The sequence below is a fragment of the Hibiscus syriacus genome, unplaced genomic scaffold (genome assembly GCF_006381635.1).
Source record: "Hibiscus syriacus cultivar Baekdansim isolate YM2019G1 unplaced genomic scaffold, ASM638163v2 tig00110528_pilon, whole genome shotgun sequence".
NCBI classification, from domain to species: domain Eukaryota; kingdom Viridiplantae; phylum Streptophyta; class Magnoliopsida; order Malvales; family Malvaceae; genus Hibiscus; species Hibiscus syriacus.
In genome coordinates, this window is record NW_024062770.1 from 2,248,172 (window position 1) to 2,320,260 (window position 72,089).

At 33.9% G+C, this 72,089-nt stretch overlaps 1 pseudogene; it reads right to left on the reverse strand.

Annotated features, from left to right (window-relative positions):
• Positions 1 to 15,399: 15,399 nt before the first annotated feature.
• On the reverse strand, positions 15,400 to 17,493 carry LOC120130187 (annotated as a pseudogene).
• Positions 17,494 to 72,089: the final 54,596 nt, after the last annotated feature.

Here is a 72,089-nt window from a genome sequence, read left to right on the forward strand (position 1 = left end):
TTAAAATCATAAGTAAAGACAAACATTTGTAGTGGCCTTTTACATCAATGCTGAAAATTATAGTATAGTTCAACTACATGATATATGTTGTGCGTATTATTTTTTCTACGAAATTAGCAGTTCGACTCAAGAGTCTCAAAATTCAACTATCTTCACTAAATGGAACGTATAATTATAAAGTTCCGAACACTACTAATTGAACAAGTTTTGAGCAGAAACAAGCTTCAAAACAACAATTATAGGCTTAAATGTGCATGATCCCAAATACCTAGCACCACCTTCTTTGAAGGAAAATTAATATACTCACAATTTGCAGCTTTATTGTCTTGCCATCCAGCTCCACAGTTTTGATTTTCTAAATATAAACAATTAAACAAAATAAATTCTCACATTCTTTACTACATGAAACAAACTTACATGCATTTTTGCGACAGAGAGAAAAACTCACGAAATCAACACCGATGGTATTGAAAGAGCGGAAAAAACACTTCAAGTCCTTAGCCCCTAATTACACTTAAGAGTAGCCTCAAAATTAAACTCATCAATCACTATTATTAAAAAAATAATTAACTGAAAAGAAAACCGACGATGTCAAAGTAAAAAACAAATAAATGAAAAGTAAATTTAAATTTAGAAAAGCCAATAACAGCTACAAGAAATTAAACTTACAGCGAATCTGAGAAGCAAACAGGATTTCGTGACGGAGGAGTTGCCGGTAAGCAGAAGTTTGAATAGATAATCGCTAGAAAAAAATTATAAAAAATACATATTTATGGAGTGATAAACGAGCAAATATTCAACTTTTTCAAAAGAAATGCAAGTAGAAATATACATAAAATTTAAAAATAAAATTAATGAAGATGGCTCACTGTTCGTTGCTCAATTTGAGATCCAAAAGACTTGAGGATTCTTGAGACCGATAGTTGAGCAGAGAAAGGGAAAGTTCGTGTTTTTAGTTTTTATGTCAACACTTGAAATGTTTTCTTTCGATTTCTTCTCTATTAACCAAACGACAATGGTGTCGAAGGCTAAGACGGCATCAAACGGCGTCAAGCGGTGGCTTCGTGAGATGGAGCTAGAGTTTTGAGGAAAATAAACAAATAGCGAAAAAATAAAAGAAAAGGAATAATGGGTTTAGGGTTTGAGTGGCGTTTGCAAATGAAAACGCCACTAACTTAATATAAATTGTGGTAATTTTAAGTTAAACGCCACTAAAATACATGTTTATCATGCCATTTTCATTAAAAAAAAAGCCTCATTTAACACTCTATAGAGACGTTTTTATTATAAATGCCGCAAAGTTTGTTATTTTGTGGTGTTTTCTCTTTAAATGTCATTATATATAAAACCTTAACGGCGTTTACTCTTAAAACGCCATCAAAAGTGACATTATAAGTCTGTTTTGCTGTAGTGTGTCTTTATCGATGTTAAACTAGAGCCCTTCAGTAAAGTAGACCCATCAGCATTGATAACTCCTTCCATCTCCATAACCATGCTATGCACATCAAAGACCGACACCCCTAGTTCCTCATGCATGCTTTTCTTCACAGCCTACTGATCATGGTATTAAATTGCGCTCGCAACGCAGTGTAACGGCCGCATCGTAACGGTTTTGAAGGTCACCGCGACGTAGTATTAGTGTAACACGATAAAAAATTGCATCACAGCTGTTGCGGTGTAAAACCGTTACGAAACATCGAAACAAGTTATAAATTGCGCTGCAATACCGCAACAAACTTTTAAATTATCCAAAATATAAAATTACATAGATGAAATATTTTGATTTAATCCTTAAAATTGGATTATAAATATATATCATTAGTAATATTGTAATAGTTATGTTTAAAACTAGTAACTTAAATATGAATTATTTAAATTATTTATTCACGTTATTTTAAAATTAAACCAATTTTGCTTTAAATTGAATCATTCTCACAGTTAAAACTGATTGAATTAAATTTAAATTAAATTCTTAAATTAACATTAAGTATCATAATTTTATGTTTTTTTATTATTATAAAAATTTTACATAAAAGAAAATTTCATTTTATGATTCTATATTTTTAAATTGAATTTAAAGAAGTAACAAAAATATTTCTTCTTATTCTATATTATAAAATGGATTGCTCGGCCATAAAAACCAGAACGTTGGGTTGGATTGATGTACCTATTAATAATACAAAATAAAAAAATATGATTCTTGGACAAATAAATTTGACCAACAAAAATGGTGTAAGTAAAAGTAGTAAAACATGTAGTAGATGTTGTAGGTGTGTAAGAAAGTACTAAAGCAAATAGTAGAGAATTTTTTTGGAAGTGTTAAAAATAATTTAAAAAAATGAATTTAAAAATCAAAATATTAAAAAAAACACAATCAAAGTAAGAAGTAAAGAAGGCAACTGTAGGAAACATAGAAACTCTAGTTTGAAAGTGTATGTAAAAGTAGTAAAGCATGTAGTAGATAATGTAGATGTGTAAGAAAGTACTAAAGCAAATAGTAGAGAATTTGTTTGGAAGTGTTAAAAATAATTGAAAAATATGAATTTAAAAATCAAAATACTAAAAAAAAATCACAACCAAAGTAAGAAGTAAAAAAGGCAACGGGAGGAAGCAAAGAAACTTTAGTTTCAAAGTATAAACCTTTCATCTTCATCTTCTCTACATTTTCAAGAGATAAGTTCTTCAAAAAAATTATTTTTTTCTCCACCATTTTAAGAGATCAATTTTTCCCCTTTCATTCCAACTTCAAGTCTTGTTCGTGGTTCATCTTAACTCAATATTGAAGTGAAACAAGTAAGTTATATTATCATTATTTAGTTTATTATTTAGTTTAAAAATTAAATTTATCTTATTAGTTGAATTTAGGATTGTTATAAAATTATTATATCTTTTGGTGTTAGTTATAAATTTGTTTAAAAATATATAAAGAAGGTTCAATTGGTCATTAAGCCTTTCTATCAAATTGATTTATGTGCATGTATAAGAAAAATGATTATGGTTGGAGGAGGGGAAAACCTGTTGAAGGTCATCGTAATAATGTTAGATGCAAATTTTGTGATAAAGTTATTAAAGGAGGAATAACGAGATTGAAAGAGCATTTGGCTGCAAAAAAAAAGGGAATGTAGACCTTGTCCAAATGTCTCGACCAAAGTTAGAAAAAAAAACATTGCTCAACAACTGCAGGAATTTCACAATGAAAAAGATTTAAAGCAGAAGAGGAAAGAAGAATTAGAGGAAAGAAGAAGATTATGAGATCATGGATATTATGATAACAATGATTATGAGGATGAAGAGTTTGACTCTATCAAGACAAGAAAGTATAAGATCCAAAATGGAATGGGAAGAAAGACAAAGTCAAAGAGCAAGAACTGGTGAAGATTCAGTTAATGAACCTGGGGGAGGTAGTACTTCTGGATCTCGAGAATTCAGAAGATTATTCAGTACCATTGATTCTAGAAGAAGTAGGAGGGAACATCAGTGGAGTAATTCTGACTCTCCTGGAGCTAGATTGGAAAATATGGATCCCATTCTTAAAAAATCAAATAGTTCGAAGCAACCAAAACTCGTTGCAATCTTTTTGAAAAATGCAAAAGCAAAGCTAGGAAAAGCAATTTAAAAATTAATATTGCATGAAGCTTTAACGGTAAAAATTGCAGAGTCACCATTTCTATAGCCCATACTTCAAGTTGTAACTGAAGTTGGAAAATCAGTTAGGGGTCCTTCAGCCTATGAGGTGACATAAGTGTATTTGGAAGAAGAGTACAAAGAAATAAAAGAATGGGTGAAAGAATTTAAGCCTAACTGGGAAGAAAGAGGTTTGATCATCATGTGTGATAGGTGGAAAGGGACTATAAATCAACATATAATTAATTTCTTAATTTATAGTCCTAAAGGTACCATCTTTAGAAAATCAATTAATTCTAGCAGTGTCACCTCTCGTACTACTGAGTATTATTTTGATATAATAGACAAAATGGTGGATGAAATAGGTGATGAATTTTTGTTTCAATTTGTTACAGCTAATGAAGCAGCAATCAAAGCCGATGGTAAGATGTTGGTGCAAAAGAGAAGGTACATGTATTGGTCAGCATGTTCTTCTCATTGCTTGGATCTTATTTTGGAAGAAATTGGGAACAAAAAAAGGTGTGAAAAATGTAATAGATTAAGAAAAAAGGATCACTTCTTTTATATACAATCATACATGGACAATTGATTATATGAAGAGGTATACCAAAGGTGTGAAAAATGTCTTAGATTTGCTACCAATTTCATTGCTTTGGAGAGCATTGTTAGAAATAAACAAGCACTCAAAGAAATGGTGACTTTTGTAGAATGGAAAAGGTCCAACTATGCAAGAAAAACTGTTAGATTAGAGATGATGGAAGACATTAACTCCACTCAGTTTTGGAAAAAGAAGGGTGATGTCTTGAAGATCCAAGAACCGTTGGTTAAAGTATTAAGGACGTGTGAGGTGATGAAAAACCGACTATGGGTTTTATTTATAAAGCTATGGATAGAGGAAAATTGGTGATTCGAAGAGATTGTCGATATTACCCAAAATATTGGGAAGTAATTGATAGGCAATGGAGCAATCAACTTCACAATGATTTGCATTCTACTGGTACGTTATAAAACTTTTAAATTTAAATTGTGATATGTTGTTTAAATATTTGCTATATTGTTTTTATATAGGATATTTCTTAAATCCACAATTTCTATACGGAGGCAATTCCACAAGTGAAGTGATTTATGACCCCATGAATGGGGTGAGAACTGTCATACAAAGGATAGAGCCCAACTTGAATGATCAAATTTTGGCAATGAACAAGGTATATATTTTATATACTTTAAATTGTTGAGAGAACTTATAAATTATCATGTTTTAACTACTAATTCATTTATTTATAGTTATTGTTATATCGAGATAAAATGCATTCTTTTGGAACACCATTAGCTCAAGTTGTAATTTTGAAGACTAACCCTGGTAAATAAAAAGAATTCAGTCTTTATAGTTTTGTAGATAATGATGATATATTTACAAATACTTTATGAATTATATCTTAATATTTGTGTTTTTTAGTTGAATGGTGGATCAATTATGGAAATTGTGCACATCAACTTCAACGCATTGTTGTAAGAGTTTTGAGTCAAATAACTCCTTCTTCAAATTGTGAGCGCAATTGGAGTACATTTAGTATGATCCATACAAAGAAGAGAAATAGGCTCAAGCATAAAAAGCTTGAAAAATTGGTTTATGTCCATTATAATATGAGGTTGAAGCTAAGACACATGAAAAGAAAAAGTGCACAAGAGCTAGAAATGGGTTTTAATCCAATCAATCTTGAAATATTTTTTTAAAATGATCCACTAAATGCATGGGTTGAAGAAAGAGAAGATGTTACGCTCGATAGTGAACAAAATTTATCATGGTTTCCTGAAAAGTTACTTAATGAAACATATGAAGAAACTCAAGGTGAAGATATGCATGACATTTCACCCACTCCATCTAATGATGAAAGTGTTCAACTATCGATGTCAAGTGATGGTAATGATGATGATGGTGATGGTGGTGGTGGTGGTGGTGATGATCATGGTGGTGATAATGAAGGTATATACCAACAAGAATATGTGCAAATGTATTCCAATACATTTTATAGAGATCAATGTATGTCCAGATATCCTTATGTCGATGATTCAGGTTTGTATGGAACAAATACATCTATTGGTTTGCAAAATAGAAGAGATGATGATGATAGAACTCATAGGAGGATGAGAGGACACTTTTATGATTCATTTGCAGGTTCATCATCATATAATTTAGCTACAAATGATAATGAAATTAGTGAATCATCTCAGGGTTCTCATTCCAACCAACCAAATGCATATTATCCACCTTACCTTGAACAAAATCCAAGTTATGGATATTTTGATAATCATTTATCATACAACATGTTTCCTACCAATGATGTATCTTAAGATGCACACAATGTGATGTCTTCACATATAATATGAAGGAATCAAAACCAAGATAATGATGATGATGTAAGGAAGATTATACACTCTTCAATAGGAGTGAGTAGATAGCCTTGTTGTTGTCTCGATCTAGGATTGACAAGTACTGATGTCCTTGAGTTATAAGTATGGCTACAACAAAGATAAGAAAGAGGTGGAATTAGAAATGGAAATAGATATGGATAAGTAAATAATTAATGGAATAAAATAAGAAAGATATGGCTGCGGAAATATAATAAAGATGTTGGTGGCCTTGATGGAAGATGGTTGATGGTGTTGATGATGAAATGGAAGATGGTGGTGATTTTGTATCTCAAACATGCCAAAGAAGAAACTATGCTAGAAAACACAATCCTGATCTTCACAAACTTGCTTGAGGGGTGGTGATAGTTTCTTCAACCCACTAGATATAAAATCTAGGAATTTAGGAATCAATGTGAGGCAATGACACCACAAGTATAAGAAATCTACTTGCTTAATCGATAATGTTCACAAAGAACTTTAAAGAGAGAATTAACTCACAAAGGTTTGTTTATATTATTAAATGAGATCATTACAAATGAAGGCAAGACTATCAATTTATAGGAAATGAGAGGGCTTGTCCGAATAGTCTCCTAATGAATGACTCTTATGAAAGTATATAATGCTTTAAAACGAAAGGAGAAGTCTCTTACCTTGGTGATGGTTTGGCTACCTCTTCAAAGGGATCATGATTTTTCGGCAAGGATAAGGATATATCTCCCTTGGCCAAATGGTACATGCTTGTTCATCTTGGCGCCAAAAACATCTCCCTAGTCGAATGATGATGTGTTGTTTCATTTTGGTGCCCAAGCTCTCGTGTGCAAGGCATGTAGATGGTGGTCGAATAGGCATGGTGCTTTGTGTCATGTCCCTTAATGATTTAGGCCTCCAATGGATGTAAACTCTTCACCAACGTGTACCTTGATGAAAGGGCACCCTCATCGACAGCATCATTCATGAAAAGTCACAATTGTTGAAATGTAACCTTTCATGTTTGAGCTAGTTCTAGGGTGAATGAGCTGGAGGTGAGGTGGCCATAGCTGGGTTTTAGCATGATGAACATTATGGCAGCTCCTTATAAAAAGGTACCTCTTGAGGTGGCAACTATTCGCGAAAAGGTACGATTTCACAAAATTTAACTTAGGACATATTTGAAGTGTCCTAAGTGGTGATGATGATGGTGCAGCTCCCCATCTGAATTGAAGTCATCTTGTAGCTCAATTCTTCAGCTCAATCCAGCTATGATCTCACGGGTCTCCGGATAACTTTTCAGCAAATGTTCCTTATGCTCTCCTAAACTTCCCCATGTAAGTTTTATTGCCTTTGCTTTCTCCAATTAGCTCCAAGTTATCTCCCAAGTTGTGGCCGAATGTACCTACACACCATAATATAAAGAATAAGTTAAGTACATGACCTATATTAATATGTATAAGATAAAGATGTGAACTATAGTATATAATAATAACTTATGCTTCACATATAATGAATAAGTTATTATCATTATAGCTATAGATGTAATATATGTATATAAATATAACTATATTGTAGCATATGAAATAGGCATCGTTATGTATAAAGATAGAATGTTTCTTCTCTTGAAAGATTGGAATAGCAAAGTTAAACATAATGATGAATTGGATCACATCATCATCCCTTCTTTTAATCGATTTGCCCTCAAATTGAAAGGCTTTGTTTTCTTAGTGTCCTTCCATTCAACAAGTACCTTTATGAAAAGGTTCATGTCTTTTGAATGAATGCTTTGAAAGTCCATGATCTGAAAAGAAAGAAAACTTTCATAAGTAAAATTTGATTAAACGTAATTAAAATTAAACTATACTCCCTGTTAGATGAATGTTCAAAGTTCATGTCTGTTGAAGACATTTTGATTTGAACGTTCATATCCCTTAGCATCCCAAAAATCAGGTTCCTTGGTCCTCCAATAGATGTATTCATTGAATCACAAAAGGTTATGTCTTTTGGAATGGAGATGTCCTAATAATCCTCATAAATCACGCGCTTTGGATGAAGAATCACCTCCCTTTGCTTTCCATTAGACGCACCTCTTGTCTCTTGAAAGGTCACGTCCCTTATTCTCCCAAATTAACAAATTATGTTGCTTAGAACATCCTACAAATCAAATAAAATTTATAATTTTTCAAAGTTAGAAAAATATTCTTTGATCTTGTGTCTCGACAATAAGCATTTCTGTAACAAGAACTTACTTTCTGACTAGTTTTCTCCTTGCTTAATGTCGATTTTCCCTTCCTCATAGCCTCAACACTTTGCTTCTCTTGATTTGATCAATTTTGACTTGTTTAGGCTTCAAAGGTGTAAGAATAATCTTCTTCCCTCCATGGTTGAACGAGTATTGATTGGTAAAACAAAAATGGATAGTTTTTTTATCATATTGCCATGGCATTCCAATAAGTAAATGGCTAGCATGTATAGGAATGACATCACACATAACCTCGTCCTTGTATTTTCCAATTGAAAAAGGAACCATCACCTGTTTATTAACGTTAATTTCTCCTCGTTCATTGAGCCATTGTAATTTATAGGGATTTGGATGATTCAATGTTTTCAATCACAATTTTTCCACCATGATTGAATTTGCTACATTAGTACAACTCCTACCATCTATGATCATGAAACACACCTTTTCATTCATATGGTATCGGTTATGAAAGATATTTTCCCGTTGTACATTGTCCTTTACCACTTGAGTACTCAGGCTTCTTTTAACCACTAAAGCTTCGCCTTCCACGGGAGCCCCAATTTTTTCTTCTTCGTCGACTTCGGTTGGTGATGCTTCTTCTTCTTCATGGTCAGATTCAATGTCACCATTTTCAAGTAGTAACATGGTGTTTCAATTGGGACATTATGTAGATACATGCCCCCTCCCAAGACATTTAAAGCACCGAATGTCTCTTGATTGTTCAGGGGTTTCTTTTCCTCGGTTATCCTTGTTGAGTTGTGAAGCATTGGATGATTTGGCCTTCTCTTTGCTAGGAGTAGGGGTAGATTCCTTCAAGATGTTTGGACTCCATCTTGAAGGTGTAGGCATGGCAGCGCAAGAGGTAGATCTTCTCCGTAGTTGTCTTTCTATCTTTATCGCCATTTGCACCATTTCATCTATCTCTATGTAATGGTATAACTCCAAGGTGTTGGCAATTTCTGGATTGAGTCCGGTAAGAAACCTAGCCATGGTTGCTTCACGATCCTCCTCAATATTGACTCGGATCATTGCCACTTCCATCTCCTTATAATAATCCTCCACACTCCGTTGGCCTTGTTTAAGATTTTGTAGTTTTTGAAACAAGTCCTGGTGATAATGAAAAGGAATGAAACGTTTACACATGATACCTTTCATTTTAAGCCATATTGAGATTGGTCTCTTTTCATTCCTCCTTCTAGTAATAGTAAATTGGTCCCATCATATCAAATCATAACCGACAAACTCAATGGCTTTTAATCTCACTTTCTTTAGTTCGGAATAGTTGTGGCAACTAAAAACATGTTCCACCTTGCTTTCCCATTCAAGATAAGCTTCAGGATCAGTTTTTCCTTGGAATTGAGGAACTTGATTTTGATATTACTCATGTTATCATCAACATTGGTACGTCTAGGTCCTTGTAACATTGTTGGTTCTTCTCCATCATAGTTGTCTAGGACATCATCTTCTTGAAGACGTTGTTGTCTCTGAGGTGTATCATTGTTTTGAGCTTGTGGTGGATCTCGACGTTGGTCTAGTTTATCATGAAGAGCATCAAATTCTTCACAAAACATTCTCATCATTTCTCCAATTAAAGCTTGCATTTTCAAGTTTGGTTGACTTGTATTTCCTTTAGGACTTTGAGACATGGTTAGTAAACAAAATAAAACAAAAGTAAACCTTACTAGCACACTCACAAAGCCTCACAAGCTTCACTCCAAAGAAAAGATTAGATCACTCCACTCAACAGTCATGTTTACTCTCGGGAATATGATTTTGGCTTTTACAATTCCCCTTCTGATCTCATCCAATAAGCCTTTTTCCACTCGATCTCTCTTGGTAAGTCCTTTAAAGAAATTACTCAAGATTAGAACAAGTTATTTCTCCTCTTGTGTGCGTAGGCTGCAAAATAGGTTAGGGTAAAAAGGAAAAGAATAAATGGAACAGTAGAATAAAGGATTCAAAAGGGTAATGAAAAAGAAGGAAAATGTTGAAGGCAAGGAAAATGAAAGTATAAAAAAGAAGTGGTGACTTACAACCCAAGAAACAACACTTACTTCACCCTTTCACAATAAACAATAAGGTTATCTTCTCTAGTGTAGATATGCCTCCTTGATGTACTTGTAATGGTAGATCACTTTTCCTTGGCTTTACTTTTCTTTTTGAAATTCTCTTTCTTCTTTCTTCTGATTTTTCTTTTTCTTTTTTGAACTCCTTTTGTTGTTGTAGGAGCTTTGATTTTTGAACTTCTTTTTCTTTTTGCTTTTGTCTTTGCACGCCAATGACACTTTTGTTTTCAATCCAACTATGCTCTGAATACCGCTTGATGTAAGGAAAATTATGCACTCTTCAATGGAAGTGAGTAGATAGACTTATTGTTGTCTCGATCTAGGATTGACAAGTACTGATGTCCTTGAGTTATAAGTATGGCTGCAACAAAGATAAAAAAGAGATGGAATTAGAAATGGAAATAGATATGGATAAGTAAATAATTAATGGAATAAAATAAGAAAGAGATGGTTGCGGAAATATAATGAAGATGTTGGTGGCCTTGATGGATGATGGTTGATGGTGTTGATGTTGAAATGGAAGATGGTGGTGATGTTGTATCTCAAACACGCCAAAGAATAAACTATGTTAGAAAGAACAATCCCGATCTTCACAAACTTGCTTGAGGGGTGGTGATAGTGTCTTCAACCACTAGATATAAAATCTAGGAATTTAGGAATCAAGGTGAGGGAATGATGCCAGAAGTATAAGAAATATACTTACTTAATCGATAAAGTTCACAAAGAACTTTGAAGAGATAATTAACTCACAAAGGTTTGTTTATATTATGAAATGAGATCATTACAAATGAAGGCAAGCCTCTCAATTTATAGGAAATGAGAGGGCTTGGCCGAATAGTCTCCTGATGATTCGGCTAGATACATGACTCTTATGAAAGTACATAATGCTTTAAAATGAAAGGAGAAGTCCCTTGGTTTGGTGATGGTTCGGTAACCTCTTCAAAGAGATCATGATGTCTCGGCAAGGATAAGGATACATCTCCCTTGGTCGAATGGTACATTGCTTGTTCATCTTGGCGCCAAAGACATCTCCCTTGGCTGAATAATTATGTGTTGGTTCATTTTGGCGCCCAAACTCTCATATGCAATGGATGTGGATAGTGACCGAATAGGCATGGTGCTTTGTCTCATGTCCCTTCATGATTTAGGCCTCCAATTTCACCAACGTGTACCTTGATGAAAGGGAACCTTCATGGGCAACATCATTCATGAAAGGTCAAAATTGTTGGAATGTAACCTTTCATGTTTGAGCTAGTTCTAGGGTGAATGAGCTAGAGGTGAGCTAGCCATAGGTAGGTTGTAGCATGCTGAACATTATGGTAGCTCCTTGTGAAAAGGTACCTCTTGGGTGTCAACTATTAGCGAAAAGGTTCGATTTCACAAAATTTGACTTAGGACATATTTGAAGTGTCCTAAGTGGTAATGATGATGGTATAACTCCCCAGCTGAATTGAAGTCATCTTGTAGCTCCATTCTTCAGCTCAATCAAGCTATGAGCTCACGGGTCTCTGGACAAGTTTTCACCAAATGTTCCTTATGCTCTCCTAAACGTCCCCATGTAAGTTTCCATGCCTTTTCTTTCTCCAATTAGCTCCAAGTTAGCTCCCAAGTTGTGGTCGAATGTACCTACACACATAATATAAAGAATAAGTTAAGTACATGAACTATATTAATATGTATAAGATAAAGATGTGAACTATAATATATAATAATAACTTATGCTTCACATATAATGAATAAGTTATTATCATTATAGCTATAGATGTAATATATGTATATAAATATAACTATGTTATAGCATATGAAATAGGCATCGTTATGTATAAAGATAGAATGTTTCCTCCCTTGAATGGTTGGAATAGCAAAGTTAAACATAATGTTGAATTGTATCACATCAAATGATGAAGATGAAAATGCTTTAGATCCACCACACCATTCATTTTTGTGGTGAAGAAATAGAACTTTGTATTTGTATTTATGTATTTCTTTCTTTTTATGTAAAATGAATTATCTTATGTATTTTAATGAGATTATTTATATGTTTCGTACCTATTGTTATTATCTACTATGTAGGAGAGTCAAATAATAGCACTATATTAAAATGTAGTTGTAAAATATATAAATATAATATTTTAGAAATATTGTGATTTTTAGGGAAGAAATCACACTCGTGACAACCGCAACACGTTATGTAACGTCCGAAACCGCGACAGATGTCGTAACCGCTATTTTATACTATGCTACTAATCCTCCAACGCCAAGGGAAAACTCGGTCTTTTCAAAATAGGACGGGGTATCTAGACTCACCAGTGATTCCGGAGGACGACAACCGATGTTACCAACAAAGGCCATGCTAAGATTGTCCACGTAACTAGGGTTTCCAATGCAGCTAGGCTTTTCCATTGTGGTATTTTATATTATATTATATTAGTTCTGTTTAACTTTAAATTTTTTATGTAAAAAATGATATTTCATTGAATAAATAATGGATAAATATTATATTCAAAATATTCAATTATATACACTAAAATGAGACCATTGGATGAGATAAAATACACGGTTGAGATTAACAATAGGAAATGAAAAGATATTTACTAGAAAAAGAAAACAATAATTAAATCTAAGTTGTTTATTTTATCTTATCCAATGATCCTAAATGTGTGTAAAACTTAAAAAGAGTTGCATTGTATGAATGAATCCTAGCCCTCGCCCACAATAGGACAAGGGGCATATTTTACCAACATCCAATTGGTTTAGTAAAATTAGACATGAAATCCCTTAAGCAAATGTTAGTGGCTTGAATCCTAATGTTTACAAATAAAACAAAATGGATTTGGAAAGTTGTCATTGTCTCTATTGTACCTGATCCAACGATCCGAATTAATCGATCAATAGATTAGATATCAATGATTATAAAAAATGAGCATATTTTAGTATTTCTATTTGCAACATATTTTTGTTTATATGAATTATTTTTTTGCTTGTATTTTTTTCGTTTGTTAACCTTTGTCTCCCGTATATATTATTGTTTTTTTAAGAAGAATTATATTTAAAATTAAAAAGAAAAAAATTAAATTTTTAAAAAAATTTGAAATTACAATATTTTCTTTCGTGAAAAGTATTTTAATTATTTTGGGATAGTTTTATTTGGTCTGTGAATTTAGCTAGTTTCCCACATTAATTTTAAATCTATATTAGTCCATGAATTAGAATTCAGATAAAAATAACTTATTTTAATTAATAAATGTATTAACTAATGAAAATAACTTAATAAATTAATAATTGCATCAAACAACGAAGAATATACAACAACACTCCATGTTAGCAGTTGTAAGATTCAATTTTTAGACAATGAAAAAGTGGACGAGGGATTAACGTGCACAAAAGAAAATAAATTTAAAAACTAATATAGACATAAAAGAAATTAGAGACTAACATAGAAAAAAATTCAAAGAAATTTATCTTTATTCCATTATTTTTTTCTGTTATTTTCTCTTAGATTATGAATTTTATACTTATTATAAACTTTCTTTATATTTATTTTGTCATATTTTTTTAAGTTATAAATTCTAGACTCATTATGAATTATGAACATTCTTTTCCTTTCTTCTAGAATCTTATTTTTCTTTCTTTCTTAATAAGATCAAGATTACTATAAAATAATATTTGTTCACAATTTTATTAAAAATTGAAATAATTATGGAGTAATATTTGTCCATAATTTTATTAAAGATTGAGATAATTATAAAATAATATTCGTTCATAATTCTAAGACGGTCACACTTCTCATAGTTTTATTATTCTTAATTTTAGTAATCAATTAAGAATGAACATGCTCATAATTTTATTAATTGATTTAGAATGTATATTACTCGAATCCAAGAGCAAAATAAAATAGATTAATTATATAGTTCATCATTTATCTTTATATTTTGTCTACTTTTTATTCACTTATTTAAAATAACGTATAATATATTATCATTTTCGTTTATATTTAATTAAGAATGCTTGCTTTCGTTTTTATTTAATTAAAATGTGATCACCACGAGTTAACTGTCGTTAATATATTAGACGACATAATATTTCAGTATAATCAACATTTGATCCCTATTATTTACATATTCTCTCAATTTAATCTTACTTTTAATAAATTAAAAAAAATTAATCATTCAATTGAATGATATCACATATATTGGTGTCACGTGTCAGTGGTATCCACGTAACACCATTCGATTGGAGGACTAATTTTATTTTAATTTAATATATTTATTTTCCACTTATACTTTAAAAAGTTAATCCTTCAAAATGGTAACACGTGACATGACATATGATACTGGTTAGTCCTTCAACCGAATGGTGACACGTGATACCAGTAACACTTGACACATGATACCAACACGTGACTCGTGATACCAATGACACATGACATCATTCGATTGAAGGATTAAATTTATTAAAAGTAAAACTAAATTACAATAATATATAAATAACATGATCAAATGTATTGTTATATCAAAATATCTATAAATAGCGATCTCATCTTAATTAAAACGAAAGTAACAATATATTATGTTTATTGATATCAGTAATAAAAAATAAATAAAACATTAACTTTTTTGAAATCAGTAAAAAAATAACAAAACACAAATATAAATAATAACAAAACACAAATAATCAACCATGTAGTTAATCTAAATAAAATTCATCTAATCAGATATTCGTATCTCATCGATCTAATTTATTCATCTAATTTAATAAATCTAACAGGTTTATCAGAGTACAATATTTTCTTCAACCATTTAATCTGAGTCTTAGTTTTAGACATTCACAAATGGTATAATTCGAAAGTCGAATGTATATTTGAAATCATTTGAGTCAAACGAGTAATATTAACTATCATCGTCTCTTTTTATTCCAAGTTCAGATTAACCGATGAATTTGATTAGGAATTGAGAAGGCAAAACAAGGATCAAATATATTGATGTCAAAGCAAGCATAAAAAAACCAGGTAAATAGTGTACTGCAAGTATAAAACCATTACATTTTATTCAGCGTAATAGCTCTGCCAGAAAACGTATATCAAGTTCAAGCATCCATACGAACCACACAACGAAGACCCTCTCCCGCCAGCATGTAATCGAATGCCTTGTTGATCTCCCAAAATGGGATCGAGTGAGTGATGAATTTATCCAGCTCAAGCTCCTTCAACGTCAACACCAACAATGTCACTCTCTCTTTTATTTCATCAATCTTAAGTGACAAAAAAGGGTTACCTTCTTGATATACTTCTCGACAACACCAGGGATATCCGATCGAGGTTTGTAGTTGCCGAAGAAAGTACCCTTCAACGTTCTCTCGTTCAAGAAATTCATCGGACTTGTTTTGAATGCATCATCTCTGCTCGGCACTCCCACAAGAACTGCAACACCCCAACCATCATGGACACATTCAAATGCAGAAATCATGGCCTGAATGCTCCCAGTGCATTCGACACTTCGATCAACTCCGCCGCCAGTCATCTACGCAATCACCTAATCATTAAGCACATGTTAGGTCCCAAAGAGCATGTCAACTGTAAAATGTATACAGGATTGAGTTTAAGTGGGAACTACAAACCTCTTGAACAGGTTTATCATGATCTTTCGGGTTCACAAACTCTGTACAACCAAATTTCTTGGCTGCAAGAGGAGAAACAGTCGATTTTGTTAATTTTGCTTCATCAGAAACATAAGCAATCTTTGAATGTGTTAAATGTAAATGACAATTAGATTAAATCTACCTTCTTCGAATCTGTTCGGGTTCAAGTCGATACCGATGATCCTAGAAGCCCCAGAAACTCTTGCTCCCTCAGCAGCCTAAGTTTTCACAAAAGAGAATCAAGTACATTAAGAGTTTCCTAGTTGCCAAATGGAGAAAAACTGAAAAGCAACAAAAATAACTCACAGCAAGACCAACAGCACCGAGTCCAAAAACTGCAACGGACTGACCCTTTTTCGGTTTAGCGACATTCACAGTGGCACCAAAACCTGCAAGCATAGAAGAATTCATAAGTTGTTAAACAAACATCCTAGCTTGTCACAACATCATATCCGTATATAGAAAATGTTGTGAAATCTCGAACCTGTAGACATTCCACAGCTAAGAACAAACACTTTATCAAGTGGAGCCTCAGGATTGATCTTGGCAACCTGGCCAACATGAAGGACGGTGTATTCTTTAAACGTCGATGTGCCAAGGAAGTGGTAGATAGGCTTCCCATCTTTAGAAAACCGAGGTTTCCCGTCGTGAATCATTCCGCCCCTATCGTTGTTAATTCGGAGGAGATCACACATATTGCTTTCTTCTGATAAGCAATGGGGACACTCCTTGCATTCTCCGGTGAAGATAGGGAGAACATGATCACCTGGTTTGAGATCAGTCACGCCCTCACCTACACTCTCAACAACCCTACATCAAAAGAACTCAAGAGAATTCAGTCGAAACCAATAGAACATCCGACATCGGTTTTGATTTAGACAAATGCATACCCTCCAGCTTCGTGACCAAATATGCGAGGGAACAGAGTATTTTGTCCCTGGAAAAAAGAGAACGGAATCAGATATGGGTATCTAAGAACATCACTGAAACTAATGCACAGCTGATAGAGGAATAATGGCAGATCATTATAAGGTTGAAATGAAATCAAGTGTAAACCTTAGCCTCCCAGAAGTAGACATCGGTGTGGCATAAAGAAGTGAAGAGAATCTTGACACGAACTTCATGCTTTTGAGGTGGTGCCACTTCAACTTCCTCTATTGACAGTGGCTTCCCTGCCTCCCATGCCACTGCATCTGCAATTTAAATAAGATATAAAACAGTTAGATATAAAACAGTGCAATTTTCCCCCGCTTATTGATTTAGTATTAAGAATTTAACAAAAATAAGAAGTGAAACTTTTGTATCAATCAATCAGAAAGATTCAAAAGTTTATAGCACAAAGTTTCATTAAATCAAATAAAAAACCAAACCCAGAAAGCAAAAAGTGAAACCCAGCAAAGGACAGTGATTACATAAGGGAAAATATTTTGTATCAGAGAAAGTGTTGACAGATCACCTTTGCATTTGATGACCTGACCAGCAGTACTCATGGTTGATGAATTAGAAATGTATGACAATGTTTTTGTGGTGTAGTCTGAGGTAAGGGAGGGTCTCTGTTTATAGGCCCCAAAAGGATAAGGTTGAAGAAGAAATCAAATGTACGAGAATATCCATTTTTGAACGGTTCTCCAGGCGATTCTAAGTACCTAATTAGTGGAAAGTGGAAGAGGGAGTGGTAACCGTGTCGTTGTTCTATGTTTGTACGCTTTGTTCAAAACATTTATTTGGCACCTCTGGAAACAACCACGTAGCCTTACTTAGCAGTTTCATGATTTCTGTTTCCTTTTTTCCTTTTCTCTAAATAATAATGGGTAAATTCACATTTAATATCTTAACTATCATTACTGTTTTATTTAGGTTATATAACTATTTTTTTAAATCATGCATAGCTTTTAGTTTTAATTTTATTTTAGTCACATGCTATTAAAAAGTAACAATGATGCTAATGTGTCATGATAAAATAATGAAATATCATCATTGAAAAATTTTAAAAAATACCATGTCAATAGTTCTACTAATTTTTAGCGGTGGATGATTAAAATGAAACTAAAACTAAACATCAAGTATGATTTTTAAATAAAAATAGTTAAGTGATCAAAATGAAATAAAATTAAGGGTAAAATATAGTAATGTTCATTGAACTTTTCTGAAGCTTACATTTGGGTCCCCCAACTTTTAAAATTTATAATACAGTCCCCAACATTTAGTCCTTTTGTAATATGGTCCCATCGTAACCGTCCGTTTGCAATATGGTCCCAACTTAACCGTCTGTTTGACTCCGTTAAACTGCCGATAGAACAAGATGACATGGAAGTGAGATTACCGTTTGCATCTATGAAAATTAGGGTAAATTATATAAATGATCACTGAACTTGATAATTTGTGTAGTTTACCCAAACAATCAAAAGAATATTACTGAAACAGCATCGTATAACATTCGGGAAAAGGTAAATGGGTTTTAAACTCAAATCAACGATAAGTCAATGAAATATTTTTTCCAAAATGCAGTTTAGGTTTATTTTGGGTTTTTTAGGGTTTGGATTATTTTTAAGAGTATTGATTGTTGGTGGATTAAAATGAGGGAGAAAAGGAGTCGATCGAAGGCTTGTTCAACTATGTTAAATGGTAAGTGATATGATCTCGATTATGAGTGTCAAATCATATATATGATTGGCCGATCGTGATTCTAGTAAGAAATTGAATTGCTTGCTTTGAACGGAAGATGATGGAAGTTGTAGTTTGAATGTAATGAAAGTATGGCGAAGGTATGGGTTGGTAATGGCGTGAAATACGAAAGATGGTTTGAAAAGAAAATGAATTGTGACCCTCTAACTATATGGAGTTAGGAACCAACAATATAAATAGATGGAATTGAAGTGGAAGTAGATGGAACATGACCCACTAGCTATAGATGAGCTAGGAACCAACGCTATAATAAAAGGAAATGGATGAAGACAACAAGACTATCTTGAAGTCGATAAAGTTCTACAAGAGAACAAGAATGAAAGCAACCTCTCAAAGATGTTTTATATATTCAAAAATTTCTTAAATGTTATGGATGTGCCTATTTATAGTGTTGATAGACAACATATGAAAAGTTTTTACAATTAAAATAAAACAATCACCAAAATTCAATTGAATTCAATTAAATGACTTGTCATTCTTCTTATCCTTTGATGGCTGGCCATGTAGATTGAAAATGGATGAATTAAGCTTTAATTTGAGATAATTCCAGCCTGAAATTTGTCCAAAAAGGAGGGGTGACTCTTGGGCTGCCTTGCTTTGCTTGCAAATGGAAAAAAAGAGGTTAAATGAAGTCATAGGATGAATGTGGACATCCTACATGTCCAAATCAGCTTTTCTCTTCAAATTCCTTGCTTATTTTATCACTTAATTTGGTGGCTAAATGAAATAAAATCAGCCTTCATTGCTTGCTCCCTTGAAGAATATGATCAGCCTTTAAAAGATGATAAAGGCCTTGAATTCTAAGTTTTGAATGATGGTTATTGCATTTCCCCTTGCTTGAACATGAATGACCTTCAATGGGTGATAACATCAACCTTGAATGCCTTGAATTGGTGAATTAAGATGGCCATCAATTGCTTGTCTCTTGGTAGAAGATGAAAGGAATCTTCCTTGGCTCAAACTCATCCAAATCATCCTTGTATAAAATTCCCGTAATGAAATTTCCAACCTGCACTGTCTTCAGTAAATCGATCATATCTCAAGCTCCCGTTATCAGATTGAGGTGATTCAAAAGGCGTTGTAAAGCTAAGAGATAGATGAATAATGTCCAATTGATGTAAAGACCTAGAAATGTATGTATTGTATCTAGAATTAGAATACATTCTGGCTGATATTCTTGCATCTGTTGAAACCGTTCAACATCACTCATGCACCTAAACACAAAGGTGAACTTTATTCAATCTTTAATTGAAAACATGAATTAAACAATTAAGCTTTAGTTTAATAAATGAACTAGTTTGATGAATGAACTAGTTTGATGAATGAACTAGTTTGATGAATGAACTAGTTTAATTAATGAACTAACTTTTTTCAATGAACTAGATGCTTTAAATGCAATACATGCTTAAATGAACAACACACTTATTAAATGCAATGAATGTCATGCAACTAATAAAACTCATGCAAATTTATGAAATGAATGTTATCATATGATAAGCATATCCTAAGAGGTAAATACAAACATATGATAAAATATAGTGCATAAATGAACAGGTATAGGATGAAGTAAGGTAGAACTCCCTTTGAATCAGCCTTGGTGAAATTCAATGATTTAATCAGATCAAAACAAAAGTTAGGGTTGATTGGGATCACATTAGTAAGTTTTTCTTTTTGATGTATTTCAAAATTTCTTTGATGTTTTGATTATAAATGACGTATAATATGTTTTTTAAATTTATATATTTAAGTTTAAATCTTGGTTAACATGAAAATTTTTAGTGAAAATATATTCGGTGAATTTTTTTTTTTGAATTTTTTTGATGTTTTGATTGAGTTGTATTCAGTGAAAGTTGATTGTTACTGTTCGATTGAGTTCATGTGCAATTGAATGGTGGGGTATACATGTGCAAATGATGCCAATTTCATTTGAAAATTGATTGTTACTACTATGAAAATTTATAGATTTAAGTTCATGTGTTAGGCATTTTTTATTTTGGATTTATAGGTGGGGTATGCATGTGTAAATGACGTTTGATGGTATTGGATACTGAGTTCTAATTTCTAATTGTTTTTTCATATTGTGTTGCATGTGTATTGGGTACTGAGTTTGAATAAAATATTGTAAACATTGATGTTATTTAAATATTGGTTGTTGGGACTTAAATGTGAAACATTTTTTTCATGTTTGTTGTTTGGTTGTTAGAACTTTTAGGGAGTTGTGTTACATATTGTGTTAGAACTTTTCATGAATAAAATATTTTGCATACTTTTTTGTTCTCATTATGAATTGAACTTATGTTCCTTTTCTTTTTACGTGTCTTAGTCCTATTATGCATATTGTTTTATTTTCTTTTTTAGTTTAACTTACGTTTTTTTTCATTTTACTTCTACTTGTCAGAAACTATTGACAATGAAACATCATAATCTGAAGGTTCTGATTATTGGCCATCTGAGCATGAAAGGTATGAATCTGACTTTGTGGATAGTGAAAATGATGTGTATGATACAACTGAAGAAGATGGCGTAATATTTGTGACTAGTAGTGTACAAGAGAACCTAGGATGTAGGCCTAATCATACTGCTTTCAATGGTGTTTTTTCTGATAGTGATAATGATGCAGAGTCATTGCATAGTGCTTCTTCTTATGATAACAGTGATCCTAGTAAAAAAACAAAGATTTCCTGAGTTTAATACTGAGAAAGATATGGCATGCCCTAGTTTAAAGAAAAACATCATATTTACAACTAAAGAAATCTTAAGAGATACAATTAGGAAGTATGGAAGGTTTGAAAGGTTTAACATGTCATTTAAGAAGAATGATAATCAAAGAGTGCAGGTTGTGTGTAATAGAGGGAGTTGTTCTTGGGTATTATGGGCATCTAAGTTAAAACATAAGGATCCTAATGATGACACATGGAAGATTAAGACAATTAATGATGAACATAATTGTCAAATAGGCATAAGAAATCAAAGGTTGATATCTGCCAAGTGGATTGCCGAAACATTTTTTTTGAAAAATTTAAGACTGGCCTCAAGTATTCAATTGTCTCACTGCAACAAGATATTAGAGAAGCTTATGGAACTTATGTGTGCTTAGCAAAATGTTCTAGGGCTAGGAAATTAGCTGTAGAAAAAGTCTTAGGTTATTTTACATAACAATATAGCAAAATATATGAATACCTATGATAAGTGAGACACTCAAATCCTGGCACAACCACAATATGTAAGTTAGACAACAGACTCTTTGTTAGGTTGTACATGTGTTTGCAGGGTTGCAATCTAGGGTTTAAGAATCACTGTAGACTCTTCATTTCTCTTGATGGATGCTTTCTGAAGGGTTATTACCAGGGTTACATATTGACTGCTCTGGAATTGATGCAAATGATTGCATTTATCCCATAACAATGGCAGCTGTGGAATCTGAAAATCGTGATAGTTGGCAATGGTTCCTGCAATTATTGGGAGAAAACTTGGACATAGTCAACTCTCATCATGCCACATTTATGTCTGATAAACAAAAGGTAAACGTTTATCATTTATTTGTTATTTATTGATTGTATACTTGTTTTTTATTTGCTATTTATGGCTCTTGATATTTATTGGTTGTATTGGTTTTAAAATGTGGTAGGGACTTGTTGACTCAATTCTGGAATTGTATCCTAATGCTGAACACAAAACTTGTGTTAGGCATTTATACTCAAATTTTAAGAATATGGAGGGCTATAAAGGAAAAGCATTAAAAGATTCTTTGTGGAAAGCTGTAAGGGCAACTACTATGAGGGATTTTGATAGAGCCATATCAGAAATAAGAGGGATGCCAGAGGATACTTGTAACTGGTTAAGGTTAAAGGATGCTGCCATGTGGTCTAAATATCATTTTTCCACAAGGTCAAAATGTGACCTCTTATTAAACAACTTTTCAGAATGTTTCAATAAGGTATATATAATTTCAAAATTTATTTACTGTAAATTCAATGTTATTTTGATCTTACTAATGTCTTTTGACCCTTTTATATTACAAGATGATTCTGGAGGCAAGGGACAAGCCCATCTTGACCATGATGGAGATTATTCGTATGAAGATGATGCATAGAATTTCTAAAAATGGAGAAGATATTTGAAGTCTTCTGGTTTACTGTGTCCTAAAATTCAAAAGAAGGTCGATACATTAATTGGGCAAGTTATTAGGTGTTGGCCATCACACGCTGGGGGTTTAAGATATAAGTTGCATATGGTCCATCTGACCAAAATGTTGTGGATCTAGAAGTTAGAGATTGTTCTTGTAGGAAATAGGGTCTTACAGGTATTACTTTATGTTTTTCAGACTTTAATTACTTGCTATTTATTTGTTGTTTATTTTTTATTTTAGTTGTTGTTTATTTGTTATTTATTTGCTGTGAATTCAATATTATTGGATGTTATGTCTGTTTATTGGATGTTTAGTTGCTATGTTAGAATTTACTTGATGTACTGGAATGGATCTAGAATTGAGTTGTTGTTTAGTTGTTTTCTTACAATTTATGTCTTTTTATTGGTTGTTTTGATGGTATTTGATATTTATGTTAGGGTCATATTGTGTACATGATGTTTGATGGTGTTGGATATTTATGTTTCTCAACAGGAATCCCATGTGCACATGTTGTCTCAGTGATGTTATTGATTCAAGAGAGGCCAGAGAACTATGTTGACAATTGCTACCATAGGTCAACTCAAATTCAGTTGTATTCTGACTTTATCTACCCTATCCGAGGAGTCAATCAGTGGGAACCAGACCCATCAATGGAGATAATACTTCCTCCAATTCAGAGGAGGCCATCTGGTAGGCCTAAAAACAAAGGAAAAAGGCTGCTGATGAACAACAAAGTGGTCCTAGTAGGGGGGAAATGACCCTAGAAATTAAGTACAAGAAATGTGGTAAAGCAGGCCACAACATAAGGACATGTAGAGGTCAGGTCAGAGGTAATTCTAGGCTTAACACACCGCTTCCTTCAGCAACAACACATCCAACAACCTCAATTGGTCCACTTCCAAGGTTTCCATTATCTTCAATAACTCCACCTTTCACTCTATATCCATCAACTGCCAGAGTACCAAAATTATCGGTCAATATTTAATTCTCCTCAATCTCTATTATTTCCTTTAACTAATAACTATCACATATTGGATTTTACAGTTTAGGAGGCCTTCTACAGCAACTACCCAAGTGCCACTTCCCACCACCTCAATGACCAAGTATATATCAACATCTGATCAAAGGAAGAAGATTGAAAGGGCTGCAGGAGGACAAATCCCACCACCTCAACAACAACCAACTTCATACCATGTTGTTAGATGGATGTTGCAAACACTGAAAATACAGTGATTCATGATTCACAAGAATCAATTTCCAGTTTCAAACCAAAGAATGTTGATGGATGTTGTCAATAGCTTAAATATGTGTTGCTGGATGTGAACTGCTATATTTTGTGTTGATAGATGTTACCTGTCATCTTTTGTCATTTTTTGTGTTGATGAATGTAAAGTGCCATCTTTAGTGTCATTTTTTGTATATGGCTTAGTGACTTAGTCAATATGGTATGGTTACCAAAACCATATACCACGATATATGGTCATTTTTATGATATGGTTGTCAAACCATATACCATTATATATGGTGACATTTGAATGTAAATTGATGCAAATGATAATAGAAACAATATTACATTTTGTTATTAAAATTTTTCCATTTTGTTCTTCGGGATGTTTAATCAATGCATATTGTTATTCAAAATTGATATAAACAGTTAAACAAACCTCAAATTTATATTGAAGTAAACACTGTCAAATAGTAAATTCATGTTCAAAATTCAAAAATACCTCAATTTCATTCTAAACCCCAAATTCTAAAACAATTCAATTACATTCTAAACCTTAAATTCAAGTATTTTAGAATTTGGGGTTTAGAATATAATTGAATTATTTTGGAATTTGGGGTTTAGAATAAAATTGAGGAATGTTTTGTAAGTTTTAAAAGTTGGGGGACCTAAATGTAAGATCCTAAAAAGTTCAATGACCATTTATATAATTTACCCTAATTTTGATAGCTGCAAACAGTGATCTCACTACCATGTCATCTTCTTCTAACAGTAGTGTAACGACGTCAAACGGCCGGTTACATCGGGGACCATATTGCAAACAGACTAAATGTTGGGGATTGTATTGCAAGTTTTAAAAGTTGGAGGACCTAAATGCAAGCTTCAGAAAAGTTTAGTACCATTTACTATACTTTACCCTAAAATTAATAGTCGAGACAATAAATTGTAATTTATTCTATAATAATATTCAAAACGATTATACAATTATGATAAATTATTAAGGGTGTTCAAAATTGAGTACCTGAATTTTTTGGCAGTCGAAATATCGAGTACTCGATTTTTGGGATAGTATATTTATCGGTTCGTGTCCTGGACTGTTAAGATCGAATACTTGTTATTCAGATATCCATAAAACTCGGGTAACTATATTTTCGAGTCACAGGTGCCTGATTAATTTTATTTTATTTTATTTTTTAATTAAAATTTTCTTTTAAATTCACATATAAAACACATAAAATATATAATTTCATAACACATTTATGAAAAATAAGTGATTTAAAGCCAGTTTTGAGGATAAATATTTAGATTATATTAAAGTTATTTACAAAAGAAAACATAAAACTATAAATATCGATTGCTATTTTTTCTTCGAATCTCAATTTACAAATTAATTTTTTTTAAAATCCAAAACTTAAAAGTACATAATAGAAACCTATAAAGAATATTTAATTTCAAAGTAAAATATCAACAAACCTAAAATAAAAGTATAATTAAAATCTAAAAAATACATGTATGTAAATAATATCAGGTAGAGTCGAGTACCCGGTTATAAAAAATTTTAGCCCAAACCCGATCCAATTATATTGGAAAATCAAGGGTCAACTAACCAATCCGATCGGATACATTTTTTTAGAGAACTATTCGATTTTTTTTTTGGATTCAAATCGACAGATCAACAGATCGAATCAATTGGATCAAATATTTTCTAAAAACCCTTAAAATTTATAAAATATTGTTTGATTTAACATATTTATTTCTTTTTTATTCTTGTTAAGCAAGAAGCAGTAAATGACGAGTTCATTTCTTAAATTAATAAATAATAAATTTAATTTTTAAAATTTATGCACGAATCAATCGATCTCAAAGAGTTTTTATTGTCAAAAGATTGAGAATATTTAGAACATATACTATTACTTGTAATAATTTTAGATTAATAAAAAATTTAGAATTTATATATTATATTAATGTTAGTCCTTTGGATTAACCAAAAATTTGATGCGGAACCAATCGAAAAATAGAAAGATTTACACAATGATTTAAAGTGATTTAACTTTTAAATCAAGTCTGCATTCAATATCTTAGAATCTACATTAAAGAATTCTCAAATCCACTAGATTTTCTTATCTTTAAGGACAAAGAGTAACCTTATAATCACTTCAAAAATTTATACCTAAAATCTTGAATACACACTCTCTCAAAAAATAATTAAAAAAGAAACAAACAAATAGAAAACATCATTGTAGACTCTCATTTTCATCTAGGACTTAACAAAGTCTTTTGATTTTCTAATTCTAAACCTTTGATTTTATTTGAATTTATTTTGACCATTTTTTAATTCTTTCGAGTGAAGGTTGATATTAATAAATATTTAATAATAAAAAATAAATAGATAAGACTCAATTAATTATATATAACCGTATATACTTAAATACTAATTAAATATTAATACTTTTATTTATTTTTTGGCTATACAACGTTACAAATCAAAGTCTTACAACCTAGTATTAGCCCAAATCCAAGCAGTCCAATTACAAGTGGATCCAATTGGCCCAAATATTTAGGGTTTTCTAAAATACTAGGGAGCTAGACATTCCAACACTATCAAGAAGTCATCTAGAAGAATGATACTAAACGTTGGATTTAGCTACTGATCCAACAGCCCATATGCTTGGGTTTGTATATAGAAGCCCTAATCTGCTTCAGTAAGCCATCATTCTCATTGTTTTGACCATTGCCACCATCGTCGTTACAACGTCATCATATACCTTGGTTCCCAAAAACCAGGCGTGTATCTTTATGTGAAGGCCCCCGCCTACGCCAGCGACCAATGAAGATCTCCACATACACAAATCATGTGAAGGTCCATCCTCTGCCATCATCAGCAAATTCGTTGCTGTAGAGACCCCTGTTTTGGCAAGCTTTCGCCTTCATTTTAAGTACGAATAAAATTTTGACAAGGTTCCCTCGTGTGATTATAAAACGAAAGAAAAATCATTATGAGGATGATGTTTTTATCAACAAAAAAAATCAAGAACTATTTTAAAAAGGGGAGGATTTTGGAAAGGGAAAATCAAGAGAAAACAATAAAAAAGAGGAAGAACAATAACCAAAAAAAAAATATTTTCATAACAAAAAAAGGAAACAAGTTTCCTTTCTTTGATTCTGTCGTCTTTTGTCTTGGATTGTGAAGACACCTAATTTCATCCGCCTTAATTAATATTATTATATTATATAATATTATAAATTATGTTGTATAATATATATATTTACAATTTAATATGTTTATGTACAGGCCCAAATAAATGATGCATTCAGTAGCCCAATACATCAGTAGCCCGCTGCAAGCCCAACCTACGCGACCCAGTGACCCAGTGAGTAACCCAAGCAGTAACCAAGACCCGCAAATCTTACCCGAACTGGCTCTACGACCCGTTGCAAATTAGGGTTTGTGTGGAAACCCTAACTGCACACCTTACTCCAGCACCGTTTTCCCCTTCAACAAGGACTCCCCACGCAGCACGAACCCAAACAGCCGAAGCCCTCGGTCAACCACCCAAACAGTTCGGCGCAAGAATCTCGATCATCACCAACAACCAACATCAGTGTTTTACTCAGATTAAAACACTAAAAATATACTTGTATTTTCACTATAAATAAGTGTAACATCCATTTGAATCACACACACATATATCACAAGATAGATACAAAACATGTAGAGAAATACCAAAGCAACCAAATCGTTTGTAAAGTGTTTTCGAAAGAGAAATAAAAGAAAGGAACAATTTTTTACCTTTTCGTTCGATATTAGCCCGTGCATGTTATTGTTTTTGACTCGTTTTAACAAGTAAGGGGTTCGGCCGATGATCGGGGTGGGGTTATTTTTGAACTTCCTTTGTAGATCTACTCCTCCCGAGGCCATTTTGAAAAAAAACAAGTTTGGCTTTCGAAGAGAGGGGAAGGAAGGCTCTCGGAAAAATAAAAAAATTTAAGTTTCACCGCCGATGACCGGCTGCCAGCGAGACGGCGGTATGGCTGAATTTTGGAAAACACAGCGGCGTGTTTATCAACCTGATGAACATACATGAACACTTCAGAGGTTTTAAAACATTTATTTTTGATTCATTTTAGCAAATGTGGAAATAATAGGAAGTCTTTGTAGGAAATGGGTTATATATTCGACCCGAGGACCCCATTCAGATCCCCAGGGTCCGCGTGCTTCTGAAGCGGGTGGATGGATAATTTCAGTTTCGGTCCCCCCTTTATTATGCTTTAATTTGCCCCAAAAATCGACGTTTATCTCGAAATGTCTTTAATTTTGGCCACCTAATTTGTTTTCTTCTCAATTTAGTCCTTGATATTCATGTTCTAATTATTATTATTCTATTTATTTATTTAATTTTATTTATATGTATATATTTTCTTTATTATTCAACTTATTTATTTGTTTGTTTTTTTATTTTTTATTTATACTTCTTTTTAGAATGAATATATATATATATATATATATGTTATTTTTAATAATATAATATACACTTATATTTTACCTTTTTTCTACCCTTTTTTTATTATATATAGTTATATATTATTTTGACAATATTTTTATTTGATTCATTTTTTATTGTTATCTTTTAATTTATTTTATTTTATTTTGATTTTCTTTTTCTTTTTCTTTATTTTTATCTTTATTTACTTTTCTTATATTTGTTTTATTTTTTTCCTTCCTTATTTTATCTTCTTAATTTTCATTTGTCTTTTATATTTTCTATATTTTAAATTTCTTTATTTATTTATTTTTACATTTTTATCTAACACATTCTTTGATTTTTTTTAAGAGCACACTTTAAACTATCAGAGGTAAGTAATCTGGATCGTTATTTTACCTTTTAATTTAAGCTTTCAATTTTCTTAATTAAAGACAACTGGAAATTACGTACTATCGAAAGGGCAATTCAAGGGTGTTAATCCTTCCTTGACTGTAACTGGCTCCCGGATCCGACATATCTTTGGTAAAACGCAGATCAGGTAAGCAATAAGGTATCCAATCTACCCATTTGTTTTAAAATAAAAGATCGGTGGCGACTCCAATTTGTTTAATCCAAGTCGAAGCCCAATTTCGAGTTCAACCGAAAAAATGGTTCCGACAGCTTGGCGACTCCACTAGGGACAGGTAAGTGAGTTAGGCTAAGGTAATTTCCAGTTGTCTTTTTAACGAAAATGGTAAGTTTAAATTTTAGGGTAACATTTCGATCTTTATTGCTTACTTTTGATTATATTTTCGAGTAAATAGTTGTACTAACCGTTTTATAATGATTTCAGCCTTCCAAACTTGTTTTTTCCTCTAAGGCTCTAAACCTGAGCTCCAAACCCATTTTTAAGTGGGAGTGAAACGACGCTGTCGTGAGAATTTATTCTCCATATGAGCCTAGCAAGTAACCTTCGGGATTCATATACCTTATGCTTTCGTGTGAATTTATTCTCCGTATGGGAATAAGGGAATGTTTCATCTCGAGTTTAACTTAGTCCACACAAGCTTGTAATGAGCTTAGGTCTAAGGGTCTGGCAGGCCTAAGGGGGCACCGACAAGGAGAACTTGGGTACCTTTTTTTAGAACCTAAACCGAGAGACTGTAAGAGTTAGAACCAACCCCAAAACCTCATTCCAAACCCTAGGCTATCTTGAGTTATTTCCTGCTTTACTTTCTGTTCAAAACATGTCAACTAGAAATTTATGCGGTTAAGACTTGTTTAAAATCAACTTGTGGGGGATAGAGATCATGTCCAGGTAGGAATAATAGTCATGTGGGGTAGATATCAAGTAGGGTAGGACTTTTATTTTCATGATTGTTTTGATTATTATTCTTACCTCACTAACTGTTTTCTTTTTTGTTCTCTTTCATTTTCATCACTTGCATCATTCAAAAGAGGTGTTGATCCACCAAAAACGTGTTCGTTAAACGAAAATAATCTGTATTAATTGACAAAGGGGTTATAATACAAGAGATGAAAAGCTCACAAGTCCAGCTATGGTCAAAGAATACTTAGGATGGACCGAGATTTATACTGTACACGGCAAAAGTTGACTTTTCGAGCTGGCAAAGGTTGTAGGGGCAAGACAAAAAATTGACTTGGAAAATCCCTTCAAAGATAACAAGAACACGATGGCAAAGCGATAGCTGAAACTGGAGGCCATTGTTGACAAATTCAAGATAAACTTTGGATAGTTCCTATCGATGGAGAGCTCCAATGGCGTTGTCGTTAGGAACAAGCTAAGAGATGCATTCATTCAAGACGTTTTAGAGCAAGCAGCTCGTCACTTGCACAGTTTAGCCTGAGAAGCCAGGACGGTTTGACAGGGCATTCAACCGATTACAAAGGCGGAAGATGAATCAACCAGTCCGAAGCTGTTCAGTGGTCTATACCTTTAAAATGTTTTTTTGTCTCTTAAGACGTAACACTTTTGTCCCCAACAAGGATTATTTATAATAACAGACACATTTTTGGATCAATGTCTCAAGCATTTCGTGCATTATGAATTTAGACATATTTTGCATTTTTTTTTATTTTCATTTTCATTTTCATTTCTTTACATTCGCATTAACTAAAAGAAGCATGCCTCATCAAAAGGAACAAATACTGGATACACCACCTCAAGCGTTGGACACACCTCATCCGCATAACACCCGCTTGAAAAAGAAGAAGATGGAAACAAGAATCACTCAGATCGAGGAGAATATGTTGAAGCTCCAATGAGATTTGGAAGACAAGATAAACCAGAGTAGTCAAAATACTCTGGATACAATCACAAAGAATTAAGAGTCCTTGGTTGATTAGATTATTGCCAAGTTAGTCGGCCTACAACAGACCAGTGCACCTGGGGCAGGTTCACCGGATGGGGTAACTATACCACCTACCCCGCAAGTGGTTATCTCACTTGGAATCTTACCGAAACTTCAAGGGGACTCATCCCTCCAAAAAAAAAGACCTCATCTACTGTAGAGATACAGAATGTTGTATTTAAACCTAAGAACAATCCGAGTTATTACCATGTATCGGATTTGTACGAATATGACAAAGCGAAGAACATGGAGGAGAAAATCAAGCAATTGGAGGACCAAATGAAGGTAGTTAAAGGAGACCATGACTACCATGGAGTCAATGCATCGGAACTCAGTTTAGTCACGGATTTAGTTCTTCCTCTGAAATTTAAGTCCCCCAGAATTTGAGAAGTTCGATGGAAATAGCTGCCTATCCGTTCACATTACCATGTTCTGCCGAAAGATGACAAGATATGGAGAAAATGACAAACTCCTGATCCACTTCTTCCAGGAGAGTCTTTCGGGCTCTGACATCCGGTGGTACAATCAGCTAAGCTAACCCCATATCAAAACTTGGAAGAATTTAGCCAAGTTATTTCTGGAACAATACAAGCATGTCAACGATATGAAGCCAGATCGAGTTATACTATAAAACATGGAAAAGAAGGCTTTATACTTTGGACACCTGGTTGCAATCACATCAGAAAACTTTTCAGACTTAGTTATGGCCGGAGAGATGATCGTGTCGGCCATAAAGCAAGGAAAAATTAAGGATTAGGAGGCCAGTAAGAAACCTCCTATGAGGGAGAGGGAGAGGGATAGAGAGATTAACAATGTCAACCACGTTAATAAAGGTGTTACAATCTATAGCCCAAAATCAAACTGCAGTTGTGCAGTCAGGTACTTCTAGACAAGATTCCAGAGAACGTAGAAGGGAAAGGGAACATTTCAACCCTATTCCCATGACCTACAAAGATCTTTACCAATAACTTTTTTGACGCCCACGTAGTGTCACCATATCTGGTGGAACCGATGAAGCCCCCATACCCTAAGTGGTAAGATGAGAATGCTCATTGTGAATATCACGACGGTGTCCTGGGGCATACTATTGAGAACTGTTACACATTCAAGAGAATCATGCAGAAGATTCGTGACAAGAGCCGGATCGACTTCAACAACTCGGGGGCATCCAAGTGAGGAGGAAGATTATTTCATCATTTGCAACACTTTGTTTGAATTTTTTTTCATCATTTCTCAAGTTTTTGTAAAGACATTTAAATAAATTTATGTCAGTTTAAAGATGGCGAGAAATAAATCAAATTTGCAAATGTGCGATTCTTTGAATATTGAAGGAATTAAAAAACTCTGTAAATGGTTCAGAGTTGTAGATCTTTGTCAAAGTAACATGATAAAACAAGGACTTTGACTTTACTCAAGAAGATATGCTCAAACAACGTACCATTCTCTTGCAGATAACCAATGTAGCCTTTCCTTCTCATAAGGGAACAAAAAAAAAGGCTTGGTATTTAGATGTGTATAGGTGTGGACAACATGGGGCATCCTTTTGCATATGGCATTACTATATTTTTTGTTTAAGACGTTCAGTGATGATAATGATCTTCATAGATGGAATAATCAAGTAATCAAATCTAGTTTAGGTCAGTTGTTGGGAAATTGAACTCTAAAGATGAGATTCCTTGACTTTCAAAAACACCTAGACTATAACAGGTTCTTCTTGACAAACTTAGAAATTAGACCCTTATACCCAGATTATAATATTATATACATACAATAAAGCTTGAGCTGTCCCTATAAAGCAATTGGTTAAACACCCCGAATTTATGGATAAGATTCAACTAGCCTGACAAAGGTGATTATAATATACAATAAAGCTTGAGTTATCCCTCTAGAGCAATTGGTTAAACGCCCCGGCTTTATGGATAATATTCAGCTAGCCTGATAAAGGCGATTATAATATCTGTACAATGATATTGAGTTATCCCTCTAGAGCAATTGGTTAAACACCCTGGCTTTATGGATCAAGCTAGTTAAACAATGGCCAACTAAATAAGGAGTTTCGGTAAAAATGGACTAAGGGAGTTAAGGAACACCTATTATAGTCAATTTCACACGAGCACTCAAGAAGTTCATTTTTAGACCGATATTTCTGCACTACTTTTGTTAGAGGAGCTTACAAAACTTGAACAAATGGAAGATTTCAGAGAACCGAAATAGAAGGTCTAGTAATTGATAATGCTAGTTGCGTCATTTTGTCCGCATCCAATTAAAATGCCAAGCCAAAAAAAAGCATGTTGCAATGACCGAAAAAGTGACATTTTTTTATGGTTGAAACTTTAGGTCAACCTAAAGCCAACTCATTCACTTGAATATTTGTCAAAGAGCTATAAATCTGAAAGCATTAAAAGAGCTATTGATTATTTTGATATTCTTTGAACTCATGTTTATAATTTGATTCAGTTTGAGTGTGAGCCTGGATTAAGGGGCAATGTTTTACAAAATTCTTTTATTTTCATATCCTTTTTTCCCTCCTTAATAAGAGAAAAAACATTTTCAAACAAGACAATCTCAAATGTGAAAAGTCTTCAAAGCTATTGAGGCTCATTTTGCCTCTATTAAAGAAAGAATGAACAATGCTCTTGAAAACAATCAGTTCGAGAGACCAGATAGAATTGTGACATCGTCAACATCCTGAAAAGAAAATGGGGCATGGTCGATTCCAAGGAAAAGAGCAGAAGAAAAAAATGAGGCTCCATCCAAGAGATAAAACAAAATTAATTCATGTTGCATATGTATTTTACACATACCTAAGAGCATTGCATCCACAACATCACATATATGCATAAATTTGCAGGTACTAGCTAGAGTCAATTTCAACTTCACAGCGAAGGATATTGGACTCAAAGCTACACCATTCACTCGAGATTGGATTTCAACTTCATAACGAAGGATATCCAACTCAAAACCAACTTACTCTAGATTGGATTTCAACTTCACGACGAAGGATATCCCATTCCAGGCTCAACTTTACAACGAAGGGCCATCCACAATTTCAACTTCACAACGAAGGATATCGTGTCTGCCAGCAACATATAATACTTGGATTTCAACTTCACAACGAAGGATATTCAAGTCAAGGCTCAACTTCACGACGAAGGGGCCATCCACTATTTCAACTCCACGACGGAGGATATCGTACCCACAAATCCACGATTTCAACTCCATGACAGAGGATATCATGCCCACGTCCACTATTTCAACTTCACGATGAAGGATATCATGCCAACTCTATATTGGATTTCAACTTCACGACGAAGGATATCCAATTCAAAGCTCAAATTCACAACGAATGGGCTTCCCAGTTTCATTCAGAGCCAATTTCAACTTCACGGTGAAGGATATTAGACGCAAAATAATACAACTTACAACACTTGGATTTCAACTTCACGACGAATGATATCCAGTTTAAGGCTCAACTTCACGACGAAGGGGCCACCCACGATTTCAACTTCATGAGGAAGGATATCATGTTCTCAAGTAGCATTGGATTTCAACTTCACAACGAAGGATATCCAATTCAAAGCTCAACTTCACAGCGAAGGGGATTCCCAGTTTCATTCAGAGCCAATTTCAACTTCACGGCGAAGGATAATGGACTCGAAACAACACAACTTACATTGGATTTCAACTTCACGAAGAAGGATATCCAATTTAAGGCTCAACTTCATGACGAAGGGGCCATATATGATTCAAACTTCACAACGAAGGGTATCGTACCCCAACAGATTGACCCAACTTCACGACGAAGGAGTATTCTGTAACACAACAACACTAAAGTCTTCAAGACAAGTTTCACCTTCATGACGAAATATCTTGGGCTTGAAGACGATCCTGGAGCTACTTTCTAATACTCTGAGTTCGATTTCAACTTCACGACGAAGGATTTTGTGCTCAGAATTTTTTCAGTTTCGACTCAACCTCACAACGAGGGAGTCATTTCGTGATTTAAATTGGCAGACCAACCTTAATATTAGATTTCAACTCTACGACAGAGGATATTATATCTCGCAGAAATTCGTGTCTTTTAATCTTTGCTCTATTTTCGTTACACGATAATAAGCAAAGAGGGGCAGCTGAAGACACCTAATTTCATCTGCCTTAATTAATATTATTATATTATATAATATTATAAATTATGTTATATAATATATATATTTACAACTTAATATGTTTATGTACATGCCCAAATAAATGATGCATTCAACATCCCAATACATCAGTAGCCCGCTGCAAGCCTAACCTACGCGACCCAGTGGGTAACCCGAGCAGTAACCAGGACCCACGAATCATACCCGAACTAGCTTTATGACTTATTGCAAATTAGGGTTTACGTGGAAACCCTAACTGCACGCCTTGCTCCAGTGCCATTTTCCCCTTCAGCAAGGACTCCCCACGCACCACAAACCCAAACAGCCGAAGCTCTCGGTCTACCACCCGAACCATCCGGCGCAAGAATCTCGGCCATTACCAACAACCAACATCAGTGTTTTACTCAAATTAAAACACTAAAAATAGGCTTTTATTTTCACTATAAATAAGTGTAACACCCATTCGAATCAGACACACATATATCACAAGAAAGATACGAAACACGTAGAGAAATACCAAAGAAACCAAATCATTTGTAAAGTGTTTTCGGAAGAGAAATAAAGGAAGGGTACAATTTTTTTACCTTTTCGTTTGATATTAGCCCGTGCATGTTGTTGTTTTTGACTCGTTTTAACAAGTAAGGGGTTCAGTCGAGGATCGGGGAGGGGTTGTTTTCGAACTTCCTTTGTAGATCTACTCCTCCCGAGGCCATTTTCAAAAAAAAAACAAGTTTGGTTTTCGAAGAGAGGGGAAGGAAAGCTCTCGGAAAAATAAAAAAAAATTTAACTTTCGCCGATCTGCCTGATGAACACGCATGAACACTTCAGAGGTTTTAAAACTTTTCTTTTTGATTTATTTTGGCAAATGGGGAAATAACAGGAAGTGTTTGTGGGAAATGGGTTATATATTCGACCCGAGGACCCCATTCGAATCCCCAGGGTCCTCATGTTTCTTAAGCGGGTGGGGGTTAATTTCAGTTTCGGTCCCGCCTTTGTTATGCTTTAATTTTCCCCAAAACCCGACTTTTATCTCGAAATGTCTTTAATTTTGGCCAACTAATTTATTTTCTTAGCAATTTAGTCCTTGATATTCATGTTCTAATTATTATTCTTTTATTTATTTATTTTATTTTATTTATATGTATATATTTTCTTTATTATTCATCTTATTTATTTGTTTATTTTTTTATTTTTTATTTATACTTCTTTTTAGAATGTGTGTATATATATATATGTTATTTTTATTAATATTCTAATATAACTTATATTTTTACATTTTTCTACCATTTTTTTATTTATTATATATATTTATATATTATTTTGACTATATTTTTATTTGATTCATTTTTTATCGTTATATTTTATTTTATTTTTTATTTTTATTTTATTTTTATTTTTTTCTTTATTTACTTTTCTTATCTTTGCTTTATTTTTTTCTTTCCTTATTTTATCTTCTTTATTTTCATTTGTCTTTTATATTTTCTTTATTTTAAATTTATTTATTTATTTATTTATTACCTTTTCATCTAACACATTCTTTGGATTTTTTAAGAGCACATTTTAAATTATCAGAGGTAAGTAATCTAGATCGTTATTTTACCTTTTAATTTAAGCTTTCAATTTTCTTAATTAAAGACAACTGGAAATTATGTAGTACCAAAAGGACAGTTCAAGAGTGCTAATCCTTCCTTTACTGTAACCGACTCTCGGATCCGACATATATTTGGTAAGACGCAAATCATGTAATCAATAAGGTATCCGATCTGCCCATTTGTTTTAACATAAAAGATCGGTGACGACTCCAATTCGTTTAATCCAAGTTGAGGCCCAATTCTGGGTTCAATTGAAAGACGGTTTCGACATATCGTAGTCAAAACCCTCGACCTTCGAAGGTAGCCTCTTTCAAAACTATTTAGATCTAGGGTCGTTGAGGTATTTTAAAGAGACTTAGCGGTTATTTTTTCCAACGCTTAGAATTGTGAGAGAAGTCGAGAAAGGTTGACCTTTTTCCTTCTCTACCATTGATCGGTAGTGACAACGACGACGAAGGTTTTCTCTCAAAGAGATTTGAACTCTCCCACTCTTTTTTTTCCTTAAGCGATGGAGAATGGTTTTTAGGGTTTTGAAAACCCTTAAATGAGGTATATATAAACACCCCTAAATGACACCGTTTTGGCAAAGAGGGAGTTTGCACTTTTTTTCTTTATGAGTTATTCACATGAGAGGTCTCTCATGTTTTGTAAATATGTTTCTTTAGTCACTTAATGGATTTTAAATTTTCAAATTTTGAACTTTAGATTTTTTATACTATTATTTTATCCCATATTTTCTCATTAACATATTTATGTGATTATTTTGATTTTAACCATTAGATAATAAAATGTTTGGTTTAGTAATTAGTTCCTCCCTTTTGAAGAATAATGTATGATTGAGGTTTTAGGATTTAAGTTTTGCTTTTTATTCAATTTAGTTATTTTCCTAATTTAATATAGGGAAGTTTAGGGTTTATTTCACATTAGTCCCTACTGCTTCTTTTTCTTTCTAATTTAGTCCTTAGGCTAGGTTTGCTATTTGTTTTATTTTACCATTGCTTTTTAATTTATTCAAAATGACCCTCATAAGTATATATATATGTAAACCCTTGTAATTACTATTCAAATATTTATTTTGCTATAATAGAATTTTTTATCAGAGATATTAATCTTGTTGTGAGGAAAATCTATGAAGACATCTCCCAACTACAAAGAAAGTGTCTTCAAGGATTTTTCACACAAATTTACCTTTTTTATTCTATTGATTTACATTTTCTAATATTTTATTACACTATTTTAATATTAAAATAAAAGTGTGGTAATAATACTTTGTGAGGGGAATCCACAAAAAAGTCTCCTGACAATAAGGCATGTGTTTTTTTCGAGGATTGTTCCTACAGAGGGATATTTATTATTTTAGATTCAATTATTTTAAATACTACCATAATAATTTATTTTTAGTATAAAAACAAGGAAATTATCATTTGTGTAGAGAATCCCTGAAAAATAGTTCTATTGTCTACAAGGGAAGCACGATTAAAGGTTTGTTTATATAAATGAATAACCTTTTATACAAGTGTTAATTTATTAATTATCATATATTTTAAATAACAAGGAAAACTAAGGCGATGATTTTTTTTTGCATGGAATCCATGAAAAAAATCTCTTGTTTACAAGGGAAGCGCAATTTATTTTTGAAATATATGATAATTAATACCTCTTTTTGAGGATTGTTTTCACAAAAGAATATCCTTTTTGAAATAATACCTCTTTTTATGAATAAATTAATATGTGTTTATCTTCTTAAATTGATGCACCCATCACCTTTATTACTGGTCAACATGTTTTAGTTTTTTTTTTCTTTTTAAAATCTTAAGGCAATGTTGTTTTGATTTGGAGAATAGACAAGATAGTGTCCTAACTAAAGAGGATGATATTTTTCATTGATCTTTCAAATTAAAAGGACATCTATTTTAATAAGTTTGAGTGAATTGATTGGTTTTCTAATTTAAAAACCATTTTTAAACAAAATTCACTCAATTCAAAATAAATTCAAATGAATTAAAAGATCATAAATTAAATGTGTGTTCGAGTTTGTGATTTCTAATAGTTAGAGAATGTATAACCTCTTAGGTACCAATTTTGGGTGTTGTGGGGTGCTTATTTTCCCACATGCATAATTGGCTCTTGAATTTTTAAAATTGAACCTTTGGTAAAACATATATCATTTTTATCTTTGAAAATGGTTTTTTTTCTAAAAATTCATAAAAAGGTGTTTTTATGTATTTGACCTATCTAACCCAAAAGTTAATGATGACTCCAAATCAAATTATTTCAAAACCTAAATTTCTCCCTTTTTCAAATTAAAATATTTTAAATTGAATGGATACAACTTGTTGCTGAGCTAACATAATGTTATGATAGCTTGGTGACTCTATTGGGGACATTAGAGAGTCAAGTCATAAGCGATTAAACATTTCTCTTTAGTTGGAGATTTTAAATTTGAATATATAATTAAATTATGATCCTTTTGTCTTCATTTTAAGTTTCATCTTGTCATGACATTATTTATCCTCATAAATAATTATATCAACATTTAGTTTCATTTGTTTTCATATTTGAGAAAAAGTTTTGAAAATTGAATAGTGTCCACATTTTGTTTTGTTTTTCAAAGGTTTGTGAGTTTTTTCCTCATGCACAATATTTTCATTTCCATATCATGAGCTCTCTACCTAAGCTACTCCCTTTTTAAGTTGAGGTGAACACTTAGCCTATCTGAGATAAAATGGCTCTTTGTATGGTTTAGCAAGTAATCTATGGGTTCATATACCTTATGAGATAGAAGTCACGCTTGAATTAATGTTGTCAAGTTTGCTTCTAAATTGTCCTGGTCCTGAATGTAAGTAAGTTGTATCATTGTAACACTTGTTTTGATAAAAATATAAGAATATGGAATATGATGAAGATGATAGGTGTATAGGGTGATATTGTTGGTTTATGATGATAAATTTAAGATTTAAAGGCTTAAGGTTATAATCTTGACATATAGGTTTTGTATGGAAGATGGTGTAAGAAAGGTGATATAAGGATAACTAATGAATAATATAGGTGATGGTGATGTTCAAGATAGATTATAGATCAAAGATGAACCAATACTATAGGAATATTGACCTAGACTTTATAAGATCTTCAATCTATAGGTACTTGACCCAATAGTTATGAAAACTAGGAACCAAAAGTATCAAGAATAGGGGGTGATGCCACAAGAAATGCTTGATAAGTCAAGGAGTTCAAACAAGAAAATATATAGAAATGAATTTCTCATTGTATTGCTCTTAAAATGATAGTTGATTGGTTGTTATAAAATATGAAAAGAATGACTATTTATAGGCTTACATAAAGGCATTGAAAAGGTATACATAATGGTGAATAGGTGGCTAGCTATAATGAATAGAAATGAGTCTTTTGTAACCAACATGGTACTTTAAGCCTTAAGTCATCTCTCTTCATGTTTTATATCTTACGTATCTTGATAAAGACGCCCTTATTTTTGCTTGAACCTTTTCATGAAATGCTCACTTTATGAATAGACTTGAATGGAGAGTTATGTTCCTTGAATTGGTGTCCCTTCATGAATAAGTTTGATGGATCATTAAGGCATTTACAAGAATCTTTTGAGATGAAATGGCATGTCCCTTGGAAGCACCTTTTGAAATGAAATAACATATCTTTTGGAGGTACCTTTTGCTGAAGCAACATGATCACTGGAAACACATCCTTTGATGAAATAATATGACTCTTAGAAAGACATCATTTAATGAAATAACATTACTTTTAAAATATCATCCTTTGTGATATAGGTACACTAACTCTAGATTGTGGATCTAGTGAGAGAGCAAGTACATGCAAGAATATATACTCAAATGGAAGGCTTGGTAGTTGTTGTAACGGTGAAATAGTGGGTTGTTTGTGATGAATATAAACAAAATGGTTGTAGAAGTGATTGGGGCGGGTTGATGGCCTTATGAATGAAAATAGAAGGGTTGGAAGGTATCTTGAACAACTAAGGATGAAACTAGTCTATATGAAGGCCTAACACCAAACCTTATGAGTTAAACACAGGGTGGTAGTAAAAGACTGACCACTTTGGTATATCAAACCAAAACAACCAAGAGTATCAATAGAATAAGGGGTTGATGCCACAAGAACCAAAGGAACTTGATAAGTCGATAAAAGTTCAACATAACTTAAGAAAATAGGAAAACCTCACAATTATATCTGATATGCAAAGAGAGATGCCTTACAAATGACAATGCATTGACAATTTATAGGAAATGAAGGGGTTTGGCTGAAAATACACGTGATGATTCAGCAAGGGCACTTCCTATGAATGTTCATAATGTTTGAATGAAAAGTTACAACTTAAAATGATGAAGAGTGGTGGTGTTGGTTCGAAAAAGCTTATCCCTCCTTAGCCAAATTATGAGAATGGTTCGGCCACTTGAATCATTCAAATGGATGGTGTGAGTTGCTTTGGCCGAATAGGTATATAACTCTTCATGTTTGACACCTAGACTTGTGGCGGATAATGCTTCGCCAAACAGTTGGGATCCCTTTGGTGTGGTCCCTTGTTTGAATTAAAAAAGGATGTCACACGTTTCTTTAATAAATACACAAGACCCTTGATTGAATGTGCTCCTCCATGTTTTTCTGTGTTGTATCCTCGAGCACATGGTGTGCACATGATACATGTGGTGGCTTAAGTGATGACATAGGTGGCTAGTGAAGCAAGCTAGCACCTTAGTAAGCTAACTAGATAAGTGGGTAGCTTAGCTAGCCACCTAGTGTCACTCCAGCTACTTGAATTCCTCAGCTACCTTCTAATTACTGTTCAACTACCTTAGCTACCTTTCATCTAGTGTCAGCTGCCTTCTTGGTTCCATGAGCTAAAGTGAGCTAATGTGAAATGTAGTGAGCTACCTTAGGTCCATGTTGAGCTAGTGTGAGCTTCCACAAGTTGAGTGAGCTTCCATTGAGATGGCAAAAGGTTTCTAAATGTCCATAACATCTATAAAGGTAATGAAAACATAAGAATGAGTTGTGAAACATTGGCAAATGAATGTTATGCATATGATAAGCTAAATATGAGCTAATAATGACTTCAAAAGCATAAGATGAGCTAGGATACATTATGTATGAATGACTTGAGCTAAGATATGTTGCATAATCATGAAATAGACTAAGAAAAGATGTGTAATACATGTTTAATGCAAAATAAAATATATTGATCTCTAAATTTCAATATATAAAGCATAATAGTCATGAATTCAACTATGTATGTGATGAGATGAATTATATTAGGCATAAATCTCATATTGAAGCATTTTATCAACATGTTTAACTTGTTAAGACATGTATACAAAGCATAGTATAAGTTCATGTTATGTGAATAAAAATAGTTAAAGAAATATGAGAAGAAGATAAGGAAAACACCCTGATTCTTGATGAATTCCACGTTGGTAGATAAGAAGATGAGAAGTGGGACAACATCATTCCTGCATTCTTAAAATCAAGATTCTTGGACATCTTGAACTTGTTCTGTATGGGAAGGGCCGAATATACTACCTTCATAATATAAAAATCTTTCTTTATTTTATCTTCATGCATGATATCGTCTGAAGGATAGTTTGAGAAGGTTATCTTCTTTGAAAGCCTTTCTTTGGAATCAATATTAGCAAAAGGTACCTTACATGAAGAGTTCTCTTCCAAATGTTTCTTTATTAGATATTCTTTAAAAACCTGCAAAGGAGAGGTGCGTACCTTGTTATTGTCCTTTTCATTAATTGTGTTGTCCTTTAAGGTTAAGAGACATGATTCATGAGTTCTTTCAAGTGAATGAGCATGTAACTCCTTTGGTTAATTATCTTGTTTGCATGGATAGATTCAAACCCTTGAAAGCATCTCTTTAATATCGATATGTCATTTGATGATAAAACACATCCTTTGTTGTACTCCCTTTGAACTATCATGTGCCCTATCAATGGTAGAGTAATGTCCTTTCACAAAACAAGGTGTCTTCTTGCTTGAAAAGTCATGATGCCTCAAAAGGGTATTTCCTTCTTGAATAGAATTATTATTATGCTCCTTGGTGAAGAAACACGTTTCTTCAATTTTCACATTCAGTTCAATAAACTTGCATGCAAATAGGTTGGTCTTTTAAGTTCTCTCCTCTATTTCAGATGTGGATAGGGCCTTCTTGAATGACTATTTCATTTGTTTTTGGTATTTTAGCACTTGTTTTGTTGATATTGACTTCAAGGTGATTTCTTTTTCCTTTATGCTTGAATGTATAATGGTTAGTATAATAATCATGCATAGTTCTTTTGTCGTATTACCATGGTCTTCAAAACAATATGTGTGGCTAGCATGCATTGGTACCACATCACATAGGACCTCATCCTTATACTTGCCTATTGAGAAGGGAACAAGCACTTGTTGAGTGACACTAAGTTTATTTCAATCATTCAATCATTACAAGTTATAAGTAGTCAGATGCCTTTGTATCTTCAACCTTAATTTCTCAACCATGATAAAACTAGCAACGTTAGTACAACTGCCACTATCAATGATCATTAGACATACATCTCCTTCTACTTTGCTTATAGTGTGAAAGATATTCTCACGTTGTTTCTCATCATCTGGTAACTGAGTGTTCAATAGTCTCTTGATTAATAAGAGTTATCCATCACGAGTATCCTTGGATTACTCTTTCTCATCCTCAATGCTTTTTTCATTACTATTTTTTGAAGGGTCTGATGTAAAATCTCCATTGTCAAGTAGTAGCATGGTGTTATGGTTTGGGCACTGGTTTGCAACATGTCCTATTCCTAAGCATTTAAAACACTTAACATCTCGGGAACTCTTAGTGCTTAATTGTTACTTTTTTCTTCTTCCTTCCATGATGACTTATCTTGACTTTGAAGCATCTACATTCTCCTTAATTTACAAAGGGTTTTGTTTCTTGTATGCATTCCCACCTTGGTTTCAACAATTTGGAGTAGAAGTGATACCTCGTAGTGAACTTCTTCTTTTGAGTTATTTTTTATCTTCATGGCTATGTGAACCATTTCTTCTAATTCTACATAATACATCAACTCCAAAATGTTAGAAATTTTAGTATTCATACTTGCCAAAAACATTGCCATAGTTTTCTCTTGGTCTTATGTAGCATTTTCACGAATCATAGCTACTTCCATTTCTTTGAAGTAATCTTCCACTCTCCTCTTGCTTTTCTTTAAGTTCTAAAACTTTTGGAACAAGTCTCAATGATAGTGTACAAGAATGGATATTTTTCTCATTATGACCTTCATGTCTCGCCAGTTGTTAATAGGTTTTTCTCTACTTCTTTTTCTTGATGAAGTTAATTGATCTCACCATACAAGGCCATAATCAATAAACTCCATTGCTTCCAATCTGACCTTCTTCTTTCTGAATAATTGTGACATTAAAACACATGGTCAACCTTAGTCTCCATATTCAAATATGCTTCCGAATCAATCTTTCCTTGAAATGATGGAAAGAAAACCCGAATAATATTTAAATTATTATAAAAGAATATACGTCCTTCATTACCTCTTTGAATTTCCTCATTGATCTTTGAGAGATCACCTCCGCCGCTTCATCGTCAAATTCGTCTTGTTCTTCTTGCCCCTTGCTTGTCTCCTCATATTTTGACCAGTGGAGTCTTCAATTCGATCTATACTTTCATGAAAGGGTTCCAGTTATAATCTCATCATTCTCATCATCTCTTGAATAAGTGCTCGATTTTGAAAATTTGGAACTTCTTCTTGACCTGAAGATTGAGACGTGGTTTGAAATAAGAATGAGATGTGTATAGGACCTTACCAGTATGCTCTCACAAGACCTTATTAAACACTCCAAAGAAAAGTAGGATGACACTCCAACGAAAAGTAGGATGACACTCAATTCTCTCGTGTTTTCACTCAGGTCACAATGGTTTTTTCATTCCTCTTCTGATCTCTCCCACTCTATAGCCTTTTTCCATTCTTACTCTTGTGCAAAAGTCCTAAAAGAACTTAACTCAGAAAATTTTCAAGTCTTGGTCTATAATAGCGTCGTATACAAATGATTAAGGTTAGGATAAACAAATATAATGAAAAGGGTGGCTAGGAATTAGAAAGAAAATAAAGAATGGGATTACTTATAAGAAAACACTCACAACTTCACTTCACCACAATCAAAGGTCTTGATGACTTGCCTAGTGATGTTGAACCTTTAATTGATGTTGAAGTGCTTAACCCTTGCTTTGCTTTTGAATGGTGCTTCACTTGAAATTCGACCTTTAATTTTTGATTTTAAACTTGTTTTGATGATGAATGGATATGTTGCTATACTTTTGTTTACTTGCCCGTTTTGTTCCTTGCTTGTTGTACCGCTTAATGTATTTTGTTTTTCTTTTCATTGTAAGGCTTCTTGCTACACTTTGGCTCCTCACCCATAGCTCTGAATACCGCATGATGTAGGGTAGACTATCCCTTGATTGTGGATCTAGTGAGAGAGCAAGTACATGCAAGAAGATAGGCTCAAATAAAAGGCTTGGTAGTTGTTGTAAGGGTGAAATGATAGGTTGTTTGTGATGAATATAAATATAATGGATGCGGTAGTGTTTGGGGAGTGGTGATGGGATTATGAATGAAAATGGAAGGGTTGGAAAGTATCTTGCACAACTAAGGAAGAACCAGGTTATATGAAAGCCTAACACCAAACCTTATGAGTTGAACAAGGGGTGGTAGTGAATGACTCTGACCCCTTTGGTATATTAAACCAAAACAACCAAGAGTATCAATAGAAGAAGGGGTTGATGCCACAAGAACCAAAGGAACTTGATAAGTTGATAAAAGTTCAACATAACTTAAGAAAGGAGAAAAGCCTCACAATTATAGCTGATATGCTAAGAGATGCCTTATAAATGCCAAGGCATTGGCAATTTATAGGAAATATAAGAGTTTGGTCTAAAATACATGTGATGATTATGAAAGTAAAATTCATATAAATGTTCACAATGTTTGAATGAAAAATTACAACTTAAAATAATGAAGAGTATGGTGTTGGTTTAGCGAAGCTTGTCCCTCCTAAGATCAAATGATGAGAATGGTTCGGCCTCTTGAATCTTTCAAATGGATAGTCTCAGTTACTTTAGCCGAATGGGTGTATAACTCTTCATGTTTGGTGCCCATACGTATGGTGGAGAATGCTTGGCTGAACGGTTGGGATCCCTTTGGTGTGGTGCCTTGTTTGAATTTAAAAGGCTAGCTAGGTGAGTGAGTAGCTTATGTAGGAGAGTGAGTAGCTTAGCTGGCACCTAGTGTCACGCCAACTACTTGAAGTCCTTAACTACCTTCTAGCTATTGTTCAACTACCTCATATACCTTTGATCCAGTGTCAACTGCCTCTTGGTTCCACAAACTAAATGAGCTAATAATGTTGAGCTGCCATAGGTCCATGTTGAGTTGGTGTGAGCTATCACAAATTGATTAAGCTTCCATTGAGTTGGTAAAAGGCTTCCAAACTTCCATAACATCTACAAAGGCAATGAAAACATATGAATGAGTTGTGAAACATTGATAAATGAATGTTATGCATATGATCACTTAAGTATGAGCTAATAATGACTTAAAATGCATAAGATAAGTTAGGATACATTGTGTATGAATGACATTAGCTAAGATATGATGCATAATCATGAAACAAATAAATAAAAGATGTGTAATACATGTTTAATGCAAAATAAAATATACTAATATATAAATTTCAATATATAAAGCATAATAGTCATGAATTCAACCAAGTACGTGATAAGATGAATTATATTAGGCATGAATCTCATATTTTAGCATTCTATCAACATGTTTAACATGTTAAGACATGGATACAAAGCATATTATAAGTTCATGTTTTGTGAATGAAAATAGTTAAAGAAATATGAGAAGAAGATAAGGAAAACTCCTTGATTCTTGATGAATTCTACATTTGTAGATAAGAAAATGAAAACTAGAAGGTGTAGAAGTAGGATCACATCACTTTGGTAAAACGTCATGTCCCTTGGAAGAATCCCTTGATGAAGCCTCATGACTCCTCATATTTTATTAAAGTGCACAACTCTTTTTTTTTCATCAGGTAGAATTGAAGTGAATGAAGATATCATTCTCCTTCATAGTCGTTGGAGTGAAGAGATGGCACCTAATCCCCTTGTTGTTGGTGTAAGCAATGAAGGAACATAGCCCTTGGTTTGAGTTACATCCTTCAGTCATGTTCTAGTTATTAGAAATGATAAGGTACATTTAACCAAATAAACAATGACATAAGTAGCATATTATATATAAATATAAGACATATATCATATATATAAGCTTGCATGTCTAACATAAGTAAAATGCAATATATATATATATGTAAGATGCATAACATATGAATGAATAAGATAATCCTAAGTATGACTAAATGTAACACCTAATACATGCATGGATATGGAAATGTGAAACTATATGATATGTAAATATATAGATGAACATATTATATATCCACATGCAAGATATTATATGAATTAATAACTAAGTCTGAAGTCAAGGGTTGATCATAAGATTTAAATGCATGAATGCACTTATGTGAAAGTACTTTCCTGAATTCTTGGCCTTCGATCGAGTGACAGGTCATTATGACAACATTTTTAGGTTGTTGAGGCATTCTCACATCATCCACAATTCTTCAAAGTAATTAGTCCTCAAATGGAGATAGATTGTGACATTGAAAGTTTCACAAACATTGTATTCTATTTGAATGTCCAACTTATATTGATTATAATTAACCTTCAAAATCACTAGCAAAGGACCATCTCCTCTAGGTAACAATTTTGATTTTCTTTGTGTTAGAAATCTCACTTTCCTTAAATGAACCCAAACTCAATCTTCTACTTCAAAAGTGACTCGTTTATGTCCCGTACTAGCTTATTATTCATATTGATTGGTTTTCCTTTTAATACACTCTCAAAATTGTTGATGAAGCTTTTTCTCAAATTCTTCCTTGTTCTTTCCATGTTTGTTCACAAATTTTTAAGTAGGTAGAAGCGATAAGTCCATTGAAGTGAAAGGATTTGACCTATACAAAGTCTCAAATTGTGTGTATTTTATAGTAAAGTGAATAGAACGATCGTAAGCAAATTCAACATGCAATAAACATTCCTCTCATGTGTTGATATTCTTCTAAATGGTCGATCACAACAATGTCAATAGTAATTTGTTTAGCACATTAGAAGATGAGTTTGTTAGTGCAAAAAACACATTTATTAAAATTAGCATATAATTGCTTATTCCTTAGGGTATTTAGAACGGACCTCAGATGTTGTTCATGCTTTTCCAGTGATCGGATATAGATTAGAATGTCATCAAAATAAATAATATAAAACTTACTTATGTAGGGTCGAAGGACATGATTCATCAATCTCATGAATGTACTAAGGCCATTGCTAACCAAAAGGCATTACCATCCACTCATATAGTCATTTATTCTTATTGAAGGTAGTCTTTCATTCATCTCATTCTTGCATTTTGATTTGATGGTAACCACTATTAAGATCAATTTTGGAGAAAATGCTTGCCTCACATAGTTCATCCAATGTGTCATCAAGGTGAGTATATGGTGAAGATATTTGATATTGATCTGGTTAGCTGGTCTACAATCTACACACATTGACCAAGTGTCATCCTTTTTTGGAACCAATAATACTGGTACAAAATAGGGCTAAGACTCTCCTAAATATAACCTTTTTCATGAATTTGGTGATTTGATTTTGTAGTTCCTTCGTTTCTTCTAGATTACTTCGTTATGTCGGTCGGTTTAGAATAGTTGCTCCGGGAATATCTTATGCTCAATTCCACAAATAGGTGGTAATCCATTAGGAATCTCTTATGGAAAGATATGTTCAAAATCCTATAAAAAAAATAAGAAATAGAATAAAGAAAATCTTTTTCAGGGTTAGTTAAGAGAAAAATCTCATTTTACATAAGTACAAGTAGGTTTTAATATGAAAAAAAGATGTTATCTCATTTCTCTTCCACTTGCATAAAAACACAATTTTGTGTTTCTTTTCTTTTAATCTCTTCAATTTTCTCATTTTCCTTTATGCCATTAATATTTTTTTTCAAGTGAATTTGATCATCATGTACTTGGCTTAGAGTAAAAGGGGCCAAAGTGATTTTCTTACCTTCAAAAGAAAGAGTATATCGGTTGATATAGCCATCATGAATTGTAGTTTTGTCAAATTACCAAGGTCTGGCCAATAATAAGTGAGTGGCATGCATTGGGACGATATCAAATAGGACTTCATCTTTTTACTTTCCAATTGAGAGTGAAATAAATACTTTATTTGTGACTTTCAGTTCTCCTCCATCATTCAACCATTGTAACTTGTAAAAACTTGGATGCTTTTTTATTTTCAATCCAAGTTTTTCTACAACCAGTGCACTGGTAACATTGGTACAACTACCTCCGTCTATGATGGCGAAGCGCACCTTTTCGTTGACATGGTAACGAGTATCAAAGATATTATCTCATTGTTTCTCACATTCTGTTATTAATATGTTTAAAGTTATTTTAACCAAAAATGGCTTCCCTAAAATGGATGGATGATTGATATAAACTTGTGACATGGTTAGTGAAAAATAATATAAAATTAAAAGTGCCATTGCACACTCACAAAAACCTCACAAATTACCCTCCAAATAAAACTAAAGAAGTTGCTTCACTCATGTTTATCACTCGAGAATTATGGCTTTTGTTTCCCCTTTTCATCTCTGAACTCTCTCAGTCTTTTACCAATCAATTATCATGTTTAATTCCTTGATTAGAACTCGCTCAAAACTTTTTCAAACTTGTCTTTATAGGTCGGCTGCAAACTTGATGTTAGGTAGGGTAGGATAAAGGTGAGAAAGGTAGACTTAGAAGAAAAAGATGAATAAAAAGTGTTAACTTGTACCACAAGAAACAATCTACAAACATTTTGAGACAATCTAACCTAACTTCATCTTTGAGCTTGGTTGCTTGTCCTTCTTTAAAACCCTTTAATGTTTTTCTTTCTCAATTTTTTTGATTTGAATCCTCTATTTTGATGTTAATGGAATTTTCACTTCTATTTTTTCCCACAACTTGAACTTCTAATCACAAATGTTAGGCACTTACAAGATTCAACCAAAATTCTTTGATTACCACATGATAGAAAGCACGCTTGAATTGATGTTGTTAAGTATGCTTCTAAATTGTCTCGATCTTGAATGCATGTAAGTTGTAGCCATGTAACATTTATTTTGATAAGAAAAGAAGAAGATATAATATGATGAAGATGATAGTCGTGTAGGGTGGTATTGTTGGCTTAGGATGATAACATTAAGATTTGAAGGCTTAAGGTTATAATCTTGGCATGTAGGCTTTGTATGGAAAACGGTGTAGGAAAGGTGATATAAGGATGGCTAAGGAATGATATAGGTGATGGTGATGTTAAAGAAATATTTTGGATCAATGAAACCAATACTATAAGAGGATTTACACAAACTTTATAAGATCTTCAATCTATAGGATTTGACCTACTAGTTATGAAAACTAGGAACAAAAAATATCAAGGATAAAGGGTGTCCCCACAAACAATGCTTGATAAGTCAAGGAGTTCAAATAAGAACAATTAGAAGTGAATTTCTCACTATATTGCAATTAAAATGATAGTTGATTAGTTATTAAAAATAAGAGAATAATGTCTATTTATAGGTTTTCAAAAAGGAATTAAAAAGATCCCTAAGGTGAATAGATAGCTAGCCATAGGTGAATAGATATGAGTCCTTCGTGAAAAAATAATGTGCTTTAAGCCTTAAGTCATCTCTCTTCATGTTTTGTCACCCATGTCTTTTGATGAAAAGGACCTTGTTTTGCTTGTACCTTTTCATGAAATGCTCACTTTATGAATATAATTGAATGGAGTGCTATGTCCCTTGAATTGGTGCCGCTTCATGAATAGGTATGATGAATCATTGTAACATTTGAGTCTCCTTTTGAGATTAAAGGACATGTCCCTTAAAGGGATCTTTTAGAATGAAACAACATATCTTTTGGAGGCATCTCTTGATGAAGCAGCATGACCTTTGGAAATGAATCCCTTGGTGAAACAACATGACTCTTGGAAAGGCATCATTTGGTGAAGTAACAGGACTTTTTAAATTTTTATCTTTTGGTGAAACATCATATCCTTGGAAGTGCACAATTTTTCCTTTTTGTCACGTAGCCATTGTAGTGAAGGAAGATGTCCTTCTCCCTTGTAGTCGTTAGACTGAAAAGATTACATATATTCCCATTGCAGCTATTAGAATCAATGAAGGAACATAAAACTTTGTTTGAATTGCATTCTTTATTCATCTTCTAGCCATTGGAAATGATAAGGTACCTTTCAATGAAATAAACAATCATATAAGTAACCTATTATATATTATATATTATATATTATATAATATATATATATAAGCTTGCACGTCTAACATAAGGAGAATGAAACACACATATATAAGACTTATAACATATGAATGAATCTAATAATCCTGATTATGACTAAATGAAACGCCTAACGAATGCATTGAAATGGAAATGTGAAATAACATGATATGTAATTATATAAATGATCATTTTGTATATTCATATGAAAGATATTATATGGCTTAATAACTGAGTGTAAAGTCAAGGTTTGGTCATAAGATTGAATGCATTCATGTGAACGTACTTCCCTTAATTGGTTGGCCTTTGATCTAGAGATACGTCATTGTGGCAACACTTCGGGGTTTTGCTGAGGCATGCTCACATCATCCCCATTCTTCAAATTTATTTGTCCTCAAATTGATATAGATATGTAACATTGAAATTTTCACTAATATTGTATTCTCTTGGAAGGTCCAACTTATATGCATTACCATTAACATTCTGAACCACTTTGAAAGGGCCATCTCCTTTGGGTAATAATTCTGATTTTCTTTGATCTGAAAATCTATCTTTCCTCAAATGAACCTAAACCCCATCTCCTACTTCAAAAGTTACTCATTTACATCTCTTATTGACTTGTTTTTCATATTGTTTGGTTCTCCTATAAATATTTTTCCTAACTTGTTGATGAAGCTTCTTCACAAATTCTTCCTTGATCTTTCCATCTTTTTTCACAAATTGTCCAACAAGTTAAGGCAATGGGTTCATTGGAGTCAAATGATTGAATCTATATATAGTCTTCAATGATATGCATTTTTAGGAGTGGACAGAGCGGTTTTAAGCAAATTCAACATAGGGTAAGTATTCCTCCCATGTTTTCATATTCTTCTGAATGATCAATCAAAACAATGTTGACAATATTCTGTTTTTCACTTCAGTTTATCTGTCTGTTTGAGGGTGAAAAGTTGTAGAAAGGAATAATTTTCTCCTTATATTATTCCAAAAGGTTCTTCAAAAGTGACTTAAAAATTTAACATTTTTATCCGACACAGTGGTCCTTCGAATCCAATGAATTCTTACCACCTCCTTGAAGAATAGGTTCGCCACATGTGTATCATCATCGATCTTTTGACTTGGAATAAAATGTCACATCTTCGAGAAATAATCACCACTACAAAAATAGAATCTATACCATCCTTTTCTCGCAGGAATCCTATTATGAAATCCATTGAAATATCTACACATGGCTCACCTGGAATAGGCAAAGGCATTTATAAACCATGAGACATAAGATTTGATTTTGACTTTTTGGAAACAATTCATCTTTCACAAACTCTTTCCACATCATTTCTCATCTTTGGCCAAAACAGATGCTCTCTTAGCGTACTTCATGTCTTGTTGACTCGAAAATGTTCCATAAGTCCTTCATGAGCTTCTTTTACAAGTACTTCTCGAATTGAAATTTGGGGAATGCAAAGTCTTGCTTCTTTGAAAAGGTATCCATTATCCTATATAACTTTTCTTTTTTACCCTTTCACAATTCTTATACCATTATCCAAAACCAGTGTCAGTTTCATAAAGTTCCTTTATAAAAGCAAATCTAATTAATTTTGAATCCAAAGTACTAATAAGTACGTACCTTGAGGATAGTGCGTCTGCAACTATATTTTCCTTACCATTTTTATATTGGATTTTGTATGTAAAAGACTCAAGAAATTCAACGCACTTTGCATTTCATTTTTTTTCAATTTATGTTATCTTTTGATGTGCTTCAAGGCTTTATGATCAGTATGGATGAAAAATTCATGTAGCCATAGATAGTGTTCATAAGTCTCAATTTCTACGATGAGAGCGTACATCGTTTATCTTACGTTAGGTTATTTAATGAGTCACCTTTAAGTTTCTCAATAAAATATTTTATAGGACGCCCTTCTTGTGTTAAAACAACACTAATCCCAACTCTAGATGCATCACACTCCACTTCAAAAGTCTTATTGAAATTTGATAGTTCAAGTAGAGGAGACCTGGTCAAATAATATTTAATTTCAAGAAAGGTCATTTCTTGTTCCTTTCCCCAGAAGAAATTAGAATTCTTTTGAATTAATCTGGTTAAAGGGGCGACAAGGATATTGAAGTTTGGCACAAAATATTCTATAGAAACTGGAAAGTCCGTGAAAACTTCTCAATTGAATGATAATTATTGGTCAGGGCCATTCTTGAATTGACTTGATCTTTTTTGGATCAACTTCCAATCCTTGCAACCTTATAATAAAACCTAAGAAGATGACTTTGTCAATGCAAAAAAACACATTTCTTAAGATTAACATCTAATTGCTCCTTCCTTAGGGCATTTAGAACACACCTCAAATGTTGTTCATGCTCTTCCTATGATCGATTGTAAATAAGAATGTCAACAAAATAAACCATAAAAAACTTATTGATGTAGGTTCGAAGGACATGGTTCGTCAATCTCATGAACGTACTAGATGTGTTAGTTAAATCAAAAGGCGTTACCATCCATTCATATAGTCCTTACTTAGTCTTGAGAACGATATTACGTTCATCTTCTTCTCGCATTATGATTTGATGGTAACCACTCTTAAGATCAATTTTGGAGAAAAATGCTTGACCCACTTAGTTCACTCAACATTACATAAAGGCGAGGTATATGATGATGATATTTGATAGTGATCTGGTTTACTGCTCTGCACTCTACCCATATTAACCAAGTACCATCTTTTTTTGGCACCAACAATAATTTTTCGATACAGTGGTTAACACTCTCTCGAGTATAACCTTTTTCCATGAGCTCAGTGATTTGTTTTGTAGTTCCTTCATTTATTTTGGATTACTTTTGTATGTCAAATGGTTTGAAAAAGTTGTTGAGGAATGAGATCAATCTGATGGTTAATTCCACTAACAAGTGGCAATCCACTTGGAATCTCCTCCAGAAAGATATCTTCAAAATCCTATGACATATAAAAAACAGAATAAGGCAAATATTTGTCGAGGTTAGTGATGAGAAAATTCTCCTTGTAGATAAGTACAAGTAGATTGTTGTGACAAAAGATGTTTTATTATTTCGCTTCCACTGACATAAACACCCAATTATTGTGTTTCTTTTCTCTTAATCTCTTCAATTTTCTCATTTTCCTTCAGGTCCTCAATGTACCTTTTCAAGTGAATTTGATAATCATGTACTTGGCTCGGAGTCAAAAGTGCCAAAGTGATTTTCTTACCTTCAAAAGAAAGAGTATATCTCTTGGTATATCCATAATGAATTATTTTTTTTCAAATCACCAAGGTCTTCCCCAATAATAAGTGTCTGATAGTATATATGTTGGTATATCCATAATGAATTATTCTTTTTTCAAATGGCCAAGGTCTTCCCAATAATAAGTGACTGGCGTGCATTAGGACCACATCACAGAGGACTTCATCTTTATATTTTCCAATTCAGAATGAGATAAGTACTTGCTTTTTGACTTTCAATTCTCCTCCATCATTCAACTATTTCAACTTGTATATGCTTGGATTATTTTTTTTTCAGTCTAATTATTTCTACCATCAGTACACTGAAAAAATTTGTAAAACTACCTTCATTTATGATGATGAAGCATACATTTTCCTTCACATGGAAACAAGCATGAAAAATGTAACATCTATTTCCCGTATATGTTTCCGTACACAAGTCATAGGTGTCACATGACTTTTAAAAACATTCACTCATTTGAAAACCCATAAAGATTTTTTTCGAAAATAAAACAAAACTTTTTAGTAGAATAATATAACATTCATTGAAACATACTACTAAAAATTATCACTTTAAATACATTCCAGATCATTTTTCATAAATTCGATTACATGCCAGCGAATTTTCAAACTAAACATGATTGTCCTACTGTTATTGATGAGTCAACCTTAGATTGATGATAGCTGCTGCTGTTGCATCCCTTACTCGTATAGTCTTTGCTTATACCTATATGTGAAATCAACACACGTTAAGTATTTACATAGTGAGGTATAATATCGTAAATGAACTATAACTTATACATAAGCATGTCATGACTATCAAATTCCAAAATAATTTGTATACTTCATGAGAGTCATTTAAAATCCTTCTAGTTAAATCATGAGAGGCACCTTTTATACCTAAATGCATTGTTTTGCATTTAACTTACATTAATGGCACCTTTCTGCCAAAATTGCACCATTTTGTATCTAACTTGCATTAGTGGCACTTTTATGCTAAAATGCACCGTTAGACATTTATCTTGCATTAGTGGCACCTTTATGCCAAAAAATGCACCATTTCATCTAACTTGCATTAATGGCACCTTTCTGCCAAAATGCACTGTTAGGCATTTAACTTGCATAATGACACCTTTCTGGCAAAAATGCACCATTTCATCTAACTTGTATCAGTGCCACATTTCTACAAAAAATGCACCGTTAGGCATTTAGCTTTCATTTTAGAGTAGTTCATACTCTAAAACTTATTCATAATATCATTTCCATACACATTACAAACATATATTAAATACTGTAAAACATACATTAATCAAAACATTTGAGATTGACTCTTTGTGAGTCTCCCTCATCTTATATAATTACAATAGATGCACTAACATGATATACCTCCCTAGTATTCTGAAATCTCGTCGACTACTCGTAACCTTATCCTTGCCCTTTTTCTTGTTGGACTCGGGAGCTTGGTTATGATCTACACAAGCATCCATTAAGTACATATAACATACCAATGTTAGTATACTCTCTAACATTTATACTTTTAAAAAATACTCAAAAGTACTATTAATTTCAATTTCTATTAATTCTTAGCCTATCTTACAATTATAGACTCAATAGTATCGATACCTCTACCATGGTATCGATATTTCTATACTATGGTACCAACACTCCCTTTCAGTATCGATACTGATAACTTCGTAAAAAGAATCAATCTCTAGTCTTTTCACTTAAGTTATTACTCGTCTAAACAAAGTATGCACAACATTTTAGTTGCATTTAGGTTATATTTGCTTGTGGTGGATAAGTTTTGCTTGACAAGATTTATTTGGTTTAACTGATGCTGCTGAGGAGAAAGGGTTTTGTGGATTGTGTATGTGCAGAAAATTTACTTAGGAATTTCAATTGCGACAACGAAATTCGTAAGGACCAATGGAATAGAGAGATAAAGAATGCGAGGAGAAGATTTATCTCGCCAAGGCAAGGTTTATCTAGAAAGTCTAAAGCGGGTATGACGAAATTGCCTATGTCACAAGCCAGTTGTACGACTTCCTTCACGTGCAAGCAAGCCCTCAAAATTCTGACAGCCGCCAACCGCCTTTCCTTTTTAGTTTGAACAAGATAGCAATGGTTATTTAAGGAATCTCCACTTATGAGAAACCCTAGGAGATTCCCCTCTATAAATATATAGCCGTAGCCGCCAAAGAAAATAGAGGACGTTAGAGCTTTAATGAAAGTGTGAGCGAGCAACTACAATGCTTCCCCACCGTTTACTAACCGACCTTCCTTGGTGTCATCCATAGCCAGATTGTAGCAGAGCGGTGGTCAGGTCTCGAGAGAAGCTGATCACCAAGGTAGGCGCGGTGCTGATTAGAACTGTCATGACAGATCCCCCAATTTTAGGAGTCTTTCTTCCTTTGTTCTTAATTTCTTTATATAATTGGGGTTGTATTAAACGATGATACTTGGATTACTTTTTGATTGCACCATGAATGTCTTACTTGGTGTTAAACTTTGTTTTGCCTAGACAATTATTTTATGCTTTATGAATGATGAATTGTGATTTTGCTCATGACTGTTTTATTCATTGTTTGAATATTTTACGTTGACACTGTAAGAGCTTTGACAGATTGCCTAGGGTCTTGGTTAAACATGTCTTGGCAATGTAAGAGCGTCGAGAGATTGCCTTTTGTCTAGATATTGATTCTTAGATTCGATAGAATTAAGATAGATCTACGTGAGCAATAGAATAGATATGGGATGGTGATGTTCTAACTTGTTTACCTGAGAGATAAGGAGCGGGTTTTATTTGACTAAAAGGGATTGATTCTAGAGTAGGATAGAAAATGACTATAGTTCATGTTAAGAGGTATTGCTACAACAACAGTCTGACAAACCAAGGGTTGTAGTTAACACTGGGTAGTATTACCAAGAAACCGTCTAAGAATACTTAGCAATCCTGTCGGGCAGCTTAAGCATGTAATAATAATTCATTCTGGACTTAGAATAATTGTTTGTCAACACAAAATATTAGCACAAGTGCTCTGTGGTAGGTCTGAATATGCGAGGTTGTTTGAATATATTTGAATCAACGTTTACCTTTGTTTTATTTTATTTTGATAATTTGCATATTTATTTTGTCTCGACCAAACTTTTATGCAATCATACTTTATAGTAGTTTCTTGTTTTATTAATAATAGTTTTCTATTTTGATAAGACAATAGGAATTAGCTTGTGACAATTAGTTCTGGTTGTGGTGAAGATTAAAAACTTTCAACCAATCCCTGAGGAGACGATTCACTTACCTTATATTACTTGATTCGATTGTTTATACTTGCATAGAATTGCTTGCCTTAGCATATACATTTACAATCGATCAAGTTTTTGGCGTCGTTTTTTGGGATTGGCAACTGACGAAATTTTAAATTTTTACCATAACAAGTTTTTTTGTCACCTTATATCTACTTAGTCTAACATATTTTGTTATTTTCTTTTATAGGTTTTTATTATTGCATGACCCTAAGATGCTGGTAAACCATTGGAACCATTTGACCCTGAAGTTGAACAGTCATTCAGACAGAGGCGACATAACCAACAAACAAGAGAATATCTAAACCAACTACAATTACAAGGCAACAACATGGGAGATATGATGATTCCGATGAAGCAATTAATCTTCAAGTTACAAGACCAAGAGAAATACGAGACCATTTGAATCCAATTCTTGATAACCTAAATCCAGGCATTGTGGCACCTGAAATACATGCAACTCATTTTGAGCTTAAACCGGTGATGTTTAATATGCTAAATTCCATTGGCCAATTTGGTGGTTCACCTAATGAGGATGCTAGATAACATATTAGTTCATTCCTTGAAGTATGTGATTCATTCGACAACAAGGAGTGCATGGAGATGTACTTAAACTAAAACTTTTCCCTTATTCCCTACATGATAGAGCGAGAGCTTGGCTCAGTGGAGTTCCTTCAGGCTCAATGGAATCATGGGCAGATTTATGCAAGAGTTTCCTACTCATATACAATCCTCCCAATATGAATACATAGCTTCGCAATGATATTGCATGTTTTCGCCAAGGAGACGATGAATCAATGTACGAATGTTGGGATATGTATAAAAGTTTACTTCGCAAATGTATCAACCATGGGTTTCATGACTGGACTCAAGTAGTTATTTTTTACAACAGAGTTAATGAATCAACTCGAATGATGTTAGATATGAAATAATGACTATCAATTCCGACGAAGCCTTTGATATACTCGAGAAGATATCAAATAATGACTATCAATTCCCAAATACAATATTGGGAAATCGGTAGAAAAACATCTGGAGCATATGAATTATAGGGTAAGGATTCAGTAGCAGCTCAACTTTCTGCCATAACTAATATTTTGAAAAATTTACAGAGTCCTAATGAGGTAAGAGAAGTCATTGTCGCCAATAACGCGTGCATATTTGTCACATATACCATCATGAGAGTGAATGTCCAGAAAATCATGAATTCACCAATTATGTGGGCAATTACAACCAAAGCAGTAATAACCCCTACTCAAACACATGCAATCCTGGTTGGAGACAACATCCGAATTTTTCATGGAGTAATCAAGAGAGCAATAACAATCAAGCAGCTAGTTACAATAGGCCAAACAAAGTAATTTGGACCATCAACATTTTTAGAATCAACATCATCAGCTGCCCTAGCAAAAGAATAAAGGTACAACTTTGTCCTCTAATATTAATTCCAATACTAACTCCTTGGAGTTTTAATTACAGGAATTTATGGCCTCTACAAAATATTTCATGGCCTCAACAAAGACCTTGATTCACGAGCATTCAGTAACAATTAAAAACCAAGGAAATTTGCTATAAAACCAAGCTACACTTTTGTAAAGCCATAATTCATCTCTAAGATCATTGGAGAATCAAGTGGGCCAAATTGCTACGGTATTACACTCTCGTCCGCAAGGAAATCTCCCTAATGATATTGAAATCACTAAGCATCACGAGAAGAAGTAGTGCAGTGTGCTTACACTAAGGATTAACACATGTTAACCAAAACGACAAGTTTGGGGGAAAACAGCTAAATAGTCCTTGCCATGGCATAACACAACCAGAGGATCGAGCAAAAAATGAGGAAGAAGATGAATCGCCCGAAGAGAAGAGAAAAGATGAAGACTCAGAAAAACATCATCCAGATAACGATAACTTCATGGCCAAGGCTAGAGATTTCTCATCACCATCGGGTGAAAATGTGAGACCTCCACCATCGTTCCCTCAACGATTGAAGAAACATAACGATGACATCTAGTTCAAGAAATTTGTTGATGTTATGGATTAGTTGTATATCATCGTGCCCTTACTCGAAGCCATTAAACAAATGCCTTCCTATGCCAAGTTTCTTAAAGACATCATTACAAAGAAGAGAAAAGTAGAACATGTTACCAGGCAACAAAAATCTGTTCTGTAGTAAGCAAACTCCCACAAAAATGAAAAGACCCTGACAGTTTTATAATACCATGTTCAATTGGTAATAACTTTGAAGGACGAGCTCCTATTGATTTGGGATCAAGTGTGAACTTGATACCAAAGTCCATATTTATGAAACTAGAGGGATATCACGCTTGTCTAACCATAATTATCCTACAGCTGGCCGATCGAATTATGTGCGGCCCGATGGAAGAATAGAAGATGTCATAGTAAAAGTGGACAAGTTCGTATTTCTAGTTGATTTCCTCATCTTACACTACGAAGCTAATGAAAATGCACCTATCATCCTGGGATGACCTTTTTTAGCCATTGGAAAAATCCTAATAGATTACGAAAAGGAGAGTTCACAGTGCGAGTATGAGAGCAAAGCGTCACAATCAAAGTCTTAATTCCATGAAATATGTGGACGAATCGGAAGAATGCCAATGCATTAGAAAAGTGGACTCAATAGAAGAGGAAGAAAAGGCAATTCTCGACCATCATGAATCCTTAAAGATAGAAGAATACAATGCTTTGTGCTACAACCCTCTAATCGTGGTACACGAACAAGAAAACCTTGCCCCAGGTGAATTATTATCAGAAGACGATTTTGAGAGTTATAGTGGCAACATTAATTTGAATAAAGCACACAATAGATTCCATGAAAACGATACTCAGACAGAATATGAAGGAAAGACAAAGGAACAATTGAGGTTCCTTCATAATAAATCAGGTATGAAATTCGAACCCTTAGATTTTGATGAAGTTAATTCTCCAGAATTATCTTTACAACATGCACCCAAATTGGAACTTAAAACTTTGCCATCACATTTGAAGTATGCATACCTAGGAAGTAATGAAACTTTACCAGTGATAATCTCTGCCAATCTAACCTCCGAGCAGGAGAATAGTTTGTTGAATATTTTGTCACATCACAAAAGGCTCTCGGATGGACAATGACAGACTTAAAGGGAATTAGCCTACCATATGCATGCACAATATCAATTTAGAAGATAGCCATAGTACTTTGGTGGAACCCCAAAGAAGCTCAACCCAATCATAAAGAAGGTATCATGAAGGAAATTATAAAATGGCTAGATGCGGGAGTGATTTACCCTATATCCGACAGTTCATGGGTCATCCCGGTGCAGTGTGTGCCGAAGAAGGGTGGTGTGATCCTGGTTAAAAGAAAACATGACGAGCTCCTCACTACTATAACAGTCACGGGTTGGCGTATATGTATGGACTACAGGAAGCTCAATAAAGCCACAAAGAAAGATCATTTTCCCCTCCTTTTATAGACAAATGCTCGATAGGTTAGTGGGAAAATCATTTTATTACTTCATCGATAGATACTTAGAATATAATCAAATAGCCATAGCACCAGAGGATCAAGAGAAGACTACTTTCACATGCCCATATGATACCTACACATTTAGACAAATGTTGTTTGGGCTGTGTAACTCTGCAGCTACCTTCCAAAGATGCATGACGGCCATCTTTTCAGATATGGTGGAAGAATGCATGGAAATATTTATGGATGATTTCTCCGTCTCAGGTGACAATTTCAATCGATGCCTCGACAATTTATCAAAAGTATTGAAACGATGTGAAGAAGTCAACCTAATACTAAATTGGGAGAAATGTCATTTATGGTAACCGAGGGAATAATGTTGGGTCACAAAGTTTCATGTGAAGGCATTGAAGTCGATAAAGCCAAGGTGGAAGTGATCACAAATCTTCCCCCACCCACCAACGTAAGAGGTGTACGCAGTTTCCTTGGACATGCAGGCTTCTACAGGCGGTTCATAAAAGATTTTCTCAAATATATAAACCCTTGTGTCTTTTACTTCAACAAAATCATCCATTTGAATTTACTAATGATTGTCTGAATGCCTTTACAGATTTGAAGAAAAAACTTTCAGCAGCATCAATTGTTACCCACTGACTGAAACGAACCTTTTGAGCTCAAGTGTGATGCTAGTGATTATGCAGTCGAAGCAGTGCTAGGGTAACAAAAAAGTAAAATCTTTCATGTTATCTACTATGCAAGTCGTAGTCTTAATGATGCACAAGTAAACTATACCACCACTTAAAAAGAACTTTTAGCAGTAGTATTTGCATTCGATAAGTTTAGGCCATATCTCATAGGAATATGGTAATTGTGCATACAAATCATTATGCCATTAAATATTTGATCAATAAAAAAATGCAAAGCCTACACTAATGAGATGGATATTATAACTACGAGAGTTTGATTTAGAGATCAATGATAGAAAGGGTACAAAATCAAGTAGCAGACCATTTGTCTAGACTAGATAACAAATCTGATTGTCAAGACATAACAGAAATTCAAGAGGATTTCCCTGATGCAAAAATATTATTTGTCACGGTTGTGCCGTGGTATGTTGACATAGTTAATTTTCTTGTTAGTGGTATTGTTCATCCTGATTTATCTAGCCATGGCAGGAAAAAGTTTCTACACAATGTGCGACACTATTAGTGGGATGAACCGTTTCTATTCAATCAATGTGGAGACCAAATTATCCGAAGATGCGTTCCAAAAGAAGAGCAAAAAGAAATTCTATTGCAATGTCACTCGTCACCGTATGGAGGGCACTTTGGTGGAATGAGAACAGCGGCAAAAGTACTATAATCTGGATTCTATTAGCCAACCTTGTTCAAAGATGCACATGAATTCTACAAGTCATGTGATAGATGCCAACGAACAGGGAAACGTATATAAACGACATGAGATGCCATGGAAAAATATTTTGGAGGTTGAACTCTTTGACGTATGGGGAATAGACTTCATGGGACCCTTTCCCACATCCTTTGGAGATTTGTACATCCTTTTGGTAGTGGATTATGTATCCAATTGGGTCGAAGCCATTGCAACACCTAAAAATGATTCCAAAACGGTGCTTAAATTTTACACAAGAACATATTTACATGTTTTGGAACACCACGAGCTATCGTTAGTGATGAAGGCATATTTTGATAATAAATTAATTACCAAGGCATTGAAACGATATGGAGTACGACATAGGATCGCTATGGCATACCACCCTCAGACTAATGGACAAGCCGAAGTGTCTAACCGAGAAATCAAGCAGATCCTTGAGAAGGTGGTCAACCCAAGTCGAAAGGATTGGTCACTTAAGCTAGATGAAGTACTATGGGCTTATCGTACAACATTCAAGACACCGCTAGGAATGTCCCCGTTCAAACTCGTCTACGGTAAAGAATGCCATCTACCTGTGGAGCCATCAAAAAGTTAAACATGGATGCTCACTTGCTGGAGAAAGAAGACTCTTGGAACTGAATGAAATGGATGAATTCATAGCACACTCATACGAAAATACCCGCCTATATGAAGAGAAAACAAAATAATGGCATGAAAGAAAATTATTACCTAGGAAATTTTATTCTGGACAACAAGTAGTGCTCTACAATTTGTATCTCAAGTTATTCCCAGGCAAGCTAAAGTCACGATGGTCATGACCGTTCATCGTACATCAATTTCATAACAATGGAGCAATAGAAATCAGGAACCAAGATAATGGTTCCATTTTCAAGGTGAACGGGCAAGGCTAAAGGAATACAAAGGAGCCCAATCATGTGAGACAAAACGACATCAATGACACATGATGCCAAAGAGTTTGCCTTACTTGAACAAAATTAGTTACCTCGACAACGAAAATCAAAATTTTGTACATAAAAAATTAAGTTATTTTATATACAAATTATCCGTTTTGCTTTATTTATTAGGTATGTAGTGTACACATGGCACATAGAGAGATAGTTCATGCATTAAATGAGAGAAATCCTAGGGCAAGAAATTTGGGCGGCAGAATTAAGGAGGGAAAATATCTTTTTTGCCCAACTTTATGTCCAATCAAATATCACGCGATTAACACCATATCTTTTCCCCTCTTTTTTAACTGAATTACCTCAAAGAAATTACCCATTACTTTTCAGAAAAACCACCCTCAATTTATCTTCTTCATCGTGTTTCATTCTCTCTACAGCAAGAAATTTTTTTCTTTCAATAATTTCCCCATCACCTCCACTAAACCCACTGCACCAAACAAGTATCATGGCCAGATCGAAGAAAAGCTAGCCCCAACACCAAACTTTGAGCATTTTCAAATAGTCGAAGTCGAGGCACTTTTCAAAAACCTCCAAAAACAACAAGTGTATTAGGAAGGCGGGTTTGTCTTTCCATTAGAGGACGAAAAGCCATTTGAATCGGAGGTCATGGACATGATTCAAAAGAACAACTAGGAGAAGTTTGTTCGCCACCCCAAATCCGTAGCACCAGCGATGGTCAGAGAGTTCTACCCATCTCGAAGACCCATCCAACCACACGGTGTACGTCCAAGGGAAGCTCCTTCGATTTTCCCCTTTATCACTAAACAAATACTTCAAGTTGGGGAAAGTGGAAGAGCAATATAAGAAATTTATGGTTGAAGGAAACCAAGAAACCTACGACGGAGAACTTGAAGATCTTTGTTTCGGGTGGGCTAAGTTCGAAGGGAATGTGCCAACAAGGAAGAAAGTCGATCGCCGAGCCCTTAAACCAATTGTAAAGTTGTGGAATCATTTTCTTAAGGGAAACTCATGCCAACATCTCATGACACAACCGTGCTCATGAAAAGAGTGATGCTTTTACACTCGATAATATACGGGATAAAGATTGATGTTGGAGAACTCATCTTCAAACAAATCCATGAGTGCGCCAAAAGAAATTGGGGTAATCTCTTATTTCCCCGAGGAGCCCTTTGAGGATTTCATCAAATCCATAGAAGGTATCACCAAAAAGAAAGTACTAGAACTGATGAGGTTCGATGATAATTCCCCGCATGAAGGTCTGGATAGAGGAGAAAAATATGTTTCCGCGGCAAGAATGGCAGTAGTGGTCACGTACATGCGAGAAATGCGTGAGAAGATCGAGTGCCTTGAGAATTATATGGAGATCTTCTTTGGGTACGTCAAGGCACGAGACGCCCAACTCAATACCTTTTTCAAAGAATTGCTCCCAATCACAACAGATAACATGTAGCCTTTCCCCAACGTCATTCTGAAACACACTGCTTGGCAGCACATTCTATGCATCGACATCGAATGTTCCCCCAGAAGTACCTACAGACGTTCACCACTGGCCACCCATGTCTCGTCTGTACCATAGGAAAGCTGTGGTGACACAGACGAGTTCCTCAGCTCCTCTTCCTTCTCTACCTTGGAAAGCACTCAAGAGATTCCACCCAACTTCTTTACCGATGAAGATTTCCCTAGCCCCGACGTAAGCTGAGCAAGCTCTAGTATATTCCCCCGTCCATCAAGCAACGCCAGTACCCGAAACATCTCAAAGACAAACTCTAGTTCCTGCACAATCCACTTATACCGCAGACCAGCCAACACTAACACGAGCCTCGAGCAGCAAGAGACGCATCAAGCGAAGGACAGGTCATGTTCTTCAGCCATCAACCTCGACGATAGCAGTAGTAGATTCTGGGTCAGAGAGTCCCCCCTCTTCCTAAACGACGCAGAACAAGGGTGTCAAATCAAGCCACACCACCACAATAAGATCGCATTTTAGTTTTTTAAATTTTTTCATTTACATATAGATTCATGTAGTTTAAGTTCTCATGCATTGAGGATAATGCATCCCTCAAGTTTGGGGGAGGTATTGTGCCATACTTTGCAATACTTTGTTAAAAAGCAATTTATGATATTTGGTTAAAAATTTTGCTTGTCATGACATAAGCATGTCAGGTTTATTGTTTGGAATAGATTAGGGATGCCCAATGATGAATTCATAATTTGATTGCCTAGGCCAGAACTATTGTGGAGATTTCTAAAGAATAGAACCAACCATAGGCTTGATTCTTTGAATTTACAAACATGAGTGTAGGTTGTCCCTGCTTAAGGTAATCGGTAAAATTTTTAGAAAAGAACTTTTTGCTTGCTGAGACATTGAAAATATTTTAAGGTTAAGATTGAACTCCCTACTGTTTAAAACTTAAAAAAAATAAAAGGGAAAATCCTCTATGCAAGGGCATAAACAGCAAAATTCCATAAGAAAATTGAGAGTTGCTGAGGCATATGAGTGAATGAATGTAGTCATAGGATGACTCTACCCGACTAGCTTGGGGTGGAAGGTATGCTCCATTTCACCTAGAGTGTGGGAAGGTAGGTATGATGAGCTGACTCAAAAAAATAAAAAAATGTTAATAAATAATTAGGAGTATAAACTAAGCCTGACAAATAATTTGATGCCTTGACACACCAGAAGCACTTACTTTAAGTTTTCTAATTACCTTAATGCATAGACTAATTACAATCACGCACACACAATAGCAAGGAATTCTGATTAGGGAAGGGACTTGATTGATATGACCATCAACATGTTGAGGCCAAATTCTTTTTGCTAACGGCTGAAATCTCAAACCATATGATTCTCTTAACACTATTTTCCATGACAATTCTAATTTTCTTCTAGCTATGGTACATTGCTTGATGACAAGTAATAGCTTAAGTTTGGGGGTATGATAAATCCGTAAAAAGACTCAATTTCTAGTCTTTTCACTTAAGTTATTGCTCGTCTAAACAAAGTATGCACATAATTTTAGTTACATTTAGTTGCATTTAGTTGCATTTAGGTTATATTTTCTTGTGTTGGATAAGTTTTGCTTAGGCAAGATTTATTTGGTTTAACTGATACTGCTGAGGAGAAAGGGTTTGTGTGGATTGTGTATGTGCAGGAAATTTACTTAGGAATAACATTTTAGTCTTGAGAACGAAATTTGTAAGGGCCAATGGAATAGAGAAGATAAAGAACGTGAGGAGCAGATTTTAGTCGACTATGTTACAAGCAAGCTGTACTACTTCATTCACGTGCAAGCAAGCCCTCAAAATTCTGACAGTCACCAGCCACCTTTCCTTTTTAGTCTGGACAAGATAGAAATAGTTATTTAAGGAATCTCCACTCATATGAAACCCTAGGAGATTCCCCTCTATAAATATCCAGTCGTAGTAGCCAAATAAAAGATAGGAAGTTAAAGCTTTACTGAAAGTGTGAGCATGCAATTGCAGTGCTTCCCCACCATTTACCAACCAACCTTCCTTGGTGTCCTCCATAGCTAGACTGTAGCAGAATGGTGGTCAGGTCTCGAGAGAGAGGCTGATCACCAAGGCAGGCACGGTGCTGATCAGAATTGTCACGACAGATCCCCCGGTTTTGGGAGTCGTTCTCCTTTGTTCTTAATTTCTTTATATATTTGGGTTTGTATTAAATGATGATACTTGGATAAATTTTTGATATCACCATGACTGTCTTACTTGGTGTTAAACTTTGTTTTTCCTAGACAATTGTTTTATGCGTTATGAATGATGAATTATGATTTTGCTCATGACTGTTTTGTTCATTGTTTGAATATTTTACCTTGACACTGTAAGAGCTTCGAGAGATTGCATGGGGTCTTGATGAAACATGTCTTGGCAATGTAAGAGCGTCGATAGATTTCCTTTTGTCTAGATATTGATTCTTAGATTCGAGAGAATTAAGACAGATCTATGTGAGCAGTGGAATAGATCTAGGATGGTGAAGTTCTAACTTGTCTACCTTAAAGATAAGGACCGAGTTTCATTTGACTAAAAGATATAGATGCTAGAGTATGATATACAACGACTATAGTTCACGCTGAGAGGCATTGCTACAAAAATAGTCTGACAAACCAAGGATTGTAGTTAACGCTAAGTAGTATTGCCATAGAAACCGTATAAGAATACTTAGCAATCCTGCCGGCAGTCATAATAATTCATTCTGGACATCGAATAATTGTTTGTCAAACAAAAGATTAGCACAAGTGCTCTGTGGTAGGTCTGAATATGCAAGGTTGCTTGAATTATATTTGAATCAACGTTTTCCTTTACTTTGTTTTATTTCGATAATTTGCATATTTATTTTGTCTCGACCAAACTTTTCTGCAATCATACTTTATAGTTTTTTCTTGTTTTATTAATAAAAGTTTTCTATTTTGACAAGACAGTAAGAATTAGCTTGTGACAACTAGTTCTGGTTGTACTGAAGCTTAAAAACTTTCAACCAATCCCTGAGGAGACGATAAGTCACTTACCTTATATTACTTGATTCGATTGTGTAAACTTTCACAGAATTGCTTGGCTTAGCATATACATTTACAAGCAATCAATACCATTTCTGCATTATAGAATCCATTGTATATATATCTTTCTCTTAGTATCGATACCCACGTCAGTATTGATACTAATTGCATCAGTATCAATATTCTTCATCGTAATTCTTCAAATTTAAACCTATAGTATTGGTATTGTTCTTCTAGTACCGATACCCCTACCTAGATTTTCCATTTTTCAGCTCGATTTTCACCAAATTTTCGTTTAAATCTATTACTTTTACCTCAAATAATACCCTTTAACTTAACATCACTTAAGCCAACTAACTTTCTTCCATTTAGCTTCTTATAACATCTAAATTCTCCAAGGAACATCTCAAACTAAGAATCACACCAATTTTTCTAATATGTTTTTAATCACATCCAAGGCTTCTAATCTCTTATTTACTTATTTAACAAGTCAAATCTACTAATAAACCTCAATAAAACTCTTATTTCAATATACCATTCAAAAACCCATTTTCTTCAATCTCAAATACTCATAATTTTCTTAGATTTAATCCTCTTTAACCCTTCCTTAAGCTTTCACATCACTCAAGGTTTCAAGAACAACCGAAAAAATGAAAGGAATAACTAGATAGCTGAAGCCTTACCTTTGGCGATGGAGGAGAGCACGGTCACGGAGGAAGAAGAATAGTGGATGGCTTAATTTATATTTCAACTTTCCCCTTTTTCCCCTTTTCTTAAATCCCTAATAGAAATGAATTTTAAATTCATTTCACTCTAAAGGACCAAAATACCCTTTCATTTATTAATTCTTACTAATTGATCTTACTTAAATCGTTTCTTATACTTTACCATTTATTCAATTTAATCCTCTAAAATTTAAATCTTTTCAAAATAGTCACTGACCTAATATTTTGGGTATTACAATTCTCCCCCTAAAAAAATTCTTCCTCAAATTTAAAGAAGCACCTAAAATGAAGAGGTGTGGAAACTATTTTCTCTAGCTAAGATCTGCACTGGTTCTTCCTCATAAGTCATATATGGTTGGATCTCTATTTCTTCACGTGTGATGACATGATATGGATATGATCTTTACCTTCTAAGCATCGACACGTGAAAAACATTTTGGAACTTGTCCATTTCCTAAGGCAAAGCTAACTGATATGCTACTGGTCCAACCATTTTTAAAATTTCTTAAGGTCCAATGAATCTCCGACTCAGCTTTCCTTTGTATCAAAACCACAATACTTTCTTCCATGGAGACATTTTCAGAAATACCTTGTCTCAAACTTAAAATTCAATTTCTTTTCTTTTCAAATCTGCATAAGACTTTTATCAATCAGAGGCTATCTTTAGATTATCCATAATAACCTTCACTTTCTCCTCCATTCCGTTCATCAAATACGGACTAAGTAGGTCTCGATATTTTAGTTCAAACCAATTTAATGGTGTTATGCACTTTCTCTTATACAAAGTTTATACGGGGTCATCTTAATCACACATGCCCTTAGCATATCCTCTAATATTTGAATAGTTCATTCTGACTGCCCATCTATTTGAGGATTAAAAGTTATGTTGAATTTCAATCGAGTACCCAATGCCTAATGCAAAGACTTCCAAAATATTGAAGTAAACCTTGGATCTTGATCGGACATTATCGATATTGGCACTCCATGCAGCCAAACTATCTCTTTCACAAACAATTTCACATATCTATTCTTCGAGTAATCTACCCAAACTGGAATAAATTAAGCTGTCTTAGTCAATCTATCCATAATTACCCATATTGAGTCTTTTTACCGGGTGACAATGGTAGTCCCGAAACAAAATTCATTGTAACTCGTTCCCATTTCCACTCAGGAATGGGTATCGGTTGTAGCAATCCGGATGCACTTGATGTTCACTTTCACTTGCTGACATGTCAAGTATCTCGCAACAAACTCTGATACAACTCTTTTCATACCTAGCCACCAATAACGACTCTTTAAATCCTAATAAATCTTATTCTCTCCTGGATGCATCTTCAGAGGACTATAATGTGCCTCGGAAAGAATATCTTTCTTCAATTCATGATTGGGAATGCAAAGTTTTTGACCTCTTCTTTTTCCACTTGTTCCATTCTTGCCAGTCATTTCTCATCTCGACCTTGCAGCTCTTTTACCCGATCCAAAAGCACTGACTTTAACTTAAGTTCAACAATCAAGGCACCATTTTCTTTAAAGACATTGTGCATCCAAGGCCTGTAGAGCGGAAAAAGTCTTTCGGCTATGTTCATCCGCTACAACATTAGCCTTTCCGGGATGATAATCGATGATCAAATTATAATCTTTTAAAAGCTCGATCCATTTTCTCTGTATTCAGTTCTTTTTGAGTAAGAAGTACTTTAAACTTTTGTGATCCGTATAAATATGGCACCGCTCACCATACAGATAATGACGCCAAATTTTTAAAGCAAATACGACCGATGCCAATTCTAAGTCATGTGTAGGTAATTTTATCCTGATTCTTAGCTATCTTTAGGCATAAGCCACAACGTTTCCATCTTGCTTAAGCACACATCCCAACCCATTGTGAGATGCATCACTAAAGACTACATAGTCTTTACCCGACTTAGGTTGTACAAGAACTGAGGTCTCTATTACAATTCTCTTTAACATTTCAAAACTTTCTCGGCATTTCTCCGTCCCACAAAAAAGTCACATCTTTCTGTAATAACTTAGTTAGAGATGAAGTTAACATTGAGAAGTTCTTCACGATCCGTTTATAATAACCAGCAAACTCCAAGAAACTTCTAATTTCAGAAATATTCTTTAGGGGTTGTCAATCAACTATAGCTTGAATCTTTTTGGGATCTACTATTATGCCTTCCGCGGAGACTATAAGACCAAGAAAAACAATCTAAGCTAACCAAAATTCGAACTTGGACAATTTGACATATAACTTTTTTTCTCGAAGTGTCTGAAGAACCACTCGAAGATGGGCATCATGTTCCTCTCGTGACTTGGAATATACCAAAAATATCATCTATAAATACCACCACGAATTGATCCAAGTAAGTTTGGAATACTCAGTTCATCAGGCCTATAAATGATGCAAGAGCATTAGTTAATCCAAATGGCATCACCATAAATTTGTAGTAACCATACCGAGTCTGAAAAGCTGTTTTGGAAATATCATCCTCTTTGATCTTCAATTGGTACCCCCAACCTCAGGTCCATTTTAGATAACACTTCTGTGTCTTTAAATTGATTGAATAAATCATCAATCCTTGGAAGAGGATAATTATTCTTTATTGTTACTTTGTTTAACTGATGGTTGTTGATGCATAATCGCATAGACATATCCATTTTCACAAACAACACAGGTGCTCCCCAATGAGAAACACTAGGTCTCACAAATCCCTTATCGAGTAGCTCTTGCAATTGGACTTTTAACTCTCTTAACTCCGTTGGAGCCATTCGATATAGAGCCATAGAAATAGGTTCGGTACAGGGGTAAACCTCAATCTTGAATTCCACCTCACGATCTGGAGGTAATCCCGGTAACTCCTTAGGAAAAACATCTGGAATTCCCTAACCGTGAGAATATCATCTACTCTCACTTCTGATACTCGAGTGTCTATCACATTAGCTAAAAATGCTATACACCCTTTTGACATCATTTTCCTTGCAGTTATGGTTGATATCACATTGGATAGTGATTTCACTTTTTCTTCGATCACTACTATTTTTGAGCCTTCCACATATTTTAGAAATAATCGCTTCTTGCGGAAATCAACCCATCCATGATGTGGAGATAACCAATCCATGCCCAAAATCATTTCAAACTCATCAAAAGGTAACTCAATTACGTTTTCTGAAAACACATTCCCTTGAATATTTATAGGGCATTTTCTATAACCCGAGTGACTCGCACTGTAAGCCATAGGGTTTACCACTATCATCTCACTAACAATTGGTTCTAAAGGAATTCCTCTAGCTCTAACCAACTTTGTACTAATGTATGAATGTGTAGAACCAGGGCCAACTAAAACAAATACATACTCACCAAAAAGATGGAATGTACCTGTTATGATCTCCGGGTCATCTCGATCCTCATTGGTCTTAATGTTGTAAATTCTGGCGACTCCCCGAGTCTCTTGTCGGGGCATTGATTCAGATGGTCCT